The 72,089-nt window shown below is 45.8% G+C and overlaps 3 protein-coding genes across 3 annotated transcripts; all 3 read right to left on the bottom strand.

Annotated features, from left to right (window-relative positions):
* Window positions 1-11,358: 11,358 nt before the first annotated feature.
* LOC119396252 (elongation of very long chain fatty acids protein 4) lies at window positions 11,359-13,034 on the bottom strand. The gene has a single exon (XM_037663376.2). The coding sequence runs from the start codon at window positions 12,817-12,819 to the stop codon at window positions 11,956-11,958; it is 864 nt and encodes a 287-aa protein (XP_037519304.1). The 5' UTR covers window positions 12,820-13,034; the 3' UTR covers window positions 11,359-11,955.
* A 13,146-nt stretch (window positions 13,035-26,180) lies between these two features.
* LOC119397490 (uncharacterized) lies at window positions 26,181-27,644 on the bottom strand. The gene is made up of 2 exons (XM_037664915.2): window positions 27,498-27,644; window positions 26,181-26,833 (listed from the first exon to the last, which is right to left on the bottom strand). Exons 1-2 carry the CDS (start codon window positions 27,642-27,644, stop codon window positions 26,459-26,461), a joined length of 522 nt encoding a protein of 173 aa, XP_037520843.1. The 3' UTR covers window positions 26,181-26,458.
* Window positions 27,645-38,896: 11,252 nt separating this feature from the next.
* On the bottom strand, window positions 38,897-68,681 carry LOC119397489 (scoloptoxin SSD14-like). The gene is made up of 11 exons (XM_037664914.2): window positions 68,611-68,681; window positions 67,677-67,877; window positions 65,251-65,373; window positions 57,964-58,058; window positions 56,381-56,576; window positions 54,727-54,929; window positions 52,498-52,820; window positions 51,348-51,535; window positions 49,669-49,942; window positions 40,811-40,924; window positions 38,897-39,159 (listed from the first exon to the last, which is right to left on the bottom strand). Exons 1-11 carry the CDS (start codon window positions 68,679-68,681, stop codon window positions 38,926-38,928), a joined length of 2,022 nt encoding a protein of 673 aa, XP_037520842.2. The 3' UTR covers window positions 38,897-38,925.
* Between the last annotated feature and the right edge of the window lie 3,408 nt (window positions 68,682-72,089).

Raw genomic sequence — 72,089 nt, 5'->3', positions numbered from 1 at the left:
AATATCTTAATTTCCTGGATCGCGGACTATCTGAATAACCGTAAACAGTATATTTCAATTGATGGACACAACTCGGGCTGTCCACCAATCACTTCAGGTGTTCCCCAGGACAGTGTCTTGGGTCCATTACTCTTTCTTTTATATATTAATGACGTCGTTACCGTCATCACACCTGGAACACAAATAAATAAGACTGTTCGCAGACGACTATGTTGTGTTTCGTACAATTAAGTCTGTGGAAGATCAGAGGGAACTAGATTTCAGCTTGAGTAACATATCCTTGTGGTGCGAAAAATGCGGCATGGCTGCAAATACCGACAAAACAGTCTCCCTTCGAATAACGCATAAAAAGAATCCCCTCGATCACGTGTACAAAATGAGGTCTGTCCCATTAAAACAAGTTGATAATTATAAATACCTTGGCGTAACCTTCACTGCCAATTTCTCTTGGAACCTTCATATTGAGAACACATGCTCTGCTGCATTCCGCGAAATAGGTTATCTGCGACGCAAACTTAGAAATTCTCCTTCAAACGTTAAGTTACTCACCTACCTAACCTATATCCGCCCAAAACTAGCATATGCCTGCGTAGCATGGGACCCGTAATAAAACAAAATAAAATACTGAAATACGCGCCTCCTGTGTGGGACCCTCATACATTAGCTAATATTAAAATGCTGGAACGCGTACAAAGAAATTCCATGAGGTTTATTTACAACGCTTACGGTGGAAACACGTCCCCTTCAACCCTCCTTGAAAGTTCGAACTTGGAGCCCTTAGAACGCAGACGCACACGTGAAAGGCTCAAGCTATTTTATCACATCTGTCACAATAACCTAAGAATCGATAAAGGCAAATATACTGAACCTTTGAAATCACGAATTACACGGTCGCACCATAGCAAAAAAGTCCAAGGATTCTCATGCAAAACCACTACTTTCCAAAAAATTTGGCAGATCCCACGTACCGTGGGAATCGATGTTATGCGAAGCATGCGCCGGATGGTGACTCTGGCGTAATTTTTCACATTGAGCGAAACGTTACGGAATGAGGCTAGAGAAATGTGGAAGTGGTATACGCACACTCGCATGTTGAAGAGGCGCATAGGTATTATATAACCAGTTGTTTACAGTTGCGTAACGATGCCAACAGCAACATGGGTGTTACCAACACCAGACGCGGTAAGCTGATATGTGGTGCTTATATTCTTCAATACTGGATAGAGCGAATCCGAACAGGACAGAGGGGACACATACGCACAGGACAGGCGTTACTCGCAACTAAGCTTCATTTAGGAAAGTTTCCCTAGATATGTGGTACGCATGCAGCCGAGTGGCACGCGCAGGCGCACTGCACGTACGCTGAAGTTGTTACAGTTGCGTTACGGTTGTTATGCTTATACTAGTCCGTCATGAATGACTGAGAACGCACACACATTTCACGAACCTGTGTGTATGTGTAGGAGGGGTTCTTGACAGTTCTTGAACAAGGTCATCATCACCGTGATCAGTGAGCACCGGAGGCTGGACCGGACTTGTTATCGCATCCGTTCGTGATCGCAGCTGTGAGGGGTCTAAGTGTAGTGAAGTGCGAGGTATAGTGCAGCTGGTGGAAATCCTGGATGCCTCTTACGATGAAATGATCAATGACGCCTGCTGTCCTGGACGTGGCAGCGAGGTCTTTCGATGCCCTGTCCACATTCGATTCGTCTTTCACGTATTATAAAGACCAGGCGTTGTTGGGTCTTCATAAATCCATGTTCAAGTGACCGGTAATGATGAGAGGCCTGGTTCCCTCCTCAGATTTATTGTAGGAAGCATTGACCCCAATTTTTGCGTAATCGACGAGTGCATGGGTAGTTGAGCGTCTTCCAGGGGCGTTCTGTCTCCAGCTTCTTGACTTTCCTAGCGTCCGCCGCGGTGGTGTAGCGGTTACGGTGCTCGGCTGCTGACGCGAAGGTCGCGGGTTCGATCCCGGCCGCGGCGGTCGCATTTCAATGGAAACAAAATGCTAGATGCCCGTGTGCTGTACAATCTCGGATCATGTTAAAGAATACCAGATGGTCAAAATTCCGGAACCCTTCGCTACGGCGTCTCACATAATCACATCGTGGTTTTGAGACATAAGACCCCAACAATTATTGTTATCACTTTCCTTGCGTGTCAATGTGTGTGTTCGCGGTTAATGTGTTGGTTGAGACTTTGTATCAGCTGTGGCGCATACCCGCATAACATGAACTCTGGTAAGCGGGTATGTGCCACACGTGACTGAGAGAAAGGGTTTCATGACGTACGCGACAGGTATTTTGCGCTATTCATGTCATGATCAGTGAACCGTGTTCGTCATACACTGATCCCCTGCTATGCCAATTTTGGTACATTAAAAGTTATGGAGACGACCAGGAGAGCGCCCAGACGTAGGCGGCTAGATAGATAGATAGATAGATAGATAGATAGATAGATAGATACGTAGATAGAAACGCCCAAAGTGCCTGAGGTTCGCTAAGAACTGCTTCGCATTTAAAATAATTATTTCCCAGAACAGCACGTAATTGGAACGCCCTGCCCAATGACGCTGTGTCATTCACAACCGTTTCTTCATTCATAAATGCGATAGCGAATCTGCCAGCCATACCTTGAACGTATTTTTTACTTTTTTTCTTTTTAAACACTTTGCAAAATGTATCTGTATAGTGTGCGCCCGAGTTGCATGTCTCTGTTATGATCAGTACTAGCTCGTTTGTATATTTGCGCACATTCTGCTCATTGTGTCGATGTACTTGTTATTCTCGCCTATTCTTTAGCAAAACTTGCTCATTCTGTACTTTAGTTAAATAAAAGGGACAAGAAAAGGGAAAGAAATGCCAAAAAAGCGAACAAGTGCTCCACTGATTTACGTTTTCCATGTTTGTAAATTCTCAATCCTCTACATTTTTCCTCGACGCACTGCTTTTGTTTTAGGCCTCTTTTGTTGTTTTCTTGCACTGGAAAACGTTTTGTCAAATGTATCTGTAACCAACTCCTCCCTACGACTTCGCATAGAAGTTGGCAGTATTGACTAAATAAATAAATAAATAAATAAATAAATAAATAAATAAATAAATAAATAACAGAAAGATACATAGTTCCCAGAGTCAGGATTATCATTATTACAAAATGCCTCAAGAGGTAATGTATATATTCCGTTCATTGATTGCCCGAGGAAATTCGGTAACCCGGAAGTGAGTGCTCGACCGGAAGTGCTTGGAAGAGAAGTAAGAGTGTAAATCAGTGCTCGTGTCACGAATAAACAAATGAAACTCAATGACACACCCAGTGAGCAGATGAAACATTACGCAAAACCAGACAGAGAACGCGTATGCAGCGAAAGCAGGCGAGCAGTGCCAGGGGCCTATCCGAACATCAAATTCAGAGGCTCGCGCGAGCGCCTGGTCTATTCAAGTTTGGCCTATACGTTGCCGTAGCTTTCCTTCAGACAACACCGACCTTGCTCAACAGAAGTGAAAGTATCGGCAGAACGTACTACATTTGTTTCGCCGCACGGTTTCCGGAGTCCGCCAAGGTTGACGACGGAACTGGTATACTGCTTCCGGTAGTCGACTACGTTTAACAGGCACGGCGAGCCCCAAGGGATCGCCTTAAACCGATTAACGCGGGAAGAGCCATGAGAAGCGGAACAGGCATCTGCGTATGTAGTGTCGACCTTCCTAGTTTCCTGCACACTACTCCGCCACGAGTTGTTCGTTATCACGGTGACAGGCAACCTGCCACTTCCGGAACGTGTAATACCATCTCTAAGATAAACAGGATACGCAATACTATGCCAGCGGCATACGTAGTGAGCGACTTTTTTTAAGGAAACCAGCGGATTGAGGCCTGGGCCTAAGTCACGCCAGGGGCGGTGGAGAGACCGCGTCTCCCAGACGCCTGTACACTCTTAATCAGGTCCCTGGTTAAATGCTGGCTATATCCATGAAACCAGACGAAAAATATCCGGTGTCCTGCCTATATCTAGCACTTTAAGGCCGGACCTGAGTAAGAGTAGTAGGGCTCGCTGAATGACGCATAGTGTTTTTCTCGCAGATCTGAGCTGATGAGCGCGGCTTTACGCCGCGCCCCAAACTGTTCTGAGGATACTGCGTTTTTGTCGTGCACACGTGCACATTCCCATAGAATGTGTTCTAGGGTGGCGTGTTTTGCCCAACATAGTTTACACGAGTCATCTCGGTACAGTTCGCGGTAGATGCGATTTAGGTGCGCATCAGATGCTTGCCGCAGAGGCTCTCTACACAGACGTCAAGTGCATTCAAGAAAGGTCCAAGACGTTAGCATGTTTGAGCTTCAGAACAGGGGAAGCTTAATCATTCGCCATGACACAAGCGTTCTTGCTACCTGAAGCATGTTGAGGGGTATGAGCATTGTAAAAGCATTGAACTGACTCGCTGCCACTCCGTCCTTGACACAATGACACAAAAGCCCTATATTGTGCTTCTTACACGATCGACTGGACTTCAAGAACATTTGTGAAATGTTGTATGTGTTCACATTAAACGCCCCTTGTAAGTTTTCTACTTTTCTTTTTTCTCATCTGTCTCATCTACTAGTTCCATTTTCCTCCTCCCCAATGTAGGGTATCCAACCGAGCACGTGCATGTTTGGCATACCTGCCTTCTCCCCCTCTCTATCTCATTCCCTTTCCCATTTACTAACAGGCGTACGGTGACCTGATTTGATGAGGCCGTGGGAAACGCCGCAAAAACTACACCGAATTACGTATTTCATTTCTGAGAAGCCGAAACGGATCGGAATGTTTCGTCCCTGTACTACACCACTATACCCGTTTTATGAAACGTTTGCTTATACATTCTTTGTTTTTTTTTATAGCGCGGCGCACGTGTGACGTAACCCTGTATTCGTGGCCGCACTCACGTAATAGAGCGCGTCACGTGTACAACCATTGGCATCAGTTTTGAAAACTGCGGCGTCTCGTGAGAAAGTGAACGGGATGTTTTTTTTTTTTTTTTCTTCAGTGCGTTCGCTTCACACGTGTGCGTCGCTGTCAAGGTCATGGCCGTATCGGGAGGAAGGAAAAGTGGCGGTTTTTTCTTTACAGCTCCGTTGCAGCACCTATAGGCTGGAGACAGACCGCGGGTTAGACACATCTCGTATCACGCCCATTCAGTGCATAATATTAATGAGAACTAACAGACAATAATGCCAAGCAAAGTACCATAGGGGACGTTATTAGTAGTAAATGTAATGCAAATGTGAAGAAAGAAAAGTGGACGAAAAGATAGCTTGCCACGGGCAGGGACCGAACATGCGACCTTCGAATAGCGCGTCCGATGCAGCCAAGTTTTGCAGTCATATGAGAAATTTAAACGAGCAGAGTACAAGTATCTCGGCCTCTTTATGTAACTCCCGGGCAGTTACGGTGATGCGCATTTTTGGAAACCACTCGGCAATACTCTTGAAACTATCTGTTGGAATTACCTAAACCACCTTTCTTCGGGTAATAAAGGGAAAGAAAAATTGACTAAAATAATTAAATAGGTTGGTTGGAATGCGTGCGCTATGTGGAACATTGTAAAACAACCTCATTTTGGTACCCGTCGTGGTAGTTCAGACGTTACGGCATTACGCTGCTTAACGCGAGGGCACGGGTTCGATTCCCGGTTAGGAACCCAAGGTTGTCAAATTTAACCCGCAGTCCCCCCATTACGGCGTTGCTCGTAAGCATGTAATGTTTTGACATGTGAAACCCGAGAGTTTAATAGCAACACTCTTTTAGTCAGAGACGAAGCCGCAAGCCCACGTCGACTTTAAACGGCTACAAGGAGAAAATTCGAAAAAGAACACATTTTATATGACGTAAACACGTATACGAAAATGGGAGAACAGACTCTGCGCAAAAATATCTTGCACCCAGTTTGCTTCAATATTAACAAGATTTGCTTTCTGAAGCAAATATTCTCTTAAGGTAAACGGAACAATACGTTCTTGTTGTTTCTTATTTTTTACTTATAATATTCACACTTGCGTTATACCGTTACTTTCACGTTATAGTTATACCACTATAACGGTACACGATTATACGGTTATACTTACGTTACCGATATTTGCAATTTCAAGGAAAGCGGTTGTCGTCCCTAAAATTTGAGACTGTCAATTAGATCCTGAGACTATTTGTTTTCAAAAGTGGTTTATCAGGACTAGAGCAAGTCGTTACCTTCTTGTACGTTAATGTCATGTGTAGAAATCCACGTTAAGTATTCCACTCTATTTTGTCTCAACTAAAACATGCGTGGTAATTCAGTACGGTACGGTGAACGTTTACTGAGACAGGGCTAATTGACCCGTTTAGAGAATTTCCGCCGTCACTGAAGCACGAAATTATGAACCGATAATGGAGTTTCTCAAGTTGCTCTGCACCGAATGAGGTTATCGTTAAGCCGCCGCGTTGACTCAGTGGTTACGGTGCTCGGCTGCTGACCCAAAAGGCGCGGGTACGGTCCCGGCCGCGGCGGTCGCATTTCGATGAAAGCGAAATGCGAGAGGCCCGCGTACCGTGCGATTGTGCACGTCAAAGAATTACAGGTGGTTGAAATTATCTGGACCACTCCGCTACAACTTCTGTCATAGCCCGAGTCGCCTCCGGACGTAAAACGCCTTAAACCAACAAGGTAATCGTTATATTGGTCAGACTAGAAAATTAGATACTGCGCAAACCCCTGTCCAACCACTGAAAGCAGGCTTGATACCGACAAATAGATAAGCACATTTTTGCTCTCACCTGCGGTCGCAACGCTCCCGTGCTTGTACTCCATGGCAAAAAAGAAAAAAAAGAATGAAACAAAGAACGAAAGTAGGAAAGAAAGAAAAAAAAATAGAAAGAAGGAAGACATTGATTAAAATATAGGTGCCTTATTTCGACAAAATATGAGAGGATGTACGACGAGCTCCGAGATAGAGCACTCTAATACAGTTGACTAAGTTTGAGTTTGAGTTTGAGTTTATTGGTGACATAAAGGTTAGTTACATAATACGTGTATGCAGATGAGAATAAGAAAAAGAATAAGAAGGTGGCTTTCCCCTTCCAGACGTTTTAATTGAATGCATAAGGAGCCTCGTGACTTTTTACTGAGACCATTCACCGAACTTTACTGAAGTATATTACCTCGTATATAATTCACTTTCCGTCGTGCGTCAGTATTCCTCGGGAAAATTACTCGACGGCCATCACCTCACGTTCGCGAGGCTCCTTTCCTTCGTAAAAATGTGAGCGGCACGACCGTCGCGTGCTGTAACGACAGGGGTTCGCGTGGTGATGCATTGACTTCATTGGTAATACCACGTCTTCACGGTCTTTCCTCTCCAACGAGAACAAAACAAGTGAGAAAATAACAATAACGCCGCATCGCGGGTTGTTATCTTCGTCGAAGCCGCGTGCCGCCTGTCAATAAAGGCGTTCCTTTACTTCCCGAATAATCTGGCTTCGCGCTGCCATCGGCTGTCTTTATGTCGGCTTTTATGTTTTCCTCGTTTGGCGCGTTGACTGTTCTGCAGAGAACAGTATGGTGCGATGCAAATAGCCAGTACGGACCGCTGCACGGAATAGACCCGACGTGTAGCTTTTATATGCCACAGGGACTAACCAGGCAAGGTGAAACGTGTATTCACCGGCTGAGTCTCAACGTTGTCTACACGAAATACTTCAAGCACAAGATCAGGCAGTCGGACTCACCCACGTGAACCACATGTAACACTCGGGAAGACTTAAAACAAGTACTCTGCGACTGTTCCCGTCATCACCCGACACCTGGAGTAGCAAGCCAGGCGACAAACCAGGCTAACCTCTCCGGGAATTTCATTAAAGGATATTATCTCGCTCTCTCTGAACGACGATTGCGCCGGGTCTCTTTCCTGCGTCGCATGTTACTTATCGTTGTCGAAATTCAGAGGCTCGCGTCGCTGTTGAAGTGTTTCTCACCAGTGAGGGAGACGCTAAATTTTCTCAAAAAGTTTTAATATAGGCTGTTGGAAATTGCGCGCGGCGCGGACAGAGACACGAGGAATAAGTTGTAGTGGAGGAACTGTTTAGGACAGTATCGCACTGAGCGGCAATAAATGCTGCAGAAGAATTTTACCACGTAGGCCCTTGCCATTCACTTATGTATATTTAGACTTGTAACCAAATGATGTCTCTGCGGTAGGAAATTATTTCGACCAGGCAATGGACGATTTACAAAAATCTACGAGACGGCTTTCTTGCAAGGCTGTTTCTTTTTTTTTTCTTTTTTCTAACCAAGCACTCTCGTTGACAGACTGCTTTTATCGCTGGTTGTGCGTTTGCCACTCCCAGTTTCAGTTAGAATGCGTCCCCCGAACGACAGGTAACTCGATGCGTAGGCTGAGAGGCAGCGATGAGGCGTGTCAATGTCGTAGTAATTTATGAAAAGTATTGATGGTGTTCGCGTATCTTCACAGGAATTAGGGGCGGCAAAAGTACAACGAGTAACAAAAGCAGTCTGAACGACAGTGTTTGGTTGAAAAAAAAAAGTTGCGCCAAAGCCGTTTACGGATTTCTACAAATCGTCCACCTAGACTGTGCTCTCTAAAGCAAATTATCGCGGAGTCTTTCGACATCCGACGTTTACAATTATAGTCACCCATAATTTCCTACTTAATCGTTTTAAGGTCGACGTCACTGTGCGAGAAATGAAACCGGATCACGCGACCTAATCGTACGCATGAGCGGGCATTCGCGAAGCCTGCGTCGTCCGCCTTCGGTAAAGAGGCCGTAATTCAAGAGTATAGCAGATCAGACGAGAACAACACTTTTCTCACCTGTCCTAGTGAAAGGCGGTTCGCAAAACTTTTTGCCGTTGGTGCTAAGACCTTTGTTCTAAGCCTGGATATAGCGCTGCGCGGTACCGTAAGCATTCAAATAATCATATTACGCCGTGGAGGCATCCTGCGCTGAAGCCGTCCCGCGCTTGTTCTTGAAGGCGCAGTGCGGCGCAGCGTCAACCTGGCGAGCAGAATAACCGAAATCAGAGAGGGGAGAGAGAGAGAGAGAGAGAAACGAAGAGGAAAGGCAGGGAGGTTAACCAAGCTTTGGCTCGGTTGGCTACCCTACACTTGGGGTGGGGGAGAGGGGGAATACTGGAAAGGAAAAGGTAGAGAAGAAAGAAGAAGAGTAAGAAAGAGATGGATGAACAGTCGGTTTGAAACTACACGACACGAACTCGCGCTGTTATATAGTTCACAGGCGCTCGTGAAGTACGGTGGTCCTCAAGAAGCACAAGAGGGCTTTCGTGGCCTTGCGCATATGCGAGACCGTAGGCCAAGGTCTCAGGATCTTCTTTTCTGTCAGTGGTCTTTAATCCAGGTGACGGAGCTTGGCTTCCATGCTAGGTAGCGATAGATGTGAGGATGATACTTTCAATCTCTTATCCAGAGATCTGCAAATACTGATTGTGCTGTGATCATGAGACATGGTCGTGCTTGAGCACAGGAGAGCGAAGAACGTTAGGCTTGGCCTTCAAGCTCGGCAGTGATGGACGTGTCGCACTTAAAAGGGGTAATGAAGCATGGACGCGTCTCTTTACCGTTTAAAGGTTTCGTGTTCATGGTGGTCCCAGCGGCTGGTGTTGGTGTTAGCGGCACTGGCGTGATAATTGAACCATACCTTTCCATACCGTTACGTCACAGTAAAGAGCGGCCGTAATTGGACGCGCATATTACAGATGAACAGCGGTACAGTTTACTTTTTATTCTTCAGCTGTCATCGACTATAGGTAGACTGCCTATGTGCGGGTCAGCATGGGTTGTAAACCGCCGGCGGTAATCATACGCATACATTCGCCTGTTTTCTAAAGTCCGTTACATCACATAAAAAGCATCGATTTTCAGGCTGCGAATGCGCTCGCAGCGAAAAAAAGGGCTGTTCGCTCTCGCCGCAGCGGTCAGCAGCGAGCGACCAACATGTTGGGAATTTTTCGCTCTTTTCGCAGCGGCGGAGCGATTTTTGCGGTCGGGACCCGTCGAAATAGCGCCGCTCAGGCCAAGCCGTGAAAATTGCGTCGACGTGTTTGTTTTAGCGATGGTCGTTGTTGCGCACTTTAAAATTAATTTAGAGTGGAAAGTGTTCTTAAATGACAACACGCATGCTCTTCGCTCCGTTCGTGAGAACTTAATATCATAACGCACAGATTGTTACATTACTTTTGAAAAATTGTCTAGTGTGTGCCGCAAAGAACGGCAGCAAGCAACGTTGCTCGCCGCGCCAGTCGCAGAGCGAAAATCACAGACCATTCGCAGCCCATGTGAAACGAAACCGCCATTAGCGGTGGTTGCGAACAAAGCGAATGCAGCGAACGGATCGATCTTTGTCGCTGCAATCGCGGCATGTGAAACAGCCTTAAAGGTGATCGCGGGACCTCCGAGCGAAATTTCTTAACCTCCCCCTTCCGGTGATGCATGGAAGAGATAAAAACTATCACCTTGTTCGCTTTCGCTTTCAGTCATGATTTTCAGGCGAAAAAGAGTATTAACAATTCTTGGCTCCATTTAGCTTTTCATACAAATGGCGACTACTTCTTGCGCGAAATTTCTTGGACAGAGCTATAGCTGGAGCTTGGTTAGAGTACCAACTAGCTCGAACCCACACCTTGTTTAGATAAAAATGGCCGCTTTGAGATAGCGAAAGTGACGAGCAGTGCGCTCGCGCAAAACCGACAACAATATAAAATAAAGCATACGTGGCTGTGCGTATAGCCGCATCTTTTTCGCGTATGATAGGCTATGTTTCTCAGCCTCGATGGTTTAGTTTGCAATCGGTATAGAGCAGGACAATTGTTCCAAGTTGCACGAAAAGAATTGCCTTTAACGAAGAAGCAAACAAAATGGGAGTAAATGTTATATTGCGGGAGGGATGGCAGCACAAGAGAACAGCCAAAGAGGATGAGAACATCACCTGGTCTCAGTGTTGCTTCACCAGAACATGCTCGAGAGGGGCGTTTCCCGAAAACTTCGTCGGCGCTGCCCGTGATTATCTTTCAAAAAGTTTGCTGCCGTGTAGCGCAAGAATGTTTCCCCCGTGAGCGCACGTGCTTTGTGGGCACACGTGGGGCCAGTTACTTTCCGGAATGTGTAGAACTTTGTCCTCAACGAATACACTGTTGGGCAAGTGACTGCAGATGCTGGCATATATAGGCAAGTCAGCGGCTGGTAAGTGATTTCTAACTTCTCGCCAACGAAAACCATTCGGACACCCCCAAGCGGGCGCCAACAGACGCCGAACAACAAGGGAACTAGCGCTCGTACGAAATAAGAAATGTAAAAACATATAAAAGTGACGGTGACTTGTTTTATTACAGATATATACATACGAACATGTAATATATGTAATGTTTGCGCAAACATGTTCCCGTAGCAGCCCGCCAAAAGTGGCTTTGTTTTTCGCAGACATGTGCAAAACAAGCTTAAATACAGCAACGAAATGCGCCATCGATATTGTCCGGTCTGTCGTAATGAACGTGAAATTACTTCAAGAAAGAGCCGCTGCTAAAAATGCGATTTTTCACAATGATGGAGAGGCGCTTTTCTTCATAGTCATCGTCTGTTACGCATTCGCGTAGCTTGAACTTTTACAAAGGAGCGCAGGCGACGCCCTTGTTCCCGTTAATTACTTGCTGTAATGTTAAAATAACGAAATGAAACACTTCACGTGTTCGTCGCTTGCACTAGGTGACGAATGTTCGCAAATTATCTCCCGTGCTGACAGATTCGTATAAATAAACCGTCAAAGTATATCGCGCCAATATGTGCATAAATATGAGTATAAAATACGCTTGGCTGCCCCCAATGCGCAGGCGCCTCGTTAAAAATGCACGACACAAAAGTTCACTGAACAGTTCGTACCTCAATGAAAGGTCACTTGCTTCTAAAATCTCATTCAGTCTTACGCGCCTTCGCCGCGTCCGAAACTCCGCTGCTTCGCGACTTGTAGGTCTTCAAGTAGAAGTTGACGAACAGTGCTATGCCGAAGCACAGTTGCAGAATCTCGATGATGCAGAAGGCGCTCGGATAGCCGCAGTCGTAGAAGAGTGGAATCTGCATGTGCATCACGACGCATATCATCTGGACGATCTGGATGGTGGTGAGGTACCGCTTCCACCAAAGGTGCTTGCGAACCTCGGGTCCCAGCGCGGCCAGAAAGTAGTAGGCGTACATGATCACGTGGACGGACGCGTTCACGCACACACCCAGGATTACTTGACCGTCGTGACCGAAGTTCATCCAAATCCAGCAGTCGAAGACGACCAGGAAGTGGTGGACGACGTGCAAGAAAGTGACGTGCGAGTTCTTCTTGCGAAGCACGAAGAATATGGTGTCCAGGAAGTCCCCTATCCGGACGAACGCGTACCACCACGCAGTCTTCAGGAGGGTCATCGTGTTCTCGTCAACTGCCGAGTAGTCGATTCCCTGGCAGAAGAAGCTGTAGCCGCCGTCTATGTACGAGTGCTTGAGGAACTTGGCCACGAAGAGCGCGTTGGCCACGACCATGAACAGGTTGTAGAGCAGGATGGGGACCTTGAGCTCGAACGCGGGCCTGTTCTTCATCCAACGGGGCCCGCCGATTTTGACGAAGTAGACGTAGGTGGCCAGTAGTGGGAACATAAACCGGGCGTCCGTTATGCCGCCCCACTCTTTGACCCGGGGATCCCTCTGAGACCATAGCCTCTCGAAGAAGCTTACCCCGGCTGGCCACGACGAAGGAGCCAGAAGTGAGTCATTCATGATGTCGGACGTCATGGCTGTACACTCGGGAACCACACCGTCTCCGTCCGTCTATATCTCGCCGTCCGTTGCACTCTGTGTAAGTAGCAGACCACCGCTCACTATTACGACGAGTATTGTGGTGACGCGCTGCGGCTCCTTTTCCTTTCCTTAAGCTAAGAGACGGGAACACTCTCTCGTTTCCGCAAGATCAGATTTGCTACTTTCGCCGCGAAGGTTACGCACCGTGTGCTCAGCACCCTTTCCACGCCAATGTATACGCTGCGCAACCCGGGGGGCGTGTGGTACATACACTCCTCACACTCAGCTCGGTGACCACCCTCGCCCCTTGCATATCCCATCAGCTATAGCGCGCTCCTGAAACACAGATAGCGGCGTTTCGCGTCATAAGCCGCGGCAGAGGGAAGCAACTGTCAACCGGGTTGCGCGATCGACATGCCGCGGAAAGCAAGTCTTTCTTGGCTCAGCCCCAGACGCGGAAACGCGTTCTTTTTTTCTTCCTAATCTCAATTTCCCACGGTGGGCGACCGTGTTCATCTCCATGAAAGAGAGCTTTAATGGGCCGGCGTGTACGTAAAACGAAACGAGTTTGTGACACCGTCACACCTGGAAGCACACGTCTGACGATTCGTTTCTGGTGAGTCCGCATCTGATGACAACCCCGAACAAAGATGGTCGGGAACTCTAGACGCGCCCTAACGATTAAGGGCACGCGAAACAGAGGTGTATACAGGAAGCTAACTAAGCACCTCCATGTGGTTTTTGTTTTGTGTCTGCGGGAATATCAAAACTGTAATAGTAATGGGGGCGTTGACCCGCATTCGGTGATTATGAAAGGCCGTTCGAGCCACGCCATGATATGGTACGTTGGGCAACGAGTTAGGTTAAGAGGCAGAGTCGCGAGCAGCGCGTTTACCTACTTATCGACTGCACGAGGAGCGAACGCTCATCACACAGCCGCCGTTTTACGCTTGGCACGTATGTGTGTGTGTGTCGACGTCTGAAGATGCGCAAGTTAGCGGCGTCCCATACCGCACACCTGTATTCCTCGCTCGAAGCCCCTACCCGCGGAAACGACGACCGACGAGGTGTGGAAATCATTGGCATCCCGCTGCGCTGTCTCTGCTGAGACGAAGCGCGTGCGAAAAACAACAGAAATTCAGCCTATCGCTGTTCGAACGCCCGTATACCGTGTGATAGCCTGTTGGATATCAAAATCGTAAACGAGTTTTTCTCTCGAAGCGGAGGCAGCCGCCTTCGAACTGTCCGTAACGTGCGTCCTTGACCGGCCCTGCAATCCGGTCGCGTTGCGCTTGCCTGCACTTTATTGTTAGGATTTTACCGTTTCGCCTCGCGTTGTATCCGGATGTGCTAAGTAGGAATGCCATTCTGATCTTGTTCAAAGGGTGAGAGTGACGACTGAGCCTTGCGGTGTTCCGGACTAAGGACACGGACCAGGGCTGGGCAAAGATACTTTGAAATTGTATCGCGATACGATACAAGATACTCAGGCAAGAAGTATTGGAGATACAGATACGAGATACTGCCGCAATGATTGTATCCGATACGATACTTGTCAATTGTATCTTAAGATACTTCGATACATTCTCAAATTTGTTATTATAGATCAATATAATGTAGCAGCAAACGCCTATACACGAAAATGTCTGCTTGAAATTTTAACTGAGACCTATTTTCTTTCACTTGAACGAAACGTCTGTTAGTATCTCAAAAGTTCTGCCCTTCTTGCTCGAAGTACATTAGTTTCTTCCCAAAACAATTTATTGGGGCTTGGTTTAGCTTCTTCACAGGACAACTCTTTATACACTTCGCTGACAGCGCTTCTTGCTTGTCATTTTTGCAATTGATGGTAGTCGCTGCTCAGCTTGCTGACCAGCTAGCGTGTTGCTATATAATCACAATAACGTCGATAAGAAGCCTCCGCACGACGGAGCAAACACCGGTGTGGACTTTTACCTTGTCCGTAAAAGACAGTTTGCACAATACCGTACACCCGGACAGGTGTACAGCAGCAACAACGCTGGAAGCGACTTTTTTTTTTTGGGGGGGGGGGGGGGGGGACGCATGGTGTATACGGGGTTTGAGACCGTTCGTTAGCGGCCCGCCGGCACACACGGCCGTCTCCGTCCCGTTTATTTTTATTTTCTAAATAAGTACGTTCGTGAGAACGTACACAGACATGACTGGTCTCAAGCATTTCTTTCGTGAGGAACATGTGGTCACGATGTGCTGAAACATAACCGTGGAACAAAAACTATATTTCAATTCGCGTCCAGATTTCACTCGTTGTGTACATCGGTATCGATGTTCCTCGAATCCCGACTCCAAATCCCCTTAAGAAATGACCTATATATGAGATATAGGAAAGGCTTCCTTTCAAATGGCGACGTCATTTTGTTCAAACTCTCTCCGACCCCACCATCTTCACTGTCCCGGCCCTTGGAGCTAAATTTCGCGACTGCGGCCCGCCGGCTATAAGCTGAGTTTGAGAGCTCTGGTGTATACGTAGACGACGTAAACTGCAATGATTTCCATGTTCTACTTAGCTGCTGGCGTATTCTTTGCTGATGTGCTCACTAACGTGCAATCTTTTAGAAATTTTTTTAATGAGAGAACATGTGCAACGCAGAAATGTCTCAGACGTATTGTATATATAGTTGCACAAAGCGTCGCAGGACACCGCCGCTATTCGCGCTATTGCCGCTTATAGCTCCCATTACGTGGCGATTAGTTATACGTAAAATGTTTAAGACGGCCTAAAACAGGAAAACGAATATAAGTAAAATAGAAAGGTGGTTGTGTATCAAACATTCACATTGAATGAGTACAGAAACACAATACAGACGGTGCCTTTAATAGCTATGAGCATGAACTATCGTCAACTTACCTTTTGAGACAATAGAAAATTCATTGCCTACGGTAAATTGCCTGAAACGGCTCGTTGGGACGCTCATCAATAAAACGAAGCATTCAGTAAAACAACGTTTCTCGAATCCCCTTCATAACATCTTTAAGATTGCTCCTAATGATTTTCATTAATATGATGCAAACTCAATTTCGCTATTTTCTTAAGTGGTAAGCAGCATATTTTGTACTGTATACTCTAGGCACGCTCACAAAATAATATATTTGTTTTCAAAATCGCTTGGCAACGTGTAAATGTGTACACAGCAGTAGAAATAAAGGAGACAGTTGGAAGAATAAAGAAGAAATCTTATTTTGGGAGCGCGTTACAAAAGGCATACTGCAGTGGACTGGAAAAACAGACTGGAAAACAGTGCAGACTGGAAACTGCAGACTGGAAAAACAGTGCAGAGACTTAGGTAATGTATGTGATACGAAATGACAGCTAAGAAAGCACTTCTGCTAATAATCAAACTATGATTTCATAAATTTTGAATAAATTTAGATGGAAGTGAAAAATACGGTACGCCAAGATATGTTCTTTTAGATAAACGCTTGCTCTATTATATCTAGCATCAGTACCAGTGGTACTAAAGTTGTTAGAACCTTATTTGCATATAAGTTAATTCATTGCAAGGAAGTCGAACTTCCATCCACGAGATCCTTCAAATCGCTGATATGTAAAATCCACGCGACGCAAAGCAACCCCATTCTTGCACGCATCACATTTCGTTACGGAGCAAGACGCAAGAGAACCTTCAATAACGACACTAAGAACATCAGAATTTGCGCGATAGACGCCGAACGCAGTGGAGTACGCGGCGCAGGACAGTGGCTAAGAGTAAATGTCGCGGCATTGGCGCAACTAAAAAGAAAAGAAATCGAGAAAAGAAAAGGTACGTGGGCTGGACGTGGACGTCCGCGTGCTTGTCATCCTGATCTTCCACCCTCACTGGATGATTCTCGCGTAAAAATAAAATAACGTCACTGCCCCAAGACTTATTCAGATGGCTTAGTGGCACCAGTACCAGCTTGAGAGGCGGAGCTTGGCCAGCGATTATTGTTTCGCACGGTTGTGTTGCGATAGAAGTATCTTGTATCTTAAGATACACGATACGTTATCGAATGTATCGGAAATACAGATACAGATACTCGCCTTTCGAGACGTATCGCGATACAGATACAAGATACCCATAAAGTATCCAAGATAGTATCTAAGATACATGTATCTTCAATACTGCCCAGGACTGACACGGACCGTCAGGGGCCACCAACGTCGGCCCCAGAAACCTCTATTTTAAATAAACTTTGTTCCTCCTTTAGCGCTTAACGCGATGTGCACAAAAGATAAAAAAGAAAAATACGCTAAAAAGTCACGTACTCCCATGCTCCCCCCCCCCCTTCCGCCTGACGTTTTCACATTGCGCATGTCTATATAAACGCGCGCACATAGAAACACACGGACGAACGTACTTAAAAAGGAGGCACATACGTGAAGGGGTGGGTGGGGGAGGTCTCTGCTCTTCCCCCAAGAAAAAATATTTAAAAAAATCAATACATTCTTGCTACACCCCTGAGAGGCAGAGACGAGCCGCTTTACGACATGGTCAAAGCTTTGGAATGTTAGCACGTGATTTCTTAGTGGTGAAGATTGGACGACAGGGATAATCAGACAAGGTGACGCAAGCAGCGCTTGTTTAACTGTTTCTGCTCTTTTTAAGGTTAGTTTGGTGAAGGTCCTGGACTACTCATGAGCATTCAAGTTTTGCAAAATATTAAAGCTAAGTAAGCTAGTTTGTCTCACTGAGAATAGGGATAAATGATTATCATGTCATAAACAACTGGGGGCTCCCTTATATTTATTAGTCGCGTGTGATGTATGAAGGGCCGCGTAACTTTCGAGAAATATTAGTGGACTGTGCGCGTGTGCGTACGTGCGTGTGCGTTGTGTCCTCTTATATCACGTCTCACTTACTCTACGCCCTAATCCTTAACAAATCAAGCAAACTAAAGCCTCGTGTGTTCCTCACGCTATCGACGAAACTGCTCACGTTTTTTTCCCGTGAAGAAGCTGTTTCTTAAGCACAAGCAGACGGAAGACATCTGTTAACGTACGACAAAAAAAAAAAGAAAAAAAGAAACTGGCAATGATTGAGTCATACTAAAGAAAGGTGTGAGATTCCAACTCGCGGATGTTTGCAGAGTTCTTCAAACATCAGAAATGATTGAAGTGCGGCTGGAAATTTGGCGAGCAGAACATGCGTAACGACAGAGGGGCAAAATCGCTGCCTTCACGTCAAGGCCAGTAGATGAGCAGGTAGACAGATGAAGGATGAGGAAGTGTAAGAAAACGATGCCACCATTGTTCGTGAAATCGCGAGAACTAAATGTTTTTACAACTCTTGTTTTTATTTTATAGGGATAGTTGAGTTGCACTGGTAATTCGATGGCTGTGTGCAGATTCTTCTCTTTTTTTTACTTTTAGAGAAGGTTCACTAATTTCATTACAAAAAAAAAAACGAGGCAGAGCTATCGTTATGATTATAACGTAGCACTGTGAAGGCCAGAAGCTCCTAAGCAAGGGTTTACAAAAAAAAAAAAAAACTCAGAGTCCTTTATGCATTCGCCTAAGACGACTCGAAGGTGAAAGCCATCTCCTTCTTTTTCTACTCAGTTGATGTATTGATCTCCCCCACCCCGTTAGCTTTTTGCACCTCGGCTTGTTTTGCAGCGTCTCCGGGATCGGCCCAGCTTTGAACATGCGATGATATTTTGTGATGATCACACGTTACCACCACGAGGTCGCATAACATGACGTCGTGTTATGTGACCTCATGGTGACGTCACATAGTGAGTTCACCATTACGCCGTCGCCCACTTTTCGCGTTTGATGAGGCGTCTGAAGCTTTCGTCTTAACATGTAGTGTACCTGGCCAACTAAAACAAGTAGTATACGGAGAAGATGGCGTCCTTTTTGACGAAGTCCTTGAACTCGCAGTTGACTGCAGTAGCGATGCGCACGTCCCAGCGTTGGGTGTCGGATATGACAAGGTGTAGGTTCCGAGCAACAAATTTCCGCAGCTCTGTGCTTTTTGGAAAAGTTCTTGGCGACATTCGTCCGGCCATCAACTTCGTGCGTCAACGTAAAAGTGTATGTTGCGTAATTCCTTTCGCGTGTGCAGACCCTGTAGAATAAAAACGCTCGCTCCACCTGATGAATGGCGGGCTAAAGAAAGGCTGGAGAAGGAGAGGGGTAATGTATTTTCCTCTCACCATGTTTTTCTGCCCATACTTTCTGGAGCCGTACACGGGCTCGAATACTTTTTTCTTTGTGAGGAAACGTAATCATACATATAACCTCTCACACACTCACACTCACTCTCTTCCACATACACACGAGGTTGTATTAAGAAGCTATTCAGTTGTACACGGCTGTCCTGATTTGAGTTCTCTTTTCTTTTTTTTTTCTTATGGAGCACACTGAACCTACTATATTTTTTTCCTCCATCTTCTGTACGTTCTGTATGCCTTACGCAAAAAAAACCTTCGAAACAGGATATTTAACCGCTTTCTACGTTGATGTTTCCTCCTTTTAGGCGTCTCGGATTCTGCATAAGGTTTGGTTCCATGATAGCAGCTTCTCCAGCTCTGGAGAGAGAGAGAGAGAGAAAGAAAGAGAGAGAGGGCACACAACGTCACAGTCCGTCAGTGTTTCAGCTGTTTATAAGCTCCATCCGTCGTCGTTGGGCATTTATATGTGGTGACATTAGAGCCAAATAATTTCCAAATTTTCTGGGGAACCTCGGGACAGCCTTCTTGAGTATTTCGATTCTGTCAAGGAGACAGGAAACCCGTCTCCATGATTGAAAGGGGCTTGGGTTGTGCAAGTACTAAAGACTTTCTATAGACAGGGCAAATGTGACATCTTACTGACCGCTATCCACACTTCATGTACAGTAAAACTAGCGTAGAAACTCGTCTATGGTTAGCCGACATACAGTATTATAAGGGTCTTCTACCATATCTAATGGGGTAGCGGGGGGAAGGATGCGGAGGGAGGGAAGTGAATATCTTTAGCGCCTGAGCACCCAAGTTAACGTCATAGAGTTGGTAAGGTACGCACGACACAAGCACACGTGCGACTTTTAAAACGTTTTCTATTCTTCAAGTTTTCGAAGAAAACGACTGCGTACTCCAGAATAATTTTTGTATTGAACAGATGTTTCTGTAATAGGGTACCTTCTGTATTTCGTGGACTCATCCTACAGTGATAGTCAGTGCAAGCGGAGTGTAAGGCAGCGTTGGGTATATCGGCGAAAAAACCCCGGAGCTTGCCGTGTGGCAGTCACGTGTCCCCCATGTTATTAAGGCGAAAGCCCTAGATACCCCATCAAACGTGAAAAGAGAGGCGTCGGCAGCGACGGTATTAACACGAGTGATGAAAAAAAATCATCATCATATGATGACGTCGCAATATAGCGTCTTCATAACGTCACAAATGGGCCGAAATTTGTTGAGCAGAGTTTCCATTTGGGCTTGTTGGTACAACATCGTCGACGAAAAAGGCGCTGGATGAATAGGAACACGTGAAGCGGGGCGCCTTGCTGAGCGATGGCGAACCGCCCTTCACAGCGAGGCCCCCGAAGACCAGGAGTGGGCCGTCCAGCGGGTCAGGGCCGTCGCCGAGGACCTCGAAAGATGTTCCTCGACTGGTGGATCCCTGGCAGCCTAGCCCCGGGCACAATATCAACCGTTGGGCAAATAAAGTTTATTCAACTCAACAACTCAACGAGAAGAGGACGCACCACACAGGCGCTAACTTTCAACAAACTGTTTATTTTGCATGGGTGCTACATGTACTGAACACCTAACAAAAAACAAGATCACACGGGCGCACACATTCTTCTAATGTCGCTATCGCCCTATTGCGTTAGCTGCCCATTTGTAGCTTTGAGTGTAAAAGAGCTGACCTTTCTAGATAATATGCCAGGGCGATATCGACATGAGAAGAATCCGTGCGCATGTGTGATCTTGTTTTTTGTAAGGTGTTCGGTATACGCAGCTGGTGCACATGCAAAATAAACATTGTGTTGAAAGTTAGCGCATGTGTTGTGTTTCCTTTTCTCGTGTTCCTGTTAATCCAGCGCTATATTCGTTGACGAACTTTTTACGTCATAATGACGTCATCGTGATGTTACGGTGACGTCACATCACGTCACATCACATGATGACGTCATCACGTGAGATCGTCGCTTGGACGAAGGTGAGCCGATCCCTGAGGCACTGCAAAACCACGTTAGGTGCGGAAAGCTTTTGGGCGGGATCATTCAATCGACCGCGAAGAAGAAGAAGAAGATGGCGTTCGCCTTCCAGTCGTCTTAGGTCTTATGCAAATGCACAAGGAACCGTGTGGCTTTCCAATGTGGACAAGGCTGGCTTGCTCGATGCTTTGAAGAAAACGAGGAAGACAGTCCGAGTATCAGTATGCGCGGACGACATTTGTATTGGACTCCCAGGTTGCTATCAGCATAAGCGGCTGGCGACGAGAAGGACTATTCTCTCTACGCAGAGCTATCACGAATCGATTAAACGACCAATACCAGCGGGAAAAGTCTCGGTCTTTGCTATTTCTAAACATTCAACGGCTAGTAATGCGTATGACGATGTCTTTCGCAGATACCATAACTCAAAATTTATTGCAGCTTCGCACTAGTTGTGCCAAGCCTGAAGGAAGAGCGCAGCTTTGCGGCCTTCCTCGTTTCCCTTTTTTTCTCTCTCACTGTTTCTTGTGTAATGAAGGCAGTGGACACGGGGCTCGAGCAGTATCTCTTTTTGGGCCTTTTTCTTTCATTTCTTTCATTCTCTCTCTGCATCTATTTCCTTCTCTGTCTCGCTCTTTCTGTCTGTATTTCTCTCTCTCTCTCTCTGTGCTTCTTTCTCTCTCTGTCTTTGTTTCTCTTTATTTCTTTCTTTCTGCCTTGCTCTATGTTTTTTTCTATGTCTTTTTAGTGTCTGTTTCCTTCTATATTTTTTCCTCTCTTTCTATGTCTTCCTCTGCCTCTCTATCTTTCTTTGTAGCTCTCTATTTCTCTCGGCTTCTTCCTCTCTCTTTCTCTGTTTCTCTTTATTTCTCTCTTTCTTCCTCTTTCTGCTTTTTCTATCTCCTTTTCGTGTCTGTTTCTATGTATTTCTGTCTTTCTATATTTTTATGTCTTTATTCCCTTTAATTTCTCTCTATTTTCTCTTCGTCTTTATTTCTCTCGCTTTCTTTCTCTCTCTTGTTCTCTTTCTCCCTATTTTCAATCCCTTTCTTTCTCTCTCTCTTTTTTTTTCTCGTGTTCGTGATCGTTTGACTCTCGCACCTGCTGTATACGGTAGTAGAGCTTGCCCATTTCCTGTGGCGCGTACCCACCTGAGGAGTTTTCCACGACGGAGGACAAGTTACCAATAGCTTAAACAGCGTCACTGTGAAGAGAGTGAAGAGAGCGCGTGCCGGTTCATGATAATGATAGTTTTTTACGACGGAGCACAAGGTACCGACAGCCTGAACGGCTTCGCTCGGACGCAAATGTGCACGCGTGGTGTTACGCGAAACTGCAGGATAAGTTCGACGCGTGCCTTAGATGCTGTGACTTCAATCATTTGATCACATGTGATATTGACCTTAAGGATCAATCATTAACGCATTATAGAAAATAGAAGAGCTTGGTGGCTTCGACCGTCACCCACTTTCGAAGGGGATGTGCCTGCAGTTATCGATCGATCTATCTATCCATTCATCCATACATATCCGTCCGTTGTCCGTGGCTGTCCGTCAATCAATCAATCAATCAATCAATCAATCAATCAATCAATCAATCAATCAATCAATCAATCAATCAATCAATCAATCAATCAATCAATCAATCAATCAATCAATCAATCGATGAATCAATCCACAGCTCTTAATTATTTCACAATGAAGGTGCCATTGAAGTTAGAAAACGTTATTTGCATTTTTATTGACGTTACTACGAGGTGAGCAAGGATAAATGCCGCGAGAATCTATATGAAAGATTTCTAAATAAATTGAAGGCACAGTTTCGGCAGATGTTGGCTTTGTGTCGTATGGAACGCTGCTTAACTGACCGCTGTAGTAAACTATGTGCGATTTATATAATTTTGTGTATGCAGTGCTGCCTTTAAGCGCATCTCATTTCCAGCGCATCAAGAAATTTAATATTTACAAAATTCTGACATTAAGCTTGGCAAGCTCGAATGTACGTTAATTGTTAGGTTCGATTGTTCGGTGCAGTGATATATAGGAGAACAAGTGACAGCAAGCATACCCCACCATGCATGTGGAGCTCTACAAATATAGAGATTGTTTTGATTCCAAGCATCACTCGTCCTAGTAACTTCACAATCATTTCCTCCGTGAGAGTATGCGTTAATTGTTACGCACGAAAATGCTTTATATGGTGCAACTCGTTTCAGACTACACTGAGTTAAGAGGCTCTTCAGATCAAGCTCTTCAGGTCAAGTCAAGGCTATTCAGTTCAAGTGACAGCATATGCTAGTTCCATTTACCATCTGGGCCACTTTCGAATAATCGTGATGACATATGGATTGGTGGTAGTCTGGTTATCACAATTATCGAAAAAATGGTGTACATTGAACTCAGATTTATCGAAGAGCACGGGTGGATTCATGGGCGTCGACAGGGCCTTGTCTTGGGGGTGTGCAAACTGTGGTTGCATCGCGGCTGTGAGACGGGGTGAACGCTGGTGTAGCTTGGGTGGGGGCAAGTGCCCTTTAACTCCCCTGCCGATGTCCCAACGTGGGAGCGGCCCGCTGCGCGTTGAGTAGTGCACCTCAGGACTTAAAATAAAGTTTCGCATCCATCCATCCATCCTGCCGACGCCAATGGGTGGACTTGTATCTTAGAGGTCTGATTCTTATACCAAATGTACGCGAAATTTAGATTCAAACACTGATTCAAGAAAAAAATTAGAGTTTCGTTCTCGCCATCTGTTAACTGTTCGCGGAATTACGCGGACTGTATTAGCGTCGTATTCCAATAGATGGCGGGACCGGTCTAGGCACAAATTCAGTTTCTGAGTTCGCCGTTGCAGTCACCTCAGTGTGTGGACAATATCCTACAAGTTGTCATATTGGCAATGTGTCATGTTTGTGGTGAGTGGGCATTTTCCTGTTACGGTCGTTTTCCCAAAACTTCAATTGGTTTGGCAAGAGCGTCTGACGACGTTGAAATGTGCCACTATAAAAAAAAAACGTCTGTCGGGGCTTTCCTGCACGTCTCAGAGACACTGCAGAGAAGACAGCTTTATAAAAGTTAACTGTTTTCTTATTTTTTTTAGCTTTTCTGGTGAGTATTATTATTATTATTATTATTATTATTATTATTATTATTATTATTATTATTATTATTATTATTATTATTATTATTATTATTATTATTATTATTATTATTATTATTATTATTATTATTATTATTATTATTATTATTATTATTATTATTATTATTATTATCGGTGTTAATATAAGTTACTGCGATCACTGGTAGAGCATTACTGTACAAGTTTAGTACTTTATGTTTCAGTTTCAGTCAACTGCACCAGGAAAAATACATCTGCTGTGAAAAAGCGTCAACATGAGATGAAGAATAAGCCGCGTCTGTTCATCTGTATTCACATTTCACCTTGGGAGCTCGCGTTTTTTTTATTGACAGTAGGGGTACGCGAGGATCATCTGGCCTGCCAGTCAGTTCCGCTTCATTAATATTTAGCCGCTTAATTTTCTTCCTGGCGATAGTTCTTCTTGCAAAACGAAAAAAACAGAAAAATGTAGGTTGACAACCGCACGTTCTCTTTATATATCAAGAAGCCCTTCTTCGATCGCATTATCAGAGAAGGAACTTGCATTTTGTCGATGAAATGTGAAGGCTGTGAGCACGCGCGGCTAATCCCATGTAAGATTCCTCGTCAGAGCTACGTGTCTTTCCGTCACCCTTCTCTGACCAGATTTTTTTTTTTAATCCGCTAAATGCGAAGCCCATACAGGAGCAACATTTCGCACTTGGTCACACGCGAAACAAAAGCACAAGACAAGCACTGCATAAACAACAGTTTCTTTTTTATTTAAACCACGCGAAAGATTAATGCGAAATGACTGTGCATACTGCACTATCTGCATGGAGCTCGCGACTTGGGATCCCGCCTGGGTATTTACGTTCCACATTTCTAGAGAATATGAAAGCCTCCAGGCAATACTGGTCTATTCGTGTTCACCGGTCAGTGGTTGTGTTTTGGGCCGCTCTATTTTTTGCCATTAATTTGTGTGGCATGGAATCGCGATGTGGAATACCATGTTATTAAAAAAGGTGAAACATGAGCATAAAAAAAAATACGGGATGGGAATATAGGTTCACCTCTGCATAAACGAACTTCCTTCGGCTCCGGCTTGCGAAATTTCTCGACAACAACTACAGAAATATTCGGATGCCTTCTATAAGTAAGTGTTAAAAAAAAAGAAAGAATATTTGCTAGTGTTACGGATATTTCTCGTTCCGGAAAACGGTGTTGAGCCTGTCTATGTGACCCCACTGCGGCACGGCCTATAGTGTATGAATGCTGCAAACGCCTATTTTCACTGGATGTAGCTTACTTGACACACTGTCTCATACTGTTAAATATACAGGCACTGAAGGCAAACCACAAAGCCAGCTACACTGCTACACTGTTATTCTGGGGACCCGCAAAACATTTCTCATCGGGTCTAAACAGTTAATCAGCCGAGGAAGAAATGCCTCATCGAGATTCCTGTAATTATGTCTTTCAAACGCTAACGCATCGGAACCATGACAGTTCGGATGTAATATAGAGCTGTAATGTCAAATCCTGGTGTTTTAACAGACAACTTTTTTTCCCTCATAGACGCAATTTCCGGGATTATCTTATTTCTTTTTGCTTGTTTTATTGATTGTTTTGCTATGAAATTCGGTTTCACTATATTTTCCTTGTTGCCGTGAGAAACCAGATACACTCCTAGCTGGTTGCTAGCCGCATTATATGACATCGCAAAGAGAACCTGCCTGCTGGGACATTCATAATATGGCGCTGCTTTGCGAGCTTCAGCTTTCCGCCGCGCTATGGACGTTTATAGAGAGTCAGCTTATGTCAGCTATTGGTCTTGGCTGAAGAAGTCTATACCATTGTCACGAGTTCCTTTAATGTCTACTGCATGACGTAGGCCTCTTCCACTGTTTTTTAATCCTTCCTGTGCTGCATCAGTTGCGACCATCCTGTACCAGCAGTGCATAGCATATGGGAAGAACTTTATTTTCGTCTTGAGAAACTATAGGGCCCGAGGGTAAAAGCCCCCAGGATTGTACCAGCAAACTTCCGAATTTCGTCACACCACCTATAATCTTCTGCCGTCTTCGAATTCGCTTTCCTCCTTTTAACATGCACTTTCTAACTGCAAGAGACCATCGGTTATCGGTCCTATGCCTTATTAACTGACTCGTCTAGCTATAATGCCCTCCTCTTAGTGCCAACTAGAGTATTATTCTGATTTTCTTTTGATTAATTAAGTTAACTGTAGAATACTTCTGATATGCGCTAAGGTGTTCTCGTATGCCACATTATTTGTCTACTCAAATGTCCCGTTAAAATCCTCGTCATTTTTTCTGTTTACAGCTCTCTCTAATCAAATGTCTAAAGCTGGATCAGTGATATCCTCCGCCGACTGGGTAATCAGCGTACCACCCGAACGCGCCGTAGCCGCTTGAGTAAGCGCCCATGTCGAGGTAGCCTTCGGCCTGATGGCCGTAGCCGGTGGCAGATCCTTGTAGATCTCCCTGCTGTTCCGAGCTTGCCGGTGCGTACGCTGCCTGCGCCGTGGCCGGCGACTGCTGGTAGCTTGTCGGTTGGGGAACCACTGGGTCTTGGTGTGCATGCCTTTTCGCTGGCTGTGCTGCGGTCAACCCGCTGTACTGCGGCCCATGTCGTACGGCGGGCGCCGGCAGCTCTTGGCTTTTGTCAGAAGTCCCCTGCTGTCCTTCGTTCCCTTGCTGCGTCGCCGGTGCTGTCACTACAAAAGGCTGCGCAAAGAAGAGGTGTAGCAGCCTGGTCTCCTTTTGCATGATTTCCCGCAGACGAAATTAACATAGTGGGTGCAACGCCTAGCCGGTATCAGGTGCGCACACTCGTCTGTAAGCAATGAGCAGTGTAAATGCCCAGGAGATTCCTGTAATTATCCCTTCTTCGTCTCGTCCTACGTTTTTTCGCGCTATTTTCATTCATCATCAATTACCAACTCGCCCAACAGTTTGTTCCCCTAGGTACGAGTTTAAGTAATAAAAACAATTATAATGATAATATTCGGGCATCGACGCTTGCTACTTCAATTAGTAACCAAATGTTTGTCACTGATAAAACTACCAACTTTACTTCTAGTAGATGCCTTACGCTTTTGTCGATATAAATTCCTCATCACCTTTCGTCTGAAGTGACCCCCCCCCCTTTTTTTTTTTCTTTTTTCGGGCACCCCACTGTCATGCCAGTAAGAGATGAAAAATCCTTGACCACGGGGTTTCGCTGGAGCCACCGTTTCGACATTGGTCTTTTCTTCAAGGCAAGGCCACGTGTCGAAACATAGACTCCAGCGGTATCCCGTGTTCCAAGGATTTTTCATCTCTTCAAGCTTCCACATTCCCCTGAACATCTGACTTATTTGGAATGCCAGTAAGAAAAAATACACCTTACCGCGATCGACAATTGCTGCTGCTGCTCCTGCGGCTGGCTTTCCTCTGCAATCAGTGGGTCGTAGTGGAACATCATAGGCAGTGCCCCTCCGAAGTCCAGTAGCACCAGGGAGAGCAGGGTAGCTGCGATGACCAGCTGCTGCTGCATGGGCACCGGTACGAGATTATCATAATAGCACACCAACCACTGCCAGCACCATAATCACAAACATGCTTGTTATTTTCACGTGCAGCAATTCTTACTAGACAAGAAGTTCTTAGGGACAAGAAGACGAACTACTAAGCGTTGTTTCTAGCGAAATCCCCGATCGAGATATGACGTGGTTCAAGCGTCCAGAGGTGGTGTATACTATTTTGGACGTTATAGAGTTGCGACACATCGTCAAGATTTGTAATGGCGGCATATTCAACCAATCCGGGAAGCCTTAGCAGGTCCTCTGGCCACTCGGAGCTGACAAGATGGCTTATGTGACAACATGGCGGAACTTCCGGTTAATGTATGAGATTGATGCCCAAGCGGAATCGTTGATCTCGACAGGTAGTTCGCAAGTCGGAACAAGTCTAAAGGATATAATGGCATCGTTGCTGTCTGTGACGAAAGCAACAATCACCAAGAAATCCGAAATCAGTTCGTCTCAAGACTCAAGTCAAGAAACCAGCAATCGATGAGGAACAAGAAGAAGTCTAATCCTATATCAAGACGAATTAACACCGAACCAGAATGAAATGTCCCGTAACATCGTTCACGACTCAATGGGTAGCCCTAGAGAGAGAGAGAGAGAGACGTTTAATGACAGGAAAGGTGGAAAGGTTGGAATGAGAAGCTTGTATCCACAGCTTGCTTCTCCAGAACTTAGGTAAAGGATAAGCAAGAGAAAGAAAAAGGAAGAGGTCAAGGTTAGGAGGTTATGTACATCTGAGAAAACGACGCAGTGGAAGGAAATGCTGGCAAAGGACAAGTCACATGTTCTTAAAGTCAAGCATGACTCGTACATTGAGCTTGTGAAAGCTAAAGCTGCTTAAAAGTGTAGTGAGAGATAAGGAAAAGGAAACAGCAAATATGAGATGGTGAATTTTATTTCGTTTGCCTAAAGCTGAAGGGCATCGATGTTGCTTTGGCGTAAGAACTGTCCCGCAACTTTTAATCAGTACAAACAACTCTTCTGAATTGAAGAAATCTGCCGCGTTCAGATTAGAAGTTACGTAATGGAAGAGCAGGCAGAAGCATTGCTACCTCCATCCATCCTTTACACAAAGTTTTGCCTATGGCACTGAAAAAGGCAGCACGTTTTATTATAAAGAGTAATCCTAGGTCTTTATGGTAGGATCTACATATACTCTCATCTTGTATATATCTTATGCCAGAGGAATACATAAACAGATAAAAATTGGACGAAAAATTTATTCCTTGATCATTTCCTTTTTCTTATATTCTTGGTGTTGTTAATATCTTTACGAATTCTTGCTTTTTACGAATGACCACTAACTCGCTCATCAGTTCAACTTGAAAGTTTCTGTATTTGCGATTGTAGTACTCACGACATTCATCTGTTTGCGATGTGATGACTGTGCGCTTGTTTGATTGTGGTGTGTACATATAATTTAAGTTAGCGACACACACACATACATAAAGAAAACACCACGAAGCGACAGAAGACGGGAATACAATTGCATATGTATGTGCGTGCGAGGTGATGAATGAAGGGTGGCTACGAAACTCGGTACATCTCCACCCATAACTCTTTTGAAAACGCCATCTAGTGAGAAGCGCAGGGGTTGCGTAAGATCTTCCGAAACGGACACCACGCCCGCTATTTTGCGACAAAGGCTATACATGTCAAGGAAAAACAAAACAAGGAAACAACAGCGAGCGAAAGGACGAAAGACGAAACTGTCTATGACGCAAACGTCGAAAGGACAACACTGCGAGCACTGCAACAATGCGACCCAACCTTTCATCACTGTTCTAGACCCTGCCGCATACAGAGAACAACTCCGGGTGGTCGAAATACCAGTGCCTGCGTACTTTCGCTAGTACTTCGTGACGGTCGTTTGTGGACGCGACTCACCATAAACATCGAAGTGCTCATTCCTTTGTGAGCCTGAGAAACATGAGTCGTGTTTGCGAATGTTCTAGTGTTGAAGGCTTTGACGTGTTACATATATTCATGACGTATATATGTCAAGGTAATGTTTTTAACACGCGGCCCCAAGATAATCTGCAAACAGCAAAAAAAAAAAAAGAAAAATAAAGAAAATAATAAAAAAAGACTCTCGTTATGCATTGCTGCTAAAGGCACAAGACCATACAAATAGGTAATCGTTGACTCAGTTGAAGCAAGTACGTTGGAGAAATTAGTTCCACTGGGATCCTAAAAGCAGAGTTGGAAAGTTGCGAAACCGTTCTCTTCTATGAAATACACGCCTGGAAGGTTTCCAAAGAGCTCATTCGCTTAAACATTACTCTACCACCCAAAGCTTTGAACATTACATTATTCCGCTTTCGTATCACCAACTGCTGTCCTCGTGGTTACCTCAGCTGGAGGAACGCAGCCTCCGCCCAGGTTACGTAAGGCCGAGTTAGGCTCCCAGACCAAAATTACGTTTTCTTAAACTGCACATATTTCTTTTAGGAAGCTGCGGCGCGTAGTTTTCCTCATAGCGCTACAGTTTACGATCGGACGCTCGACAACTCTCCGCTGCATAATCGCCTGCGCACTTAACAGCACTAACCTGCGATCTACAGCGAGATTACCAGGAGAGATAACGTATTACATGGAATGCAGAAAGAAGCTGGGATGTCAGTCCCTATTTAGCGCAGTCAAGGTTATCGCGAAGGTCTAAGCGAAGCTCTTGTTGCCAGTCTAAAGCTGCTACTTGGCTACAGAAACCTATAAGTGGCGTATATTCTACTGTCGGGCGCATATTCCGCAAGATTGGCACGTTTTATATGGCATCGATAGTTCCACCAGCTGGTCAAAAAAGGTCTAGCACTGAAAGCGTCACTCGTATATACGTTCATGTGGGCTCGTCTGTGCCGCTGTAGGAATTGGCAGCTCTGACGCCGTGTGGGAGTATACCATTGTATGGACTGTTCAGTTCGACCATATTGTCAAATTCGCATCTTCTTTCCCTTATGTGATTTGTTCGTTTGGTTGCTACCACCGCAATGATTGACGTAAAGCACCAACATTGCGGCATTCGACAGTGTCTTAGAACATCGCCACGAGCTTACCTGCAAGCATAGGTAGTGGACGCGTCGTGTCACGATGAGCCCATGGGGGTCGCACGAAAAACCGTTCCCGCGCGCGTTTCGAAAAAAAAAGAAAGAAACGTAAAAATAAGAAAAGGACGTTGGTCACGCGAGGTTGTTTGACTTTCAAAAGGGTTTCTTCGGCATTCTTTCCGTACAGCGTCCTTCGGCGCATCGCGTCTTTTGTTTGAGTCAGCGCGAGCGCAGTGTTTTTTGGGAGAGATTGTGAAGAGAACATTTCCCAAGGGTCGCGAACTTCGCCCATACCCCCCCCCCTCCCTGTCCGTTAAGCCGAACCACCATTCATCCCAGTGGCCATGCCGAATGGTTCGTGTGCCTCCAGGCGGGATTTTTCTTTCTTTTAGCGCTTCGTGTTCGGAATATTCTAAAGGAAAAAGCGACGTCTTCACGTATGTACACGTCACCTTGCCTCAGTGGCTTCTTGTGGGCCCCACGCACGCAGCTCTCTCCCTCACTTTTCTACGCGTTCGATGTTGAAAGTTCCATCCTTTGCTCACTCCTCGGCCTTTGAATTGTCTTTACCCTTGTTTTCCTGCGATTTTCGTTGTGCGGGCGCGTCCTCAATCAGCTGGAAACAGCGAAAGGCATGTCTCACTGTTCTCTGAGCATCGTTGCTCGCGACATTACGCGACCATCGCAAGGTACTGGCCGTTTTTTATGTAGATATCTGTGAGAAGTTGGGCTTTGTGCACAACATTTCATTTTCATTGACTTTGCGAGTAAAGTGCGCGGCATATTTGCATAAGCCTGTTCGGGGGAGAAGATTTGTGATGCTCCCTCAGAAAGCGATTGTCTTCGACAGGGTTGGCCTGAAGAAGACAAGTCCACTTGCCGAAACGTTGGCTTAAGCGACATTTTCTTTTCAACAATTTTCATAAGTTAAAGCCTGCGTGCTCCTCCGTTGCGTCTTAAGAAATATACTTAACAACTTCGGCAATGATGTTACTAATGCCTTCGTAATCATTTGTGTACCACCCTCATAACTTCACGTGCTGGTGACACAGAGCATGTACAATGTCCGCAATCAAGGACGACGATAAGGACAACGATAAGGACAACGATAAGAATGACGATAAAAGCGGCAACAAGGACAGCAACGACAGTATTCCGCAACTACGGTGACATGACGGCGCCCAAGTCGCGAAGCGACCCCAGGTCAGATTATAATGACAAACTATACTGGCTATTATTGCACAAACAATCAAAGTGACGAAGACAGCAGCGATGCCTGCGACATGGAACTTGTGAGATGTACACCATTAGCTGGTTATCGCTGCAAGAAACCTAGAAACAACACGCAGGTATTCGACCTGCTGAAATGCTTGCTTATTAGCGCTCTATGGTGGCCGCTGTTTGTGCGGCCTGTCACAAAACTGTCATCATCAACGGATACGTATCACAGGAATTAGGTAAATCCAATACTCACCACTGGTTCACTAAGAGAGAGAGAGAGAGAGAAAGCTATAGAAAGAAAGAGAGGGAGAAATAATGGGAATAAAGACATAAAAAGATAGAACGGCATAGAAGGATAAAGAAAGAGAGAGAAAGATATAGAAAAAAAATAAAGATGAAGAGAGATACAAACAGAAATAAAGAGAGAGAAAAAAGCAGAGGGAAAGAAACCGAAGAAAGATAAATAAAGATAAAAAGAGAGAAAAATAGAAATGAAGAAATAGAAAGGAAGAAATACAAAGAAACAGATACAAAATATAGATACAAGAAACAAAGAGAAAGAGAAAGAAAGAGAAGAAAGAAAGAAAATATAATAAGAAACAAAGAAGAGCACCAAGCTGCGCTCTTCCTTCAGTCTTGGCACGACTAGCGCGAAGCTGCCGTACTAGGGAACGGGAAATGGCAACGGCGGCTGCGAGAAGAGCCCGAAGCGATGGAAGCCCCACGCCAACGACGACGTGATCATAGATCTTTGGGAGGTGCGAACGCTCGGTTCTGGAGTTTGGACATCCGTGTCGTGACTAACCTAGCTAAAGCCTAGCAACAACCTAGAAGCAACCAGATTAGACTTCAGAATCGTCCAGTTTCACTGTTTCAAGCCTTGCGTGACCTAGTGCAAGCTTCGCCTTTTTTTTTTTATTGCCAGCCTTATATACTTAATACTGGCGACCGAATACCTACATCCGCTGAGTCAAAGTGTGAACTTCGCGCAGTAGAACTCGGTTTAATTTCGCGGGCCCTGAACTGAGCATTCTCTTCCCTATTCCTGTTCAATAAGGTCGTTAATTAAACTCTCAGCCAAATGTGTTTTGGGCACGTGACCCATGGTCCTCTGCGGTTTTCCTTTCACACACTAATCAACATCAATTGCGTCAAACACAACGCGGACAAAAGAACAAAGATTCTCGTTGGGACAACGCGACAAAAAGAACAACAATATTTTCGCCTTCGGCTGACAACGTATCGGTGGTGCTGCCCTGTGACCATTGTTACCAAGGCGTTGACTGTACACATTGCAGACACATGACTGTTCCAGTCAGCGCGTAGGTAACGGTCAATGGTCAATTTCTCACCGCACTATCACAGAGTGTTTAGTTAAGCCCGAGGGCGATCGCTAATGGAATATACGATGCCAGTGATATGGATAAGTGGAAGCCATATGTCAGTATTGGGCCCAATACCGAGCCACATTGTTGCCAACGTGCCGCTACGTGAAGAAGGACATGCTACATTGCGAAGTAGTTAGTTTAATTTCTCTTAATGGAGGGATCTGCTGTACTATCTAAAGGCTAACATTCATGGTTTACCCGCAAAAAGTACGCGATCCGTAGTTTGCAGCAAAACTTCTTTGCAGACTAGTTGGTTCATACTTGTAAACTCGCCCTTACTGCGCAACCAGCAGGAAAGAAGAAGGGAGACAGGAAAGAGCGCAGTTTGCGCTCTTTCCTGTCTCCCTTCTTCTTTCCTGCTGGTTGCGCAGTAAGGGCGAGTTTACACGTAGTTCGCACATTGCAGCGAGATTGAAATCTCCGGGCTGCTATCTCAAATCGAATGTCTCCGTGCACTTAATATACAGCACACAGTGACATTTAGGACAAAGAGAAAGGCTACAGCTGACGCGTACTAATGTAAGTGTGTCTATATATAACGGATTTGAAAGAAATGAAGCAGTCGAATGTTTGCCTTCGTTCGTCCTGTGTTATGCCGAGTCTTTCCTTCACATGACAAGCATACACTTTAGGGAAAGTACATCCCGTGCAAGCGTTTCACACGCTCGGGTTCACACTTAAAAAGGTCCGTTCATAGCGCAGCAGCTTCAGTTCCATCCAGGAACATTCCATCTCGCCTCAGGAGATTCGAAGGCGCTCTGAAGAAGACCCGATCTTGTAACCATAGCGTGCGCACGCGGGGGGGGGGGGGGGGGGGGGGGGAGGCTATTCACCTAAGAGGGGGGGACGCAAAGTCAGCCCCACACATTGACTAAAGAGGGAGGCGGAGGGCGCTGCGACTAGGGGGGGGGGGGCGCAATCTCAGCGCCATACATTGACATAATTGGGAGGGGAGGCACTGCGACGAACCTTCGCCCCCTTGAAGGGTAACCCTGCGCACGCCTATGCTTGTAACAACAAGGCGACTCTTTGGATAGTTACTTACGGCCATCATAATATCAGTTACAACACAACGCATCATGCTTGTAGATAGCCGGTCGTTGTCCATTCCATTGCAAGCCGTGTCGTGATATACGTACCCCAGCACATGTTGCCTTTGTTCGCGCCATCTCCGGAATCCCGCAGCCGCCAACTCTCGTCAGCCGTCATCTGTTCAAGCTGCCCGCTGTACGGTCCTCTCACCTTATATACGGACCATGTCACCGGTGACGTCGAACAGTGGACACGCGTCTCGCTCATTTAAGTGTTTCACTCTCATTGGAAAGCTGCCCCGGGGAAGCCAGTGCATCGACTGGACACTATAGCGTTCAGTTCTTTCTATGTTACGTTTTACACAAGCATCTCTTGAAACTGGTTACTTCAGTAGTCATTGCTTTTCATCGTTTTATGTTTCTTTTCGATGGCTAGCGAGGCAGGCGCCAAGGCACGCAAACGCCTGGCGCGATGGCGCTGCTCCGTACCAGCGCCTTTCGCGTAGCTCAAGCGCATCGTTTTCACTCAAGGCGCTAGCGTTGCACGTCGACTGTACGCCCACGCACACTCGTACGCACCATGGGCGCGAACCGTTGCGCTCGGCAAATCACTGCGTCTTCGAACGAGTTCTCCGTAACTGTGTCCAGATTTAGAAAGCGCGCCAGCTGGTCCGAGACCGGCCCTTTACCTTTTTCCTTTTTTTTTACTTAATTCATTCAGAGCAGAACGACGAGAAACGAAAGAGAGCTTTTAGAAGAGGAAATGGGCATACGGGTCAGAGTACTTCATGCAGGGTATCGCTGGAAAATCTTGTTTAACCTCTGTTTAATATAACATGTCTAGATACGGGGGTTATGCTTATGTGTGAAATGCGCTTAGAACAACGGAGCGGTGCTTAGACTTCCGCGCAAAGGTCATACGTCTGTCTCTTACACAACTACGTTTTAGAGGCACTGATGGGATACGCTTACAGTGAACGTATGCGAGTTGAAAACGAACGTTCTCTGGTTAATGATGCCGCGACTGCTCTAAACGGATGTAAAAAATGAAAGTGGTAAAAAATGATAGTGGTAGTTATTCCGACAAAACATGTTTATTTATTTACTTTATTTGAAACATGCGGCAGTATTCGGCTGAAGGCTAAGCAAGTGCTTTGTCTGCTTGGCTTTCCGCCCGTTTCCATCCCTTTCTTTGTTATTAGGACGAAGTAAAGAGCTGTGTGTGTGGGTGCCCGAGATGCAAAGGGTCGTCGCGATGTGATCGTATTACGGGCCCCGCGCCCATTGTCACAGGTCCATAATATTTCACGCAAACTACAATGAACTATTCATTCTTTTGTATAGTTTGTGTGAAGCCCCCCCCCCCCCCCCCCCCGATTGCTATGACTAGTCAGTTTCAGTCAAAAGTCTGTCAGTTAGCATAATAATCGTAACAGGTGCTGTACGACTAGAAGAAAGTTAATTCAACTGGGACAGGTGAAGATCTGAATCTGTTAGACGGTTTTTATTTGTGCCAAATCGAAGCAACCTTATCTCTTTTCTTTTGCATTCAGTTGTGCAAAAGTCAACGCCAAAATGAATACGCGCACGCAAAGTTGAATTTAGTAAAAAGATGTGCGGATGCAGCTCACCCATATGTCACCAAACCAGACTCCGTATTTGAATTTTGTGAATAAAAAACATTGTTCGTGTGAATTTCGTGAAAGACTAGGATGCGACTTCAACTAAACCTGTTGTATCGTTTTGCGACACTGGTGACCGAAAAGACATACACTATCAACTATCAGCACTCGTGTTGACTGATGACAAATACTCTGATATACGCAAATGTAGAATCATGTGTTGCTAGGCGACCAACTACGCATCGAGCGATTAGCTGTTTAGAATCTTCACTCTCTTCACCCTCCCCCCCCCCCCCCCCTTCCTGCGTCACAAACGCACAAAGACCCAAGCTATAGAAACTTTACTTGTCTCAGAATTCTTTTGTCTTTAGACCTTATGGTAGCATTAAAGTCTGGATTTGAGGTGAGAATCTGGGCCCGTGTTCACAAAAGCGCCTTACACTGAAAAAAATTCCTAAGGGACTATTTCAGCCAATCGCGATGCGGGTCACATCATTAGCGAAGCCGTTTGACCGATGAGAAAACGCACTGTACTTACGAAAGAGAAGTTTTGTGAATTCGACCCCCGAAGCGCAGTCACTTACCACCGCGCACTTTCATTCAGAACGGAATCGTATTCGTTCCTATTGCCATGCGCTCACCGGTATACTTTACTTTCACTCATTCGGACGCAGTCCTTCCTCTTGAAGAGGAAGCGGTGAGCAAGTGGAGTGCGCCGGGTCAGTCGCTTTCAAGGCTTTTTTCTTCTCTTTGCGCTGCCGCCTCGCCTAGGACAGATTAGGCGCGCACTTTGACCCCAGGACCAGCGGCGGGTCCCGACATCGAAAGCAGGAAGCAGCGCGCGCGTGGCGTAGAAAGCGTTTTCCCCGAAACCGCGTCATTGATCTACGCGGAATTAATGACCACTCCGCGGAGAATGCCACACGAGCAGCAAGAGTGCCGAGTCGCTTCCCTCGTTTAGGATAATCGTCCGGAAGAAGCAGCCTTCCGCTTCCGGCGAGTATGTGCATTGGATTACACCTCGCCCTTAAGTATAACGTTCGGCTCGCTCGTATCACGATTGCAAATAGCAGAATAGGAAGGCGTATTAAATCTGGGACGCCGCGATTTCGTCGTGACCAATTGCGCGAGACACGCGGCATGAAACGACACGGGTTCGGCAGAACCCGCGATGTAATGATAGAATGAAGTCATGCTGGCTGTTACTTCCTTACATCTGGGGTCCCAACTAGCAAAGCTTTTCCTTCGCAAGTAATTTCTGCCATATGCAGAATGACTTAAGTTGATACGTCCGTCATTTAAATCGGCTGAATTTTACTACTTCAAACTCCTCTAGCGTAAGGCGCGCTTCAGAAACACGGGCTATGGGTCTTTCACGAAGAACACCAGCCGCAGTAGTCATAGTTACGGTGCTTGACTGCTGACCCGAAGGGCGCGGGATCGAATCCAGGCCGCAGCGGCCGCATTTCGGTGGAAAGGAAATGCTAAAGACCCGTGTGCTTAGATTTAGGTGCACATTAAAGAACACCCGAGTCTTTTGTCAACAATCTTCTTCACGAATAACAAAGTAAAGGACTGCGCCATATCCTCTGCCTAAAACTCCACCCATCCCCGAGTGGTATTCACTGCTTTGTGCAGTGAATGCCACTCGGGGATGGGTGGAGATGTGCAGATGTGCAGCCTCTTAGTATTCCCACGTAATTCTTTTTACGAAGTTTTGTGCAATGAAATGAAGCTTAATCATGAAATATGCGGAATTCACAGGATTATTGAATGTAGATGTTATGGCTGTCATATGGTCAACAGTAGCCGCTAATCGCTACACAGTGCTTACCTTAAACAAGCAGGGAAGCCGTCAAAACCGATGAGATGATTTCATCTGTTGCAAAGAATATACCCTTTTTTTGAATATGTTTGATAATGAATGAAAACAACTTTTGTTTTTGAAAAAAACTTTGATTTATGTTTGATAAGTTTCTGATATTTAGAGGCCTTACTATATTATCGGTAACAAGGTGTTTATATAACGAACAACACATCACTTCACCCGCTAAACTGCTAATGTTACCATAGCTCTAACGGCAGAATAGCCTGCATATAAAAGCGTTTCATTGCTTCCAAGGACAGAGCGTAACACCAATGTGCAAACCCGAGAGCAATACAGACGCAAGACGGAGGCAAAGGAATGGCACCATATAAAATGTCTCGGTGAAACCGATAAAACTTAAGTATCGGCAGAAGGTCGCAACGGTCCAGATGTGACGATAAAGTGAAAAGTTTCATAACTATATCAGTAGCAACCTGATTTAATCCTATACGCAAAGTACGCAATATGAAAGGCTGTTCGATTTTCTTGCAATCACAAAGGTTCTGTTCTTCGCTCGCCTCCCTCCCTCCCTCCCTCCCTCCCTCCCTCCCTCCCTCCCTCACTCACTCACTCACTCACTCACTCACTCACTCACTCACTCACTCACTCACTCACTCACTCACTCACTCACTCACTCACTCACTCACTCACTCACCTCACTCACTCACTCACTCACTCACTCACTCACTCACTCACTCACTCACTCACTCACTCACTCACTAGATACGCCGATAAATATCACTGCTTAATAGTTCGACTGCTTAGCCCAGAAGAGCAAGAAAATATGTGATGTCGGGTTCAAAATAAATCTGTCGAAACATAACGTAGAGAGGGAGAACAGAAAGGATGCATGTTAACAAGGCAAATGAAAAAAAAAAAGAACAAGAATATCTGGCGAAAATGTGATGCAAGGACCCGATAGATCGCTCATTAGGGCAGCACCGCTAGACCTAAATAAGCTTAAATATTTATGCAATCGAAGAAAAACAACAATAAGAAATCCATGAAATAACGAGTAAACGTGGCCGCAAAGAACTGAGAGAACGACGCCCGGTTCGCCGGTTCATATGAGGCTCAGGGGAACGGCGCCGAAACACAGGGATTGTTCCCGGCGTGGCAATATTTGGTTAGGTTGACGTGTGGCTCGCCGTCCGAGCCGCCAACCTTGCCGCGGTAGTCGTAGTTGGTTTCGATGAGGCCGTCGATGAACGTGAGGCCCGTGACGAAGGAGTAGCGGTCGAACCTACCCAGCTCACCGCTCTCCTTTTGCAGGGTGTGGTTCTTCTGTGCTAGCTTCTGCATCAGTTTCTGGAAAATGGGAGCCATTTGAGGCTTTCAAGTGCCCGTTAAACCCTTTCCACTACCGTGATTTTGTATTTATCTTACAAAATTTATCTTTGTATTTATCTGACACATAGTTGATAATTACATCGTCTTTTCGTTGTATCTGTATCTCATTATTATTGAATTTTGTAATCTTACTATTTTTTCTACTGTCGTCGCCAATCAAATATTTATGTTAATATTGCATAGGAGGTCCCATTTCAGTTTAAACTGCGGGACCTCCTTCTGTATATTCTTATCTTGTACATTGTGTTATGAATGAATAAAAATTGATTGATTGATTGATTGATTGATTGATTGATTGATCTTGTTCCTTTGGATTTTATGTGTGTCCTCATTCAGTTTCTTACGTTTCTTTTGCTTACGTAACTTCATTTTCTGCTCTGTATTCCACTTTTTTTGTATTCCACTTTTTTTGTTCGAGGGTCCCAGTGCCGTCCCTGAATTTGGGACCCTTGTCTGCATATAATACAGACAAGGGTCCCAAGGGTATCGAAAGGGGGGGGGGGGTGTATTAAAATAAACTGAAAATGAAACAAAAGACGGTCCCGAATGATTACAGTTCCGAACGATTTCGCCATAGGAAATAAGAACGAAAATTAAAGAAAAAAAAAACAATTTAAATCCCAAGCGTGCGAAACAAATATGGTCATTGTTATCATCCTCGTCAGCGTATTTTTATTCCACTGCGTGCGAAGGCCTTTCACAATGATCTCCAATTTGGCGTGGCCTGCACGAGCCGATTCCTTCTTATAGCTGCAAATTCCTTCATTTCATCAGCTAAGAAGCAAAATATACAAAACTTGATTACGTAACATTTTTAAGTATCCGGAAACCGATTTCGAAAAAATATAGAAGTAGAAGCTGGAAAGAAAAGCTGACCTATTTGAGGTATGTGGACGACAATGCTTTTAGCAGGAAGCATAAAGGACCTAACCCTCATTCCGAAGGTAAAAAAGAACGCGATAACGTTGGCCTTTCTCAAAACATAAATAAAGCTGAAGATATGGCAAGAGGTGAAGAGCCGATTATTCAAACGAATGACTAATAGCTGTTGTAGAACGGTACTTATTTGTAAGATCCGGAATAGACACAGCTCTATGAAAGAAATTCACGAAGAATGGTACTAGGAAGAAAGTAATTGAGTGGACTCTCAGAGAATATGAAAAACAAAGATTTTAGCCTCAGAATTAACACTCGCTCGGTCAACGACGCGGTTTTTCTAGGGCGCTGTCAAAAAAAAAATATGTTTTTGCTCGAGAACGAACAAGATAGCAGGTGACTTGCTTATTTACCCGTAATAGTTAAATTAACCAGAGCCAATTAGAAGGTTAATAAAACAGAGAGATTTTTATCTAAAACAGAGAATTTGGATAAATTAAGGGAATAAATGTTCTTGTGATAGTTAATAGATATAAGGCGATAGCGCATTACATAAAAGCTAGATGCATCAATTACAAACTGAAAAAGAGATACTGCTGCCAAACACGTATGAAAAACAACCTTCTTAATTAAAGGTAGAGGGTTTCGTGCTTCCGTAGCAGTGGTAACTGCTAGCAATGTTTTCACTGCATTTTACAATGAAGATTGCGCGTTGAAATTTGGCGACCCTTACTTGCGGCATGTTCGGCTCGTAGAAGATGGTCCCGCTCAGCAAGTCCGTGTGTATGCGGGGGTAGTCGATCGCCTTCTTGATGTTCTTTTTCTCCCAGAGGACTCGGATCGCCACCTGGTCAGTGTGTTTCAAAAGATACTGTATTTTCTAAATCGTCCGACGACATTAGGCTTTCGAAACGGGACCTCATACGAAAAAGCTGGCTGACGTTTAACTTTTGTAAACATGGTTATCACGAGAGAAAGGCATGGTTGGCTTGGTGTTGCAAAGAACTATGCACACAGTGTTTCATTAAAGTTACTATGCTTCTCCACAATGTGCTAACTTGGCCTCCCTTTGCTGCAGTGTTTTAGCAGGCAACTTAGCCTTTGCTTGAGATTTCGCAGCAAATCGTCTAGCTATGTCTGCTGGATTGGATTCAGCCTGTCGCTTGCGCTGAAGTGCACGCACAGACGGCCCAGCCGGAGCGCCATGCGTGGCGAGAGTGAGCGACCAAGCGCCGGCGAAGCAGCAGTTAAACCTTCGCCTAGTCACGTGGTACCGAAGCGGCGATGCTCCGAGCAAGTGCAGCTGCGACTCCTCTGTTCTCTGTGATCACGCGGCGCGACGTCACACCTTCGCTCCGGCGGCTCAAGGTCATTGCGACGCGATGAATGACGTTGCGAGACATGGCGCCGCAGAGCTTTCACTCTGAAAGCAGTTTATTCTTAGAACGATCGCAGTATGAGAGCTTAATTCGACGTCGAAAAAAAAAGCAAAGAAAAAAATCTTGCAAGTTTTTAACATTCTAAGATACTCTGATGCACTGAGCCTTCTATATAGCCGCTGTGCCTGCAAGAGACACGAGAGATGTGTACGCTTTGCACAAATTGCAACCTGGCAACTTTCTTGCAGTATTCTCTTTTGCGCACATCGGCCGAAATGTGCACACCGCGTGTCAGGCAATCGAGGCATGTATGAGAAAGTGGATGTACGACTGTAGTGAGTGTACTTCAGGTTTTAATGGTGAAGCATGAAATACCCTATATTAGGAACCCTGCGAAGTGAAACGGAACAGCTGTAAGCGGCCCGCTTTTAAGCAGGCCGCCTATAACCATCTTCACGCTAGCAAAAAAAGAAAAAAAAAGAACTACGATACGAGACCGTAACATTTATTGTCATGAATGACACATAGGAATAAAGTAGTCTGACATAATCACGGAAGCAGGTTTCATGCATCGTCTTGCTGGTGGACCCGAACTTGTCTCCGTGCCCTTCCTTGTCAACGTGTCTTTTTTCGCGCAACCCTTTTTCTTTAAAGTATGCGTAACACACTATCATCGGATACAACTTGACAAGTCCGGAGGGGCCCCGCCTCGATGACCGAAGCGTGGCAGCCGATCTCCTCCGCGACAAAAGAAATAGTCCCACTCACGCACTCGGCTATTTACTCCGAAGGAGGAGTCACCGGCTGTCCGTGACGTCACTCATGACTGACGTCATGAGTGCTGACACATTGGTGCAGACTTGTGTGCATCCGCCTTCGAGGAGGAAATGCCGCAGACTCCTAAAATTGTATCCGACTATAGGCCAACAACGAGCCTCTTTCAAAGGCGTCCTATCAGGCGATACCATAGACACCGGAAAACGTCGCGCAGCGGTCATCACTCCTCGTGGGAGGCATTTATATCGAAGTGCAATGGGGCACACAAGTCGCAGAGTTCAAACTGTTGCTTTCAACTCGGAAAGAAGGGGGTCGTCTGCGTGAAGGTGGCCTTAAAGACCCCTTTGCAAAGCGACGTGGAGCGTATTTCTTTGTAGCAATTGAGACGCAGCAATCCATATCTTTAAAGAGTCTATACACTCACGCGAAGGTACCAAGCACGAGCGTGCGCCCACACGCACACGCTCAAGTATTCCTAACGTTTCGAGCTCCCGCTGAGCTGGACACCTGAAACATTTCCGCGTGCGGTGGATAGATACATTAGGAGCCACTCGAAGAAATGCCTTTTGCAGCAGTCCGTTATTCTCTTTCACTCGTTGGCATAGGCCGCAACTTGATAGAGTGACTGATGACTGGTTTCCTTTGCTCGACCTATCTCGGTAGTGAATATATCGGAGGCCGAGGCCTTCCTATACATAAAGTGCGAGCCGCGTCGTGACATACTTTTCACCGAACGGACCACCCCATCGAGTGACCCATTGGCGTTCCGCAAGAAGCCGAGTCCGCAAGTGGTGACCGCTTCTGTTGGTCGCGCCGCTTCCTTTGTTCTTTTTTTTCTGTACGATGGGTGGTTCTTATGGCAGACGTCCATATTGTCCATCGGACTGGTTCTGCCGTTCGCGTGATTGTATATGCAGAAATTTTGCATTCGCTTGCAGTGTTTCCGTTTCTATAAATGCGTCGATTCATGCCGTTTCTATCTTATATAGCCCCTATGTTTTGTATAGAATACATGTGGCAACTGGAATGTTTAAGTCTTACCTGCTGAAACGACGATATGATTATGAAGCATGCTGCAAGGGTGGTCCTGAGGTTTATGTGTATAACAACCTGCGGTTCTTTATCGTGCACCTAAATCTGAGAGTATACACGGGCGTTCTTGCATTTCGCCCATACCGAAATGCGGCCACCGCGGCCAGGAATCGAACACGCATCCCTGAGCTCAACAGTGCAACGCATTATCCGCTAATCTGCCACGGCGGATTATGCACGTGCAGCATCCTCATATCTCACTCATGCTATGATGTCTGGGACGGCTCGAGAAAAATAGGGATGCTGACGTTCGTAGTAACTAAACGCTACAACGTCTGAGCATCGAATATTACATCATTTGCAAAAGATATCATGTATTTGGTACTTATAAGGCAACAGAAAGAGCGGGTTGAGGTCATGGCTTCGAACATGTTACTCGCGCTCCGCGGGATGAAGCCACATTTTTTTTTGTCACATTTCTTTTTAAGTAACACTGAAGAGAAATATTAAGTTGAGCTAGATTGAAATAGTAGCCTTGTGTAATAACCAATTCACCATTCGTGGTGGGCACAGAGCATTTGTAAGCGACGAAAAAACGAAAATAAGAAATTGGAGTGCCGTCCTGTGCCATGGTCTGTGGGTACCTCAATAAATGACGTCAGATCATATATATTTGATTATACCAAACGGCTTACAGATGAAAGGTGAATTACATAAATTTTGACAATAAACAGACGTGCAGTAAGCCAGAGCTGTTGCTACATATTACGACCGTGGAGCTCTCGGACGCCGGCTGATTAACATAAATCGGTAGCCGAGGCCGTGACGTCAAGTCCTCTATTCGGCGCGGGCGATTCAAATTGAGTATCGGCACCAAGGACTTTCAGTGGCTGTTTCCGACGCGAACAATTCGTGTACTCGCGCGCAGAAAGCGGCGATGTACTCCAACGCTCGTAAACAATCAATCTAACCCAAATTAACATTTTCCTTTAGTGTCCCTTTAACGTCACGTGCCCTACAACTGGGTCCATATTCATGAATGGCTCTTATGCTAGAATCGTTCGTGCGAAACAATATGAGAAGGCTTAGAATCGGTTGGAATTAATTCTAGCTGATCCCAAGCCTTGTCATATAATTCGTAAAGGCGACTTGCCAACGATAAAATTTCTTTACGAAGGAATGTAATTTCAGAAATATAGCGAAGGTGGCAACGCACAGACGAGGTACACGTAAGAAGGAGGAGGAGACGAGACGGAGTTCTTTATAGCGAACGTGCGCGTTGCAACATCCCTTACAAAAATAAATTTAGACAGTCTAAAGACTCTCTAAACCCATTTTTAGACGGTCTGTAGACTGTCTAAATCTATTTTTGTAAGGGATTCGCCATGGATCATTACTAACATTAGCACGCACACGTCCGGTCATTTCTGAATTCAGGTCTTGCATTGTAATTTAGTTCGTACTTGTGTCCCTTTCGTGCCTCCTTAGACGTGCGTTCGTTAAGGGCCTGCTACAAAGGCTCCTCAATTGGAAGCTCAAGCGTTAGCCCAGCTGAATGTCGTGCAGCTCAAATAGACCAAGAATAATACGAAAAGGCGATTGACCGATCTTCCCGCGTAGCCTTCTAGGCTGTAGTTCTTCCTTCTTTTGTTTTCTTTCTTTTCTTTTTTTTTGTTTGGGCTCCAAGATACGTCCGCCATCAGCGAAAGCCGACTATAGATCACATACAAGTCGTCCTGAGAGGTAGATGCGTGGTTTGCACTGACGCCGTTGAAGCCGCCATGTTTTAGTAGCTGCACGCTAGGAGGCTGTAGGTTCGTGATATCACGCGAATGTTATCGCATCTCACGCACGTTTTGCCATTATTCAGGTACAGAGGACTGTAACGTTCCGGCCGCATCTTTATCACGTTGAAGCAGATTAACCGCAGCGATGAATACGCTTAGACGTCGACGCCTCCGCCGTGTTGTTCTGATAGGAAAGGGCCCCTAAACAACCTCTGAAAATACAAATAACGACCGCCTTATCCTTTACAAGCGTTTCCCGCATCTTCAGCACAACTCGTGACGCCAGCAATCTGTTCACGCTACGTCACGGAAAATAAGCTCTCGATTGGTCCACATACGAGGAACATCAGTTGTGAATTGTATCCTACCCTTCTTTGCCACGCAGTCGCACTCCCGTTTTGCCTTCTTTCGCATGACATTCGTGCGCGATGAACTTATTTCGCTTTGTTTTGTGCGTTTGGCGACTGCTCAAGCGGAGATGACAGCGTGTAGACGAAAAAATTCAGGCAACTTCGCACTATAGTGGTGCCAAGCCTGAAGGGAGCGCGTAGCTAGGTGGCGTAGAGCACAGCACGGGCCATGATTCTCGGCCCGGGCCCGGGCCCGGCCCCTGGCCCGGCACTCGTTGAACTTTGCGTGGTCGAACCTGGCCCGGTGACTCAAAGTGAGACCCGGGCCCGGCCCGAACCCAAGAAAAAAAAAATGTCACCTACCCGGCCCGGCCCGACTGCAGATCGGGCCCGATAGGGCCGCGAGCCAATAATCTGGGTGGTGTTGCCCGAGAATGGAATCGAGAGCAAGGCGTTTTAAGTAGGAAATATATACGTTTTGTTGGCGCATGCTACACTAACAATCACACTTTATTCGACAGTAATTCCTTGTACAAAACGGCCTCACGGTGGAAACAGTTGAGCGGACATACCAGGTACTATGAAAATTTGCTCGGCAGCGGCATATTGTGTCTATTTTTAACACGAAAGTGTTTTATGCCGGGGTCCACCAAGACTTTCATGACGTATTTCCGTCACGGAAGTAGGTCAGCAAAATGAATGCCATCAGATGGCAAAGAAAAAACTATTAAGAAAAAGTTTTGATAACGGGAATCGAACCCATGACCTCTCGGTCCGCGACGATGGCTGGCGGGCGTTTAGCCCACTGAGCTACCGCCAAACACATTACGGAGGCGGCATGAACGCGCCTTTTATCTTTCACACTTGCGTCTGGCAGTGATCATGGAAGGATAGATGCTACGAGCGTCCCCTTTATAACGGGGCGGTGACATCTGTGCCACCAGGCTCAAAAAAAAAAAAAAAGAACGCGCTGTTGCAACCATAAAGTTTCCTAAAATGACCTAGAGGGAACTCTGGCGCTGCGATCGTTCAGCCACCATGGGAATGATGGGTAGTACACGGATTTGCCTAGTCTTCGTGCTTGCGGGCTTCGAACGCACTTGTGGCTTTGTTTATTGCTATGTTTTGGTTTTTTTTTTCGGATAAAAGAGTGGATCGTTGTGAACTTCGTGACCAGATTTGAATCGGTGAGCCTAAAGAAGTTAAAATGGTGAAGTGAAACTGCTGATTTTTGCTGAACTTCGTTTTGCGACAAAGCGGATGCAGGCGACGCGGAGCCAAACGGAGCCGAAAGAACGAAGTTTAGACAAATCCGTGTACTACCCATGATTCCCATGCTGGCTGAAGCGCGATGCATTGCAGCTCCCATAGATACTAGCGCCAGAGTTCCCTCTAGTAAGTATTGTAGGAAACTCTATGGTTGCAACGACCGTCCCATTCGGCGCGTTTCCAATACAAGTTTAATTTCGTCAACGCTTTAACACACCGTGTGGTGGCGGTTTTAGCGCAAGCCTCACTCATAGCATCCATCCATATCGACAAATAGCTCTCCGACGCTCGCCTGGCTGTCGCTCCGCGTTCCCTGCGCGCCCTGTGAGAAGTAACGTGCTGGCTAGAGGGAAGACACGACGCGCGTAGCGTTTCTCTTCGCATTTCGCGACGCTTTGAAGGAATGCATATGGAGCATTAGTGTTTATTGTGTGCTTGTTGATACCATCTTTGCGCGGGATTCACCATATGCGGAGTCCACGTATACGTTAAGAACTTCAGCTACCACAAGGGTTAAATCATGATCATGGGCGTTTGTCGTCGTTACGGAGGTGTGCCACTAGGCGTCAACGTGAGTGAGATGCGTCCACATCAACCGATGCTATATCTGCGAAACAACAGTAGACATTGTACAAGCTCTCATATACCAATGCACTATAAATAATAAACTACTTCTGTGACGGCACGTTTCACTTTCGTGTTATACCGATTCCTATGACGGAGGGATCAACCAACCATTTTTTCTGCAAATACAGGTGGGAATTGTCAAGAGTGTTTTGTAGCAGATATTGTAGCGAGGAAGGTGATTCGCAGCATGACTTCAATTTAATAGGGAGCGCAATAAAAACAGAGGGGACAGAGAATAGAATGCTCTGTTCCGTTTCTATTTTTATTGCGCTCTCTATAGAAATTTAAAGTATATGCTCTACCAACCAACCAGAACGTACACCCTTCTAGATTTGTAGCACCTGTCTTCATCATAGTAGCACTTTGCCACATGAAGAGAAATAGAGGGAAAGGTTCAAATTTATAACCTTTGTTGTAAATGCGCAAACCTAAATAAAATTTGTAACGAACCGCGTGTACCACGTATACTTTTCGAAAGACGTGTGGACAGCCGAAAGGAAAAAATACAACTATTTGAGATACCACTTTTTCATATATCACGCCACTGCTAGTACTTACACTCTAGAAGTTTTTTATGGCGTAGTTTACAATTTATTTGCTCATATTTTATTACGCAAAAAAGCAAATCATCAAGGGATTCCGGTTTCAAGCACGGCCTGCGCTGGCTCATCACATATCCTGCCGCGCTGAAGTTTCACTGCTTGCGCTAGCTGCAGGGGCGCACGAAATCTGCCCTGTGAATTGTAAAGGCGTCGGCACTCGTTCTTTCACCGATGGAAGAAATTTCGGACGTGTTTGTGGACCTCTGCAGAATGAATAGAGCTGTCCAGCTCATCCCTTCGTTTCTCTCGTTCCTGAACGCCGTACCGCACTTTAATACCATACATAAAGCTCCTCTTTGTGGGCTCCTCGTTGCAGGTTTCAGCGAGGCATGTTATGCACGGTATGTGCCATGCTTCTTCCATATTAAAGACGGTAGCCTTTCTTGGGGAACTTAAACGCAGAAATTTTTTGGTCTGTCTTTCTGTTTTTCTGTCTGTCACCCGATTCAGTGACCTGGCCAAAGTTGAACCACTTGCTTACCGCCCATCCATCTTGAACTGGTACGGCTGTTCATACTTGTGAACGTTGTCGATCAAAAAGTAAATATTACGCATATCTGCGGGGCAACGTCACTAGGTAAGTATTCGGAGGTGTGTTCCTTTAATAGAAAATACATAGATACGTAATTCTAAAGACCCTAGTTTCTTAAGCTGCGCTGAAAATGCGGCTGCGCTGAAAGTGTCTATGCGCGCTGACGAGCGCCCTCTGCCACGGAGGAAGGAAACCCTCTGCACAAGCTCATGTTTCCTGACGTATTGCCAGATGGCGTCCATATCTCACGCAGCGCCTCCTCTATCGTCTTTACATGGCATTTGCAGCGGAGCACGCAGATACACGGCTAATTTTTATAATGGTGTATACCTTTCTAACGATGTTTTACCGGTAGAAGATGGCCATTGGACTACGCGGGTGGGATTGGCAGAACGCGAACGTAGATATTTCGATCTATTTTCGGATTGCGTTCCAGTTTTGGGATGAAGGCGCGCGATAAGCTTCTCGACGCTGGATCATTCGCTGCATATGGTTAGAGGTAAGGGTACACCACTCGGCACGAAATTCGTAACTGTCATTTTACTAGCAGAGCTGTTAAGGTCGGGGTTGGCCGTGTGTGGTAGATAGTAAATTATCATCATCATGAACCGGCACGCGCCATATTTTCCCTCTTCTGCTTCGCTGCCAGAACACGTGCGCCGATTTGTGCGGCGAGGGATGCAATAACTTGATGGGCGAGAGAACCCGGGCTCTCACCAAGAATCCAGCGACTTCTGCGACTACAGCTATACAACATCACTATCACCTACGTGCCAGGTTGAGAAAGTTGCAGAACGGCCTCGCCCATCTCAAACTACGCGCTCCGGAAGAAGGATCAAGCCTCCTGCACGCTATCCCAGCTTAAAAAGTGACTTCACTTAAAACTGAAAAGGTGGTCTACAAAAACAAACAAAAATGGCGTGTTACGTGTGCGCGCAATATTCCAGCTATTCCTGTAGTGCTGCCACCTATAGTGCGTCATCCTGAGATAAAGGACAGCAACTAGCGCCACCTACGTCATGCTTCCGCAATTTGTATTTGGAGTATAAGCAGTTCCTCTTCTGCTCTCGACTGGGCTGGTCCCGTATTCATCGCATTCCGACAACAACGCAACATAACACCCTCCACTACGGCGTCCGTCACGATCATATCGTCTCTCTCGTCTATCAACTCGAAGTGGTTTAGGGGCCTTTTAAGCAATTGTGCCCGTGACTTCACGAGCGAGCTAATGCTAACCTGTGACAAGCTGGTGGGGATGCGCAGGCCCCCGGAGCCGGCGAGTGCCAGAAGCGAGTTCTTCGGACCCAGCACTAGTATGGGCGACAGGGAAGTCAGTGGCCGCTTGAAGGGCGCCATGCTGTTGGCGCGCCGGGCGTCGCTCTCGGACACCTCGCTCGAGTCGCTGCCGCTGATGTCCACCACCCGGGTAGCCACGTCCAGGTCGCTGAAGTCGCTCAGCGCGTTGTTCAGCAGCACGCCCGTCTTGCGGGACATGCGCAAGCTGCCGAACCTGTGAGGTGACTCTCCGTCAAAAAACAGACCGCGTAACTGAAGGGAAGTGCTAACTCATTACAGTGTGCAATCATTGCGTTCTGTACAGATATTAAGGCGAAAGCCTTAGACGCCTCACCAAACGCGAAAATCGGTCGTCGACGTCGGCGGCCTCAACCTGAGTGGTGCAAAAGATCATCACGTGATGAAGTCATCATGACGTCACAGATCACCAAATTGTATGACGTCACTATGACGTCATCGGATGACATCATCGCTTGGTCAGAGGTGGGCCGATCACGGAGGCAGTGCATAACCAGGTGAGGTGTAGAAAGCTTGCAAGCTTTCGGAGGGGTGCCGGTGAGGATCAGTACATCGGCTGAGAAGGAAAAGAAGATGGCTCTCACCTTCCAGACGCCTTAGGCGAATGCGTAAGGGACCCTTTAAGTTTTTGTTTATAAATAAGGGGGAAGAAACTTGGAGGTTGACAGGTAAGGTTTTATAAAGAGAACGCAACGTGTATAGTATGAGAATAGTGAAAAAAAAGTTGATGTGGGCCGATATTCGATTCGAGGCTCCATTGTTTGAAACAGTAGAATAATTGTTTCGACAGAATATAACCGGCAATGACACTCGCTCATCTTTGCTAGGAAATATAATAGTAACTGCTGGAGTTTTACGTGCCAAAAACCACGATCTAATTGTGAGGCACGCCGTTGTGGCCGGCTACGGAAAGTTCTACCATCCGGTGTTCTTTAACGTGCACTGACATCGCGCGGTAAACGGGCCTCTAGCATTTCGCCTCCATCGAAATGCGACCGCCGCGCCCGGGATCAAACCCGCGACTTTCGGGTCAGCAGTCGAGCAGCGTAACCACTGTACAACCGAGGCGGACTTCACGTCTTATATAACGTATATAAAATTAACTAATGAATTAATTTGTCGAAATTAACTCCATGCTGGCTTCTCTTACTCGGAGGGAGAAAATATTTGACGTTCTGTTTCATATTCGAAAGTCGTTTGTCTCAACTGCCAACATGGGACTTGAGCAACATGGGACTTCATTGATCTTAGACCTCTGTACTCAGTGAAAGCTTGATAACAGTTACAATGAACTTTCACAAGCGGAGTATGTAAATATCGCATCAACGTACGTGGTGTGAAGGGTTCACCTGTATATTATAGCTGGTGAAAGTTTGGTGAAATCAGGTAGTTGAGCGCAAGTGTCCTCGACTTTTCGAGATGATGAACTTGCACAAGCCGAGGATGTAAGGTCGCAGCAACGTATGTCTCGTGAAGGGTCCAGCTCTGCATTACACTTAGTGAAACTTAGGGGACATAAGGTAACTGAGCGCAAGTATCATTGACCTTGCATGTTGATCAACTTGCACAAGTGGATTATGTAAATGCCGGCAGCAACGTACGTGTTGTGAAGCGTGCACGAGATGACCAGCGTGTCTCCAGAGGGCGAATAGAGGATCAGGTTGCTGGTGCCTTTGTCAGACTGCGGCACGACACCGCGCATGTAGTCCTCGGGCTTTCTCGCTCGTTCCGGCAGTATGTTGTCGAAGGTGTCCGAGGCGTAGTGCAAGGACAGCATGTCCTGCACTTCCTGTGGCGTCAGTTCCACAAGAAAGAGATTTACGAGGTTTAATTGCGTGCCAGATACACGACGTGATCACGAGGCATGCCGCTGTGGGGGACTCCGTAATAATTTTGTCACCACCTGGGGTTCATTAACGTGCACCCAAATCTAAGTACACCGAGTGTTCATTTGCGTATCGAACGAGATGCGGCCACATCGGCCGGAATCGAACCTGAGTCTTCGTGTTTACAGCGCAACACCTTAGCTGCTAAGCCACCACGGCGGGTGGGTTTAAGGACCAACATTTGCAAATGCACATTCATAACACTGACTCGCGTGTACAATATCTATACAAACACTGGAACACGATCAGGGACTCCGCTAAATGAGCTATAATTGTAACGTTGACAGATAAGTTATTTCACTTAGTGTGCTGAATAATCCCTGGGTTTATCGGGAGTGTAGCATATCGCACGAATTTCTCGGTTCAATTTGACCCCGTAGGTTTCTTAAAAGGCCCCGGAACAGTTATGGAATGAAGTCAGGTGATTGCGCACTACAGCCAAGCGGATGACGAGGAAGAAAGAGCTTACGACTGCTTGGCAAAGCGTCGTATAGCAGACGCATCGCAACCATTATTCCTCGAATAGGGACAAATGGACAGCTTGTCCTCTGACGACGCAGTAAGACACGTAGGGTTACCCTGTTCGCGTCAAGAGGTGCGGCGAAAATACAGGAAGTGCAGGGAGTGAAGAGATATTCGTTTAAATGATCAGGGTGTCGTATACAACAGCGCGTTTAGCGTTCACCTAAGCGATGTGATACGGTGAAATTGAAACAGTGGGCGAGAACTGCATGATACCAGAGACGGAATAACAGAACGACAGCCAGACAGTCAAGATCCGCACCTTCCATTCATGTTGAAATTCGCATAGTACGAAAGACACTGAAACGACGTTCGTTCATCCATTGCTTTGCTATTCGTATACCTTCCTTATGTCGACGTATTCGTCGTCCCCGAGGTGAGTGCGCTTCTGGAGCGCGTACTTGAACGTCTCGGCCAGGTAGTGCATGTTGGCGAGTGTGAGCGCGTACTGCTGCTGGCGCGACGGGTCTTCCCGGCTGCGCTTGACGTTCATGACGTTCATGATGTAGGATATTACGGCGCCGGCCGTCGGTGGCGGCGCGGTGAACAGCGTCAAGTCACCGGCCGGTCCGCCGCGTAGCGTTGTTCGGAGAGCATCCTTCCAAACAGGCTGGTAGGAACGTAGGTCCGCACCAGTCACAAGCGAGCTGGTGCCGTGCGAACTGTCTGTTGTGATGGCCAAGAAAGCGAATAGAGGTGCAATAAGTGTGGGCAGGGGCATAGTCAGACATCTTTTACTAGGCGACGAATTCAACCCCCCCCCCCCTTTCCAATCTCCTCTCTGGGCTACGCTAGGGAGCATGAGTGTCCAAAAATCGGGCAGATCCCAGCACTGTGGGAATAGATGTAATGCGAAAGAGCCAGCAAAGAGCTGCATGCATCGCTGAGGCAAATGAAGTCATTCACGTCGTGAGATCTAGTTCACTATATATCGGATGTTTGTCATGCATGCATGCATGCACAACCGGGTATATACGACGCTAATGAAACGTATATTCTGGTATGTACAGTGCATGACCTGTGATTTGCGTTCGTCACGCACTCATGTCATGTCATACCAATTTTGGCATATATCCAGTTCACAAAATGGCTGGAAGCCCACAAAAACAATGCCATGTAATGTAAATCATGTCGTACATGACATGCATGTCATGATTTGCATGTTAGGACCTGTCATTTATGTTCATCGTACAGTCGCCTCGCACAGTACCAGTTTTGGTGTGTCAACTTAGTGAAACAGCCGCGAGCACAACATGAGCGTGGCGTCACACCGTACATGACATGCGTGTCATGACTTTCATGTTACCACCTGTCATTTATGTTCGTCATAAATCACGTCGCTCAATACCAGATTTGGTACATATCAAGCTAGCGAACCGGCCGCGAGCGCACCATGAGCGTGGCATGTAAACCAGCATGTACATGAAATCATGTCATGATTTTCAAGTTACCACCTGTCATTTATGTTATTCATACAGTCACCTCACGCAATACCATATTTAGTACATGTCAGGCTAGCGATACGGCCGTAAGCGCGTCATGAGCGTGGCATGTATGTCATTGCGTACATGACATGCATGTCACGATTTTCCTGTTGCCACCTGTCCTTTATATTCGTCATACACAATGCCTTGTCATACAAGTTTGTTATATATCCATTTAATTAAACGGCCTCGAGCGCTCCGAGGCCATGTCATGTAAATAATGATGTAAATGAGATGCGTGTCATGATTTACACGTTAGGACCTATCACTTACGTTCGTCCTACACTCTTGTCACGCCATACCAATTTTGGTATACATAAACTTAGCGAAACGGCCGCAAGAGCACCAAGACCGTGGCATGTAAATCATGTTGTTCATGACGTGCATATCATGATTCTCATGTTATGAGCTGTCATTTACGTTCGTGATAGTCATATTATCGCATACCAATTTGGGCATACCTCCCATCAACGAAACGGCCAGGAGAGCACAAAGGAGAACACAAAGGAGGACGGACGGACGGACGGACGGACGGACGGACGGACGGACGGATGGATGGATGGATGGATGGATGGATGGATGGATGGATGGACGGATGGATGCGCTCGAAGTGCCGAAGGTTCGCTAAGAAATGCTTCTTATTGAATAATAAACCTCAGAGCGAACAGTATGGCGGCCAAACAAGGCCCCGGCTCCTTTTGTACGATTCATTAGAGATACATTCTGGCATTTTCAAGAGTTCACGCCCTGTCCTGGGACGCTTTGAGTGGGAGCACATAGAGATTCGATCTGTTGTACCATTGAGCTAGCACAGGTTGTATAAAGATGCATTGGCGGGCTAGTTGCCGCTTTTAAGATTCGCTGGCGCGGTGTATAATGTGATGCCGCCTCGCAGATGCTACATTGCAGGACTACAATTAACATTGGTTCACAGCCGGAACGAACTCCATTTTAGACAGTACCCTTCCTTGTCCAGCATAGAGTAATCTGATAGTTTATATTGATTCTCCAAACAATGATAGACTATTTTCTTGTCATTAATCGCGGCACTGGTGCTATGTGGTTGCCAGCAATGTGAAAATGCTTACCACTTGAGAGATCCCTGGCGTCGCCGGTGACCAGGTCCTGTACGAGGGCGTCTGCTAGCGTGATGTTCTTGCTTTTACTCACGGTGTAGAACGCCCTGAATCCGCTCAACGACAACTGCTTCAGCGTCCGAGACAGAGGCGGATTTCGCAGTAGCTGGCCTTGGCGGTACAGGTCCTTCGTGTATTTATTCCAGTAGATGGGTCTGCGTGTTCACGCGTGTGGGTCACAAGATGATGCTACATTGTCAGTGTGGTTCCAAGTATAGGCGAGAGCTAAACAGTGCTCAATAATCGGCGCCTAGTAGAAAGATCGCGGCGAATTTCCCTAAGGAATGGGAAGCACTCACGGCAGTTCGCCTTACGGAAATCGGACTTGGGGAAAACGAGGACTAATTAGCTAAAACGAATGTTTAAAAAAATGAAACATCGAGGCAATATTTAAAGTACTACGTGCACTATTAAGTAAAAGCCGTATACAGCTGCCCCTCCACCAACGATGGTACTAGTGATTACGTATGTCAAAGATTGAACAAGCTAGCTAATACGCCCTGTCAGCTTGCTAGCTCTTAGGCATTAGTCAGGTGGTAACCTTAATGGCAGTCACCGAGGTATGGCTTTTTTACTTGTTTGTTTTTTTTTCCTTCAGCCACCACATCTTTACGGACACAGCTTCCAGCCAGCCTCAGCTACGAATAAATGCACTGACATTTGACTCGCTACTTCACTTTTTTTTTCCCAAGACTTTCTTGCAAACCACGGCCCAAGACCATTAGAAAGCAGTCTGAGGAAATCCTGTGGCGCATTTTCGGCATGATTATAGCGAGTTGGACATTCAGTTTGAGTGCAAGCATGTGTGGCCTCCGAGATTTCTTCTAGCGAAACGCGGGCATTGCATGATCTCGGAGGTTATGACGAGAAGTCCCGCATTTTGAGTCATGCGTAAAGTTTGGCAAACGATTAATGGCGGTGGTTTATCTTTCAGCTTCGAAATCAGATACGTTAACTGCCTTCACGAACGTTTGGTGATGCTTCCGCACGCAATTTCAAGCGTAAATATATGTGGCTGCGAGGCATGCTTTGTGTCGAAACGATCTGAAAGGCGCGTTATTCACGTAGACCGAAAATCCAATAAAAATGTTTGGCGTTTACGTCAAAAAACCACGATATGATTATGAGAGATGCCGTAGTCGAGGGTTCTGGAAATTTCGACTTCCTTGGGTTATTTATAGCTTGCGCCTAAATCTAAGCACACGGAACTTTAGCATTTCACCTCGATCGAATGCGGCCGCCGTGGCTGGGATTCGATCCCGCGACCTACGGGACAACATTTGAACGCCATAACCACTCGACCATCGTGGTGGGTAGAGACCAAAAAACTAGATACGTGAACGGCGCAGGAGAGGTGAAAAGACGAGGAAACGACGAGGACTAGCACTGACTGGACTATGTCTATGTTACATGCCTGGAAGAACAAAGGTAGTCTATTTGTCAGTGAGATCATTGGAAGGTATGCTCCGGTCAGCGCCAGCCTTCTTGGGTTCGTTGTCCTTGTGCCTTTTCCGTGCTGTTTACGTGGTTATGGAATACCAACTAGCCCGGTCACACACCTTGCTTCAGAAAACCGAGATACGAGTGTCGTGATTGGCGGGCTTACTTCATCGTATCCTCGCGCTTAATCTGTTCGCCCATGAACTTGATGGCGTCCGCCAGACCCTCGTCCACGTCGACTCCCTCGGAGGCCTTGTAGTGGGCGTCCTCGAAGAGCTTCTCCCACTGGTACGTCGTGCCGAGCTCGGAGAGCAGAGCGTAGTAGCCGTACAACGCTGCGGGCACACCCACAGACTTCCAGCCTAGCAGTCAACACAAGACAAGACAAGTCGGTTATAAGTGCTTGAAGGGACACTGAAGTTAAACAATGAATTAATAAAGACGGACGAATTATTCCCTCAGAGCTCTATTACCATTAATTTCGCCATCATAGGGTAATTATTAGAAGGGAAAAATTGTCAAGGTTTCACTTTCGAATTTCGCGCCTAAACTTCACCACGTCACCGTCAGTCTGACGTCACGAATTTCAAAGTCTTTTTGCCTATTTTAGCCACATTGGTTCAACGAGATTTTCTGAAACTTGCTTTACAAATAGTCCGGGTCCCTCCGAACACAGTGTGAACAATTTTTACCGAAGAACGATTACGTAGTCCTTGCCAAAGGCCGTCAAAATCTATGACGTCACGGCGAGATGGTGCCTGAACATCAATGTAGCGTTGCCGCTTATATTTTCCTTTTTGCGTCTTTTCTCGCTAACCGAGCGTCTTCCCGCGCTAAGAGTGCAATTTACTAATACGAGAAGAATCGATTTTTTTTATTTAGTGTTTCTTCAAGGCAATGACGAGTTTAAGAAGACGATATCAGCGTAATCAAGATGAGGCAGAAGTTTAGGCAAAGATTGAACCTTGGAGAGATGAAAGATCCTTGTGAAAGGGGGTATCACTGAAGCCAGTGTTTTTACAAGCGGACTTGCATTTGTCAAGGCGGCAACTTGCGCTTGTTGCTATCTTGACAGCGACTTCTCTTTGCTACTGCCTTGACGAAGTCTCTTTGCTACTGCCTTGACGAAGACAGGTCCATCTTCCGAAACCTTGGCTACAGCGACACCCCCGTTTCAAGGATTTTTCATTTCTTCATTATCTACTTAAGGAAGACAGCGGTGTTCATGAGAGAGCACGTTCGATATGACATTGAGAAAAATAAACAGAATCAGGCTTGGGATATATAAACGGACCTTTCTTAGAGTTACAGCACGGATGCAAAGAGGAGGAAGCCGTAGTACACTATACAAGAAAAAAATAAAAGAGTATGCGCTACTCTTTTCAGCGAGTTCTAATTTGCCACGTATATAACTCTGTTTAAAGAGTCACGTTACCTCTTCTTTCGGTCCCACGACTCTCTAACGAGAGTGTAACAATCTCCTAAGAGAGTTCACTTGTCTCTTTAAAGAGAGTCATATCACGTGGCAAGCCAGAATTCACAAGAAGAGTCAGATGATTGTTTCTCCTTTTCTTAGAATGTTGGCACAACGGGCATGGGCCCGGTGTGCCAACCCCCGGCTACGCCGCTGGCCATCGACTGCACTTGTTATTGGAGAAAATGAGCCGTAGTTTTTATTTTCCTTTAATTACAGAGTTCATTTAACGAGGTACATTTTTTTAAAGCTTGCATTTAAACAATCTCACTCACCGCTGCGCAGTGCCTTGCTATCGGTGAAGTTCTCACGGCGTGCGGACCTGGGAGCGCTCTCGGTGGCAATCAGCACGCGGGCTCGTTTAGTGATCCTGGACATGAGAAGAATGCCAGCCTTGCTTGCCTTCCACGCTGGTTTTGAGCGCCTTTGGGCTTTGCTGTACGTGCTCGTTAATCACATCGCAAACGCACAATGAGCAAGGACGGAGTTACACATTAACGTGCTGCGCCCGCTAATGTGTACGGTATTATGTAAAACGCACGGAGCTGAGCAATTCAGTGAAGCACAAACCGGAAAGAAGGTTATGAATAAATTACTAACAACAGTCACGCTTCAGATTTGTTATGCCGAGTAGTTAGTCGAGAAAGCAAAAATTCGCTATCGACGATCTTCGAGTTGACGGTTAGTTTGCCGTCGCTACGCGATTTGGCCTATCTTCCTGGGTTAGCTCACAAGGCACAGAAACTACAGCGGAAGTGGTTGGTATTAGGTTCGATCCTCTGCAACAACACGGATTAGGGAGAGCCCACGACAACACTCGTCGGGGCGGAAATAGATCACACTCCCAGAGAAGTCTCCGTTGTAGTAGTGACAGCGCATCTCAAAGGACGTGAGAAAAGAGGAACTGCCCAACTAGGCAAAATGCGTAGCCGCCTTCTGATATAATTTTCGGGGTGTTACGTGCTGAAAAACACGATATGATTATGTAGCACGCCTTTTGGAGGGCTCCGCAAATTTAGGCCATCGGGTGTTCTTTGACGTGCACTGACATCGCACAGTACACGGGCCTCTAGCATTTTGCCTCCATCGAAATGCGACCGCCGCGGCCGGCATCGAACCCGCGACTTTCAGGTCAGCAGCCGAGCACCGTAACCGCTATACCGCCTCGCAGCTGCCCTCTCTCCCTGAAGAAGCTCTAATGCTAATTAGTGATGAGAAATCATTCAACAGGAAACGTCTCTGTAGTGGTATTCTCTGTTCAAGCCTTGAAGGCTCCACCTTGCCCTAAATTCCTGTTTTGTTTGTAATGCTAATCACGTGTGGCAAATACATGACCGTCAGAGCATAAGGCTTTCTTGAGGTGAAAGCAAAATACTTGAGCTAAATGACTTGATCTTGATGCCAAGGCTTGCAACATAAATTTACCTGGTGTAAGTTTTAAATTAAACAAAATAACTGAACAACATTCTTGACCCAGTACTGCTTATCTTGAAGTGAACGGCTAGCGTGCATATTACCATATTTTCTAGTTAGACAGCGCCTACGGTCGCGTGAATTAGCATTCCAAAGGAGGCCGCTGTCACATGCCCGTTGTAATTTTCCGTCTGGACTCAAGCATTCGCGCTTCGAAAATGTGAAATAAATAACCTAGCATTTCACCGTTTATCTGCACGATAACAAAGAAAAAAAGAACTGGTTGTATAGTGTTGTTCCGATTCAAACGCGTTGAAGTTCTTAGATTTGCCTTTCAAGGCGTTTATTTTCTTTCTGCATGCCGAAAATTGCCGTAGTTAGCTTTCCCAGCTAGTCGCTTATGAGCGCTAACCAACCTCACAAATCATCGCACCAAACAAAGAATCGATTTAACTCCTCCAGAAAGCGAACCGGAGTGCCGTAGCACCAGATGGAAACGATTGCACATACCAAGTGGATAGCACAGGCTCGCCGCGTGTACAAAAAAAGTAACCCCGCCATGAACATTCGAGAAAGCGTGGCCTCTCAACGAAACCCGATCAGCGATAAATAACTGCGCCCATTCATTAAAACGTGCACGACCGCGTTCGCGGCAGTGTACCATGCTCTTGCTGCGAAAGAAAAAAATTAATGTATTCGATCACAACCACGAAGAAATTCACGGATCTACGGCGGCCCTTGTGGAATGTGATCGGTACAGAAGCTTTCTGTGGGTGGCACCACATTTTTTTTTTTCTCGTCGTAATTTCAAGCCAGGGTCAAACGTTACTTTTGTAGTATGAATGCCTTCACGGATATTTCTGGTCACTCTTTCCGTGGGGGTGACTCATAAAACGACGATTTCCAAGCACAATCATTCTTGCCTGTAGCCCGCTAGACATGAGGCGGACTCCATAGCCAATAAATGTACGCCGGCAATTGCGGTGTTTTGCTCTGTTTTGTTTTCTTCGTCGGAATTTCGGGCTTTTATGTACACCGCGGGTATGTGTTCGCAGTTACAGTGCGATGCTGAGCCAGTAGCACTGCTGCGGAATGGGCAGGCAAGACAAATGCGCTGACACATATACAGTGGCAAAAAGAAAACATATCCTTGTCCGGAGATACCATTATAACGTCTACTAAATTCCGTTTAAACCCGCCATGGTGGTCTAGTGGTTACGGTGCTCGACTGGTAACCCGCAGGTTGCGGGATCGGATTCCGACCGCGGCGACAGCGTTTTCGATGGAAGCGAAAATGTTTGAGGCCCGTGTACTTAGATATTAGGTGTACGTTAAGTGAACCCCAGGTTGTTGAAATTTCCGGAGCCCTCCAGTACGGCGTCTCTCAATCATATCGTGGTTTTGGCGCGTAAAACTTGATTAATTATTATAAACTTCCACTTAAGCTTTTCTCCGTTATTTTATCGAGAAAAGAAGAAAAGATATCGCGAATATGCTGGTTATGCTTCAAACTGTAGCCTACATAGTCCAGGGCTGGGCAAAGATACTTCGAAATTGTATCGCGATACGATACAAGATACTCGGGCAAGAAGTATTTGAGATACAGATACAAGATACTAGCGCAATAATTGTATCCGATACGATACTTCCCAATTGTATCTTAAGATACTTCGATACATTTGCAAATTTACTACTACATATCGATATAGTGAAGCAGCAAAGACCTATTTACAAAAGTGTTTACTGGAAAATTTCTTAATGCGACCAACTCTGTATAATTTTATTGAAATGCCTGTTTGTATCTCGAAAGTTCCATCCTTCTGAAAGTTCCATCCTGCTGAAAGTATACTCGTTTCATTCTGAAACAAATTATTCAGATTTCTTTGGCTGTTTAACATGACAGCTCTTTATACACTGCGCTGTCAGTGGTTTTTGTTTGACACTTTTGTAATTGATAGGTGTCGCTGCTCTACTTGGCGATCAGCTAGCGCGTCGCCATCTATTTGCAAGACCACTATTACGAAGCTTCCGCACGATGTCGCGATTTCCGCTCTGCAGGCTTACCTTGTCCGTAAGCGTATTACCGTTTTCGCAATACCGCATCACCGGACAGTTGTAGAGCAGCAACGCTGGTAGCGATATTTCTTGTGTTGCATCGTTTGAAGACGACAGCTACAGAGTCAGTGCTCAAAATTCATTCAGGACATAAAACTGCAATGGGTTTTCATATTCTACTTATCAGCTGGCGTAAAGCGTTCGTTAGCAACATATTCACTAACGTGCAATCTTGCACCATTTCTTCTCCGAGAGGAGTTGTACCACCCAGAGACGTCCCAGACATATAGTACACCGGCACAAAGCGTCGCAGGATATCGCTCTTATTCACACTATTGCCACTTCTAGCTCTGCTACCTGCTGATTTCTAAAAGTGAAAAAAACAAAAAAATATGATGACCTAAACAAGGAAAATGAATATAAGCGAAATAGCAGGGCGGCTCTGTATTAAACAATCAAATTGAATAAGTATACACGTTTCACGTAAGCAGAACAAAATATTAAAAAAAGAAGTGGTTAACCGCGACTGAATGAAACCGACGGCATATGGTCTACCGTCATGTGGCGCTCGTTGTAGTATTTTTGTATAGCGTTGAATTGGTTAATTAACTAAGGGCAATTACGCAACATTTTCAATAATACCTTTAGGCCAAGTGCGCTTCGTCACGTAATATAGCGCATTTGAAAACGACCGATAGAACTTTTTTGGCGACGTACGTGCTGCGTGGTGAATGAAATCAAACCACGTCACTGCGCTCATGCACTACCGTACGGCAGCGCTCTGAAACGTGCTTCCACCGAAACAACCGGCGCGCGAACCGTCAGCCTATCGCTTCTCAGGGACGATGTCGTTTACGTGCCGCGTGCGGCAGTCAGAAATGCGGACGCACTGTGGAGCCGATGCTTAGAGCAGCGGCCGCTCATTTTGCCGCGGTCCACTCGCCGGTCGTTGCGCTCGATGCACGTTTGAGGGCGCTGCAGTACGATAGCGCATGAAGGCAGTACGTGGTAGTATTTCTCCGGCTTTCTATAAACGTCGGAAAAAGTCACTACGTAGCATGTACAGTGGGGATGGAAAGAAATTTGAAGAGTGCTGCGCGCTGTTTTCCTCACGCTGCGACCTTGGTGACAATAAAAAGATGCTAGAATGGTGCTTGATTGTATAATGGAAGACTCTATTGGCTTTTATTATCATACAGGGTACAATAGCTTGAAAAGATATGCGAAACAGTGGAGAATGTAGATGCCGCACTGTTCTCGTTTGTTTACATCCCCCCTGTACGTTTCCACAAAAAGTTTGATCGGTCGTTTTGGAATGCCCTCTACAAAGTAACGAAACGCACTTGGCCCTAAAGTGAATATTATACACGTTGCATAATTCATCTTAGTGAATTAACAAATTAAGCGATGTATAAAAATACCACATGGTTTACGACATCACGATAAACTATGTCGTTGGTTTTATTCAGTTGAGGTTAACCACTTCTTTGTAAATATTTGGTTCCAGTTACATGAAGAACCCTGTATAAATACGATAAAGGCGGCACACCTAAAAACTATGACAACAGAGCATGATGAATCGTCAACTTAAATCTTAAGGTGCGACAAGAGAAGACTCATTGCCTATAGAAAATAGCATGAAACGGCTCGTGGGGACGCTCATAAGAAAAACGGAGTACTTATTACTTTGTTTCTTAAATACCCTTCCTAACGTTCTTGATTTGTTTTATAATTTCATTTATTGTAATGCAAACTCAATTTCGCTATTTTACTATATCGTAAGCAGAGTTTTTGTTACGGTGTCATCTAAGCACGCTCAAATTATTATACTTTTGTCTTCATCATCGCCTTTACATAACAGTAAACTCACATGGAATTTATATATGGGAATAGTAGCAATGACGCAGGTAGTTAAAAAATAAAAATAAAGCAGAGAACGAATTTAGGAACAGGTTACAAAAGACATATTACAGTAAACAGGCGGGCAAAAACTATACAGAAGCCCAGGTAATGCAAATGGAGGACAGCAAAGAGAGCACTGTGCTAACGGTCAACTTATCATTAATAAAATTTCTTGGATAATTCAGCAGGAAGTACAAAGAAAGAGTGCGCCAAAATATCTTCTGTTTCGTAAATGCTCGTCTCGTTCTACAGCATCCAGCATCGGCAACAGAGGTGCGATGGTTGTTATTACCTCATTTGTATATAAGTGAATCTCGTCGGATGTAAGTGAAGCTTACATCCACGATATATCACTCATCGCTGATGTGTGAAAGCAGCGGGACGCAAAGCAACCCCATTCTTGCATTCCTGAGACTGCAAACAAAGCACTACGTGAGAAAAACTTCGATAACGACACTATCGATAACAATAATGACACATCATAATTTGAGCGGAAGGCGCCGCACGCAATGGAATACGCAACACAGTACCGTGGCTACGAACAAATGTCATAACACTGACACAACTACAAAGAAAGTAAACATCGAGAAAACAAAAGGCCGGATGCGCGTAGACTTTCGCGCGCTAGTTTTTGTCGAGATGGCCCGAGTGCCATCACGTGACTCTGTTCCACCAGTGGGGACGCGTAGAACTAATAGCGTGTGCTCGCTGAAGCACTCTGGCGGAAAAAATAAAAGAATGTCACTGTCGCCTAGTTTTATTCTGGTGGCTTAGCGGTAGCAGTATCAGCTTGAGAAGCGGAGTTCAGTCACGTTTATTGTTTCGCTCGGGGGTGTTTCTATAGAAGTATCTTGTATCTTAAGATACACGATACATTATTGAATGTATCGGAAATACAGATACAGATACCCGTTTTGCGGGACGTATCGCGATACGAATACAAGATACCCAAAGAGTATCTAAGATAGTATCTAAGATACATGTATCTTCGATACTGCCCAGCACTGCTACATACATATAAGGCATTGCTGTGAAACTGTCTACTTCTCGCGCTAGCATCACAGGTGACCAGGTGCTAGCCAAGAAGCGCGTATAATCATTTCAGTATAATTCTGACCATGCGCAGAATACTGTCCCAATTTTCTTTTTCTGCGACATACACGATATTTATTCATGTGCGGAATGAATGAATTTTGTATGCCCACATTAGTGGAGGCACTATTTCTGCATAACAGTATTTTCTTGCATATTCTCGTAACACCCCCCCCCCCCCACCTCCGGGTCTGTTAGTTCTTGCGGTTCATAGAAAACGAGGACCAGCGCGAAGTACGCGACGAAGTACCACTTCGCGGCGAAGTACGCGACGAAGACAGAGACGGAAAGAGATGGTCCGCCTCTGTCTTTGTCCTGTGGCTCACGCTGTATCTCGTTTTCTATGAACATCTACCACCTGACCCAAATAAGCGCTATAGTGCTAGTTTTTACAGCTTACCACTCTCGCATAGCATAGGGTACGATGCATGGCGCTCTAAGCCGTCAACCTTTTTTTTCCCTCTAAGAACAGTATGCATTTGGCACAGTGATAAAAAAATGAAAGGCAAGTACGTCATTACAAAGTGGAACAGCTTCCGCGAGGTTAACCCTACAAGCATAATGTTGCGGAGGTGATTATGCGGTCGCAAATGCCTTTTTTGGGCCCCGCACTAAATGTGGAATCCAAAATCATGGTGATATCATGTCTACCTGCGACAAAACAAAAACGATAGAACGTGTTTTAATTAGCCTTAACTTGTTCGTAGTTCCAATGCCCGTGAATAAATACACATTAAAGTTTAACATATAAACTTCTGCAAGTTATTAAATCTTGTTAGGTTTACGCTGTCCGCCAGAGCGACCACCATTTCGCATCGAAGTTGGAAAGCATAATAATGATAATAATATCTGGGGTTCAACGTCCCACGATATGATTATGAGAGACGCCATAGTGGAGTATATACTCCGGAAATTTCGACCTCCTGGGGTTTTTTAACGTGCACCTAAATCTAAGTACACGGGCCTCAAACATTTTCGCCTCCATTGAAAATGCAGCCGCCGCGGCCGGGATGCGATCCCGCGACCTTCGGGTCAGCAGTCGAGCGCCATAACCACTAGACCACCGTGGCGGGGCGAAGTTGGAAAGCAACACACGTTACCTGTGATAATGCAGCGCCACGAATCCGCCGCCGAGGCCCGACGCGTGCGGATGCGCAACGCCCATGCACAGCATGGTAGCCACGGCGGCGTCGGCCATTGTGCCGTTCCTCGTGTACACGGTGCTGCGAACGGTAAACAACGGTGAATGGCGAACAGCGGCGAGTCTCGTTGTGACGAGCACCGATGTCAGTTAGTTAATAAACCCCCTTAAAAAAAGGTTAACGGTTATTTGGGGTGTATATCGACCGAAACCAAGACCCTTCGCGCACCTTGGTTGTGTCTTGATTACTGAAAACTATGCGCCCATTGCAGTTTGAAATTAGAATCAGGGACGTTTCGGGCACCCAACAAAGTAAAGAGAACTGATTAGATGCTGTACGTTTGCCGAATTTGCACGTGGAGTATGTACGTGTTATATCCTATACCTCTAATACAGTGTACGCGGCCAAGATATTGCTGTGCTTAGGGGTGTACTAATAACGTTCGAAATTGCCGATGCGAGTCAAAATTGTTTTTGCCATTTGATTGGTATTCGATTCGATAACTCAGCTCCCAAGATTCCCCTATGTTCTTTCCACTTTCTTTCTTTCTTTCTTTCTTTCTTTCTTTCTTTCTTTCTTTCTTTCTTTCTTTCTTTCTTTCTTTCTTTCTTTCTTTCTTTCTTTCTTTCTTTCTTTCTTTCTTTCTTTCTTTCTTTCTTTCTTTCTTTCTTTCTTTCTTTCTATGAAAGATAACAACACTTATGCGTGCAGTCCCGAGTCAGCGCTTGTATGTCTTTTTTCCTTACGTCTTCGTTTGTTGTGTGCGTGCTGAAAGCTTTCCGTGGTGAATTCCTCTCAACTTGTCCAGTTTTCAGTTACTTGTAAAAGACCTATCGAGCCACATGAGGACTGCTTCGAATAATCCTACGGCAAGAAACCACATTTGGAAAGGCAATAGCATAAAGCAGGCATTTACGTTTTTCCAAGCTTCTAAATTGCCCACACTACCTGTTGTGAATGGCATAAATTACATGCATCTATAGAATAATGTAATCAGGCATCGCAGTCTACCAGGCCAAGTTCGTATATCGTTTGCTTCGGCGACCAATTTCTACATTCGAACGCTATTAATATCGAATACGCGCACGATGTGACTCGAAGAACCTTCGATTCGATCTCTTCTAGTTGCACTCACTGGCTGCCTGGTATAGCTGGGCGGAATATTCGACCCTTTTGATGGATCGAATTCGCGCCCTCTTGCGCCTGATGTACCCCTTTCGAGAGCGACTTATGAAGAACTGTGTGTGAATGCGTAATTTTAAGGCACTCGATATCCTATTGCAAGAAAAATAATGTTGTAATACATCGATTATGTATTTTATTGTAATTAATCTTAACTGTAACTAAATACATATTTATTCTGAAATCATTCATATCCTGTATTTGCATAAATAGAAACCAATCTCACGCTGGAAATATTGTGCAATTTAGTTTTTGGTTATATTCATTTCGAGCAATGAAAAAATAATACTTTCGACATGTGTCGCAGAAAGCGGAACGTCGAACGACTCGTCGAACATGGTGGTGCCTTTAGTAATGCCATCATTTTCAACAGTACACTGCAAAATGAGTTAAATGAAGGCACACATATTACGCAGAAGGTTCAGTTCACCCAAAGCTCAATGTATCTTGATGTTTCTTAGTAAAGTTTACACGTATGCCAGTCTGCCTTTGTACTGCCAGACGCGTAGGTGCACGCCCCTTTTCAATGATATGACGGTGCTCTTCACAAATAAGGATCAGACAGGGTCAGACGATAAGAGAACTGGTGAAACCGCATTAAAAAAGAGGGAGAGTCATGCGTCAGCCAAACTTCGATATCTTTTACATGGAGAAGAACTAAACCTATGATTCCTGTGTTTGATTGACATGCCATTCTGTCGCGCACGTGCAGTTCCCCTGGCGAATATTTTCATTCGCACTGTTTGCTTCCTCGCTGCAGTTTCTATGCGCTTGTCCATAATGTGCATCATGCCCATTTAAATAACCCGATTGTTCCAATAAATCGCCCGTGGAGAACAGCGCTTGTGTTGCGTCACCTTTCTTCGTCTCGTGCCGTACACTCTAAGAAAAAAAGAAGTATTTTGACTCCTTCAGGGGGAGTCTTGATATGCCACGTATATGACTCTCTTTAAAAAGGCACGTCAAGTCTCTTTGGAGAGTCGTGTGACCCACAAGAGAGCTATAACGTGCCTCTTTAAAGAGAGTCATATACGTGGCAAGTCAAGACTCCCCGAAAGGAGTCGTACATGCTCTTTTTGCTCTTAGAGTGCATGCGCGCTGTATTTTTCCTATAATCTTCTCTAGCCGCCAGTCGGCACACCTAGCAAAGACTAGTTGCGTACACAAATGCGTACAAAGCGCCTCGAAGGGGTGTACTATACCTGGGTATTTGCTTGCACCCCGGCACATCGGTGACGACGGCCCAGCCGCTGTACTGTCCGATCTCGGAAGGAGACGGGTCCGGCTCTCTGGGGCCGCCGGCGGCAAAGTAAAACACGAACAGCACGAGAGACGCCAGGCCGAGCATGGTGGCAGCCACCGAACCCGTACCGTACAGAAATTGTCGTCGGGCGCGGATGGCACTGCGTCACACACGCGATAACAAATAATCCAACGCGACGAGAAATATGATATATATAATGCGCTTGTTGGAATCAGCATAAATGATATATGTAAACCACACCAACAAACATGAAGCTAACCGACGCTTATCTATCTATCTATCTATCTATCTATCTATCTATCTATCTATCTATCTATCTATCTATCTATCTATCTATCTATCTATCTATCTATCTATCTATCTATCTATCTATCTATCTATCTATCTATCTATCTATCTATCTATCTATCTATCTATCTATCTATCTATCTACAACATACATACATACATACATACATACATACATACATACATACATACATACATACATACATACATACATACATACATACATACATACATACATACATACATACATACATACATACATACATACATACATACATACATACGCCTTTAAAATTCAGCGGTGCGAGAAAGTGCCTTAGTATCAGCTTTAATTACGTCTGTTTACCTTCTCTAAATGAACAGTCATCATTAGTCCACAGTAGGGGACATTAGACGGCCCTGGCTAATAACAGAGAAGATTAACCGGCAACACAGTGCTATGTCACTAAAAATACGTCAGCTTTTCGCACTCATACACGTCTTTGTTTTACAGTCATACACGTCTTTGTCAGAAAGTGTAACGCTAACGCATTAAAAAGCTATCTGTGATCACCTTGCCACGGAATAAATGCATTGCAACGTACTCTGCTATAATCCTGGACGAATCATCTGCGTCCTCTGCTGATTCGGGTTCGTCGTCCTTGTCATTCCGCATGGCGACGCGAAGACGCTAGAGCTCGCAGATTTTACTCCTCCTCGAATGTCCTCCTTAGATGGCTACACCCTGTCGATCGGTGTTTGTTTCACCGTATGGCAACCGCCAATCCAAGAAGCTGGCCCGTCCTCTTCGAGGTGTTTGCGTCGATTCTCGTTGGCGAGAGACAGCAAAATCGCGTCCGGCTCTCTCGTCACCTACTTCTTCGTCATTCTCTTTCGTATGCTGCATTCGTGGTGCGTGCACCCGTGAGAGGCCCGTGACTAATTTGGTCATTGGTGATGATGATCGTTTAATGCCTAATGTTAAAAAAAACTTAGGATCCCTTACCCTTTCTTTTCTTTCTTTCTTTCTTTCTTTCTTTTAGCTGCGGAGCCGTTTAAGCCGAGCGTTGGTCCGTCCGTCGCGATCAAAAAACTCCGCGGAGCGATAATGTCACCGCGCGTTGCCTAGCAACCGATGACACAGCTATGCAAGGCTTCGTGTAACTAATACCCGTCTCCTCGAAACTCCTGACTTTCTTTCCTCCTTCCCCAAAATATAGGGTAGCCAACCGTGGTTATCCTTTCTGTTTTAACTGCGGAGCTGTGGTAACTCTGCTGCGCCGTATACATGTATGTCCGCTGTCGTGCAGGTCGCGTGACCAGAGGGGCTGTGTATAAAGAGGTAAATGAAACGACAAGATGATGATGCTGGAAATTAAGATGATGATGATGATGATGATGATGATTCTCATAATGAGACTAAGCTGTCTACCCTCACATGCACTCGCGCGCTTACAGTTTCGCTGCGACGGCTCTCACGGCGTGGAACTGGTTGAGTTGTTTTAGGGGCGCGAAGCTCCTTATAGCGGCACCCGTTCGTCCCCGTCGTAGTAGTGTGTAACCAGTCTTAAAAAAATCACAGCATATCCACGGAGTGAATAATGATGAGTGGGCGAAGCTGCGGAGGTTCATCGGTAAACCGTGAATCTTCCGTGAATTCTGCCCAGTACATCATCACCGACGTGAGATCGGGCGCGTTTACACTAAAGGTTCGATGAGTTATGACGACTTGCAGCTCACTTTAATTTAACATGTACGCTGTGAATTTTCATGTTTAGAAAACCATTGCTTTAGAAACATCTGGCGTCTTTCGATAAGCAGCTGGCGTCTTTTTCGTTTTGCTTTAGAAACATCTGGCGTTCTTTCGTTTGCTTTACAAACACCTGGCGTCTTTCGTTGGTTTATTCATCAATAAACGGCGTTTTGAACAAAATTTTTATTGTTTAATCACGCACAGGAGAAATCTCACCAGGCACTACCTTGGAGGTAAACAATGGCTGCTAATGGGAATGAGAGACAGAAGAAGTCGGCTTTTAGCTAACACTTCTACTTCTACTAACGTTTCCTACTGGAACCGCGCCAATGGCTGCTAATGGGGAATGAGAGACAGAAGAATTCGGCTTTTAGTTAACGCGCACGCTGCGAATTTTTTATTGTTCAACAACGCACAGGAAAAATCTCCCACCGGCACCACCTTGGAGGTCAAAGCGTAAGACTGGTTACGCACTACGACTACTACGACTACGACTACGAGGGACGAACGGGTGCCGCCTTAAGGAGCTTCGCCCCTAAAACGGAGGGGGCGTGCACACATGAAGGCTCCCTAAGGACAATGCGCTGCGACAGTACGTGATATGTATCGCCCTCTCCTCTCCTGCTTCCCCCTCTTTCTCCACTCCTACGCCCCCCCCCCCCCCTATCTTGCCTCGCACGCAGCGGCGCCGACGCAGGCAGCGTCGCGGCAGCGTCTTGATTTTAAAAAATCACAGCATATCCACGGAGTGAATGATGATGAGTGGGCGAAGCTGCGGAGGTTCATCGGTAAACCGTGAATCTTCCGTGAATTCTGCCCAGTACATCATCACCGACGTGAGATCGGGCGCGTTTATACTAAAGGTTCGATGAGTTATGACGACTTGCAGCTCACTTTAATTTTACATGTACGCTGTGAATTTTCATTGTTTAGAAAACCATTGCTTTAGAAAACACCTTGCGTCTTTCGTTAAGCAGCTGGCGTCTTTTTCGTTTTGCTTTAGAAACATCTGGCGTTCTTTCGTTTTGTTTTTACAAAACATCTGGCGTCTTTCGTGGTTTATTTCATCAATCAACGGCGTTTTGAACAAAATTTTTATTGTTTAATCACGCACAGGAGAAATCTCACCAGGCACTACCTTGGAGGTAAACAATGGCTGCTAATGAGAATGAGAGACAGAAGAAGTCGGCTTTTAGCTAACACTTACACTTCTACAGAGACAGAAGAATTCGGCTTTTAGTTAACGCGCACGCTGCGAATTTTTTATTGTTCAACAACGCACAGGAGAAATCTCCCACCGGCACCACCTTGGAGGTCAAAGGGTAAGACTTGTTACTCACTACTACGAGCACGACGAGGGACGAACGGGTGCCGCCTTAAGGAGCTTCGCCCCTAAAAACCGACCGCTCGCGCTGCACAACCGTTCACTGACCACCCCGTATATATAGGCACTGGATTTTGACCTCCAAGGTAGTGCGTTTGTGCGATTTCTCCTGTGCGTGATTAAACAATGAAAATTCACAGCGTACATGTAAAATTAAAGTGAGCTGCAAGTCATCATAACTCTCATCGAACCTTTAGTATAAACGCGCCCGATCTCACGTCAGTGATGATGTACTGGGCAGAATTCACGGAAGATTCACGGTTTACCGATGAACCTCCGCAGCTTCGCCCACTCATCATCATTCACTCCGTGGATATGCTGTGATTTTTTTAAGGGTGAAGCACCTTAGGGTCTCGGCGTGTCGGCGTGCATCGCGCATCGTCGTCTGCTGTCGCGTGTGCATCGTCGTCTGCTCCATTTGCTTGAGCGAAAGAGAGCGCGCCATCGCCTCAGCGCTCGCCATGTGGCGAGAGAGAGCGAAGGGCGCGCGTTGACTATGGAAACGCTCTTTCTGCGATGAACGCTGAACTACCAGCTCGCGAGGAACGAGAACGCGCCCTCGCCCGCGAGAGACAACGCCGACGCAGTCAGCGTCGACGCTGTTTCTCAATTGTGCAGACCGACTGCTCGGTCTGCACAACCGTTCACCGGCCATCGCTTATGTATAGGCACTGGATCTTGACCTGCTTTCTTTTTCATTCTCTCTTTCTCTTCGCAGCTCAAGTGCCAAGGTGAAAAGACCAGATTGCCATATGGGAAACGGCTTATCACCGACAAGCCCGCGATCGAGAGAACATCAGTTATTGGAAAACGGCTCACACAAATACGCGCACGACCCGTGCACCTTCGATGGCCTCATTTCTGCTAGCTCTCCCGCACCGGGTTTTTTTCCCGTAAGACAGCGCCACCGAAAAGTGTGAGTCAAAGTGAGCTTCGCTTGAAAAAGT

The sequence above is a fragment of the Rhipicephalus sanguineus genome, chromosome 6 (genome assembly GCF_013339695.2).
Source record: "Rhipicephalus sanguineus isolate Rsan-2018 chromosome 6, BIME_Rsan_1.4, whole genome shotgun sequence".
Classification (NCBI taxonomy): Eukaryota; Metazoa; Arthropoda; class Arachnida; order Ixodida; family Ixodidae; genus Rhipicephalus; species Rhipicephalus sanguineus.
Note: the sequence above shows the minus strand (reverse complement) of the source record. Positions and strands in the feature narration are given on the sequence as shown.

Excerpts from the sequence above, each read along its gene's own strand:
- LOC119396252 (XM_037663376.2), bottom strand. The coding sequence starts at position 12,819 with ATGACGTCCGACATCATGAATGACTCACTTCTGGCTCCTTCGTCGTGG.
- LOC119397490 (XM_037664915.2), bottom strand. The coding sequence starts at position 27,644 with ATGCAGCAGCAGCTGGTCATCGCAGCTACCCTGCTCTCCCTGGTGCTA. Across the intron at positions 26,834-27,497 it reads AGCAGCAATTGTCGATCGCG|CCTTTTGTAGTGACAGCACC; the intron begins GTAAGGTGTATT and ends TTCTTTGCGCAG.
- LOC119397489 (XM_037664914.2), bottom strand. The coding sequence starts at position 68,681 with ATGCGGAATGACAAGGACGACGAACCCGAATCAGCAGAGGACGCAGAT. Across the intron at positions 52,821-54,726 it reads CGCCAGGGATCTCTCAAGTG|ACAGTTCGCACGGCACCAGC; the intron begins GTAAGCATTTTC and ends CCATCACAACAG. Across the intron at positions 51,536-52,497 it reads AATACGTCGACATAAGGAAG|GAAGTGCAGGACATGCTGTC; the intron begins GTATACGAATAG and ends CTGACGCCACAG.